Source organism: Miscanthus floridulus, chromosome 7, assembly GCF_019320115.1.
Source record: "Miscanthus floridulus cultivar M001 chromosome 7, ASM1932011v1, whole genome shotgun sequence".
Classification (NCBI taxonomy): domain Eukaryota; kingdom Viridiplantae; phylum Streptophyta; class Magnoliopsida; order Poales; family Poaceae; genus Miscanthus; species Miscanthus floridulus.
The window spans coordinates 105,577,593-105,647,395 of NC_089586.1; the positions used below are offsets into that span (position 1 = coordinate 105,577,593).

The following is a 69,803-nucleotide window of genomic DNA, read 5'->3' on the forward strand; positions in this document are numbered from 1 at the left end:
CTGACAGTGCGCGAGACTGCGCGGATTGCATTTCCAATTGACTAGTAGAGTTATTATACCCGATAAACTTGCAAGATATTAAATGGCAGAGGTGAACCTTCAGATCAACATGAGATGTCTAAATTATGGAAGCGACTACGGGCAATCAAAGCACCACAAAAAACAAAAATAATCCTATGGAGAATGGCTCATGATTGCTTGCCAACAGAAGCACAACTAAAGTATAGACATATTCCTGCGTCTGATGCTTGTTGCTTTTGTGGAAGAGAAGAAACAGTGGAGCATGCCATTTTAATGTGCCAATATGCTTCAGAGGTATGGCGTCAAGTTAAAAAGTGTTTTGATATAAATTGCAAGCCTCATGCTTTTATACATATCAAACAATGCCTTTTTGATTTCTTAGATAGAGCAAAGGATGATGAAGCCACAATCATTTACAATCACCGTGTGGCACATTTGGGAGGCAAGAAATGCAGTTAGGAATGGAGAGAATATGTTGCATCCTTATTCATTGCTGAACGAACAAAAGCTTACATAGAGATGGTATTGATGCACTCTACAAAACAATCCGCCCCCACATAGTGTGAGTCTAATTGCTTGGCCCCTAAATGGACTCCACCGCCGAATGGCTGGTTGATGCTCAATGTAGATGCAGCCACCTTTAAATATCATTTTCGTATCGGAATAGGTGGAGTGATTCGTGATCATCTTGGGGATTTCAAAATGGCATTCTGTAAGAAGATGAACAAAGTTGAAGATCCTGAGTTGGCTAAAATTTTTAGCAGTTCGATGTGGTATTTTGTATGCAAAAGAACGAAATCTTCAGCGTATCATTGTGGCTTCTGACTGTCAAAACATCATAAAAAAATACAATCACCGCATCTAGATAGATCTCAAGTTGGAGCCACTATGTGTGATATAAAAAACTTAGTATGTGAAGCTTCTGTATCTTTTATGTACATTCAGAGAAGTTGCAATGAGGCAGCTCATGTAATGGCTAGGCTAGCTGATCAGTTCTCTGGTTCAGTTTGGTCCATTCAGAAAGCGCAAAAATTGACTGTTGTGCCCTGTGCACTAGCAGTCAAATAAGCATGTTTCATTTACTTTCATTCTTTCACCGTTTCTCCAAATAAATAAATAAGACGACAACATTTCCAAGTAGCATAGCTATCACGACATTCCCTACCACTCACCCGCCACTCAGCTTCTCCAGCGGCGACGTTTCCTCCGCCCCGGGGACCTCGCTCTCCTCCACGGCGCCAGGCTGCACCGCTAGAGTCGCGCCTACCACCCGCCCCTGCCCTCATTGCTGGAGCCGGTGCCGGCATCCTCCTTGTCACCTCCTCCTGTGGCTGGGGACCGCGAGGGCGTCACGACCGTGCCGTACTTCGCGCTCGCATCGAGGCTCCATGCGCCCCTGTGCCCCAGCGGAAGAAGCTCGCGACAACCAAGCCCATGGTGCTCTTCGCTCCGCCACCTCCCAGCCTCGATCCTGCCTATCGAGGCGATTATCGAGTTCCTCAACGCGCCTGACATGGTGGTCGTCTCCCACTAGAGTGTCACGTCTGACATGTTGCAAACGTATGTTTCAAGTATTTCAGATGTCCTAAAGATATGCTGCAAAAGTAGATCGGAATGTTGCATATGTTGCAAAGTGATCCATAGGCATGTTGCAAGTTTTTCAGAGGCATGTTGCAAGTGTTTGTTCAAAATATTTCATCTGTTTTAAACGTATGTTGTAAGCGTATTTTATTTGGATGTTGTATATGGTTCACATATGTTGCAAGAGTATGTTCGAAATGTTTCAGCTGTTTCAGTCTTATGTTGCAATAAGTGTTTTCATATTGCAAGTGTTTTTATCTGGATGTTGCATATGTTTCACACATATGTTGCAAGTGTATGTTCCAAATGTTTCATGTGCTTTCGGACGTATGTTGTATTCAAGTGTTTCATGTTGCAAGTGTTTCGTATTTTAGAGGTATGTTCATAGAATCATTGGGGCACGACTCGAGCACGTGGGAAGGGGCGCGACGAGCTGGAGGCCGACGGATGGGGCGTGCAGCGTGCCTAAGGTCCTACGGACGGGGTGTGCTCGTCCTCATCCTGGCTCCTGGGTCCCTCCCGCGCGGAGAGAGAGGAGGGGTCAGGGGGAAGGAACGGTGGGCGCGGGGCGAGACGAGGCGGACGGGGATGGGGTACGCGTGCGGGGTAGACGGGGAAGGACTGTAGGGATACAATGGGAGTGCGATGTATTTCTGGTGGGCCATTCGGTACCGTCCAATGAAATCATATCCCATTGGACCTCCGGGTCCCAGCGATTTCTATTGGGTAACTCCATGTTAATGCTACAAACTAGTATTAAGCATTAGCTCGATGCTAATTTGGACAATCTACAAACTAGTATTAAGCATTAGCTCGATGCTAATTTGGACAATCTCACAGCGGGATGGCTTGTTTTGATCAGTAGTGATTAGAGAGTATGAGATTGAGATCCAACTCAGATCTCACATTTGTAGGGGAAATGGACTGCATTCAGCCCAGGAGAATCTGGTCTAATCTGTCTATCTTAAGTCCAATTCACTTCAAAATACGTAGGTAGCAGACCAGATGCATCTTATTTTCTGAAAGTTACAGAGAAATACATGAATTTGCACATATCATGCAATCATGCCAATATTATTGGGATGGCATGTTAATGTGACCTTCTATTATGAATCTGAGACCATCTACAGCCCTACTTCCCTTTATATACAGGCTTTCTTTTCTCGGCAAATGCGGCTAGACCTTCAAGACGATCCTGAGTGTGCAGGACTTGCTCGTAGCATTCTTCTTCAACAGCCAATGCCGAGGGCATGTCTACCTCTGCCCCTTGATTGATGGCCTTCTTAGCCATTTTTACCGCTACCGGGCCCTGAAATATAGAACCAAGCTCATAATATTTACAATGACGGGGCAGTGATCTTGCGACAAGCATGAATCAATTGAAGCAAATTAACGAACACAGACAAAGAAAGTATCTGCTGGGAATTCTCAGATGGCAATAACTCTGCTGATTCTTCTGCCAAATAAAGCATGTAGTCTGTTCAGCGGTTTCTTACTTTCTGGTTTATCTCCCGCGCAAGTTCAAGAGCCTTTTGATAAGCCTCGCCGGCAGGAACACAGTAGTTTACTACTCCTGCCATGTGAGCATACATAACCCTTCTAAGAAGTGATAAAAGGTGTCCTTGAGGAATAAGAAGTCATAACAGCAGGAAGCAAATCTAAAGATGTTAAACTGACCCATAGTTACAGATTCCACTGCATCAAATCTGCGACCAGTGAATATTAGTTCCTTTGCTCTTGACCTTCCAACAATCCTAGGAAGGCGCTGTGTTCCTCCAGCACTGTATATTGTATCAAATGGACGTCAAGAGCTGAAAATATCATTTGAAACTGGACCTCCAAATAATTCTCAAGGTAATTTCACTGTGATATGCCACTCAAGTATAATGATCAATACAACAGCCTTTATGTTTCAAGAAAATCAGAATCAAGGCTGAAATTTTTAACAATGTTATGAAGGGTGGAATGCATGCATTAAGGCAAAAAATTGTATAGCAGGAACAGGTTTGACTTGTAGCTATAATTAAATTCACATGGCTACTGCAGTTCCAACTTCATTTGAGAGAAAACATCAACAGCATGTAAAAAAAAAGAGCTTACAAAGTAAAGAACAGACTTGGTGACATACCCTGGAATAATAGCAAGGCCAGTCTCTGGCAAACTGAATTTTGCATCCTCGCCTTGCATCATTTTGACAAGAAAAAAAAAGATTCATTTGGTGAAAGAAATGAGCAAAATCTGTTTCCATAAGCATAAGATTGATGCAGATTAAAATCACTACCACATATACGAAGATCACATGACAGAGCCAATTCTAACCCGCCACCGAAAGCAACCCCTTCGACAACAGCAATTGTAGGAATAGACAGTGCCTGCTTAAACATGATACAAAAATTTACATCTATTGGAGGATTTATGCAACACCTGTCAGTTAAAATGCAATTGAGAATGCATATGACATGAACATTGGTTGGGTAACTTTATCTAAAGTTTCACTTTTCATCACCATGGATTTCCTAATTTTCTAAAAATCTGAGAGCAACTGTATAGTATAGAAGAATATATTGTTATTTCGCAACAAACCTCGAAGGATGAAAATGTAGACCTTAAGGAATTAACGAAGTCCCGAACTTCAGTAGGGCCCATCAATCTCCTTTCCTGTCAACATAAAAGACATGCAGTACATCATTGCATGTCATGTACGGGCACCAGTACGTGAGGCGCCATAGGGCCCGCGACGTCCGTCGCGCAGCAGAGCGCACTGCGCGCGCGGGAGTCCGGCCGGGCGACACAGGGCCCAGGCTGCGGCCTCTGGCTGAGCACGCGTAGATAGATTGAGTCGGTTTTGGATAAAGATAGGAATAGTCCAAGTCGGTTAGGGAATTTAGCTTCTAGTCGGTTAGCCTCCAAAACTATTTATGCATGTACGTGAACTCAGAAAAGGCAAGCAATATCAAATTTCCCAAATACATCTCTCTCCCGAAATTCTCTCAAGCCTGCGGCAGGGGACTCACCCTCGCCGGAGAAGACGGCCGACGGCTACGAACTCCGTAGCCAAGGTCCTGCTACCCTAGGGCCCGACGCCCTTGACAACCTGGTATCACGGTCACGATCCTCCTCTTTCCGCTCCGCTGATCCACCTACAGCCGCACCAGCCCTAGCCGTTGCGCCTGCGCCATCTGCAACCACACCGTCACCTCCAGCCGCTGCGCCGCCAACCCTCATGGCGGAACCTTCCAATGCCGACCTCGCCAAGCTGATCGCGGGCCTCTCCAGCACGATCACCTCCCTGCAGGATGACGTCGCGACGTTGAAGAAGGATAAGGAGAAGTCCTCTTCGTCGTCAGGTCCGGGACCGGGCGGTGATGGACAGCACCACAACGACCGGCCGCCGCGATTTCAAAAGCTGGATTTTCCATGCTACGATGGCAAGACCGATCCGCTGATCTTCGTCAATCGATGCGAGTCGTACTTCCATCAGCAACGCATCATGGAGGAAAAAGTCTGGATGGCTTCGTATAATCTGGAGGACATCGCCCAATTGTGGTACATCCAAGTCCAGGCGGACGAGGGCACTCCCCGGTGGAGCCGCTTCAAGGACCTCCTCCACCTGCGTTTTGGGCCGCCCCTGCGCTCAGCGCCGCTTTTCGAGCTCTCTGAGTGCAGGCGCACGAGCTCCGTCGAAGAGTACCAGAATCGCTTCCAGGCCCTTCTTCCACGCGCCGATCCACTGGATGAAGCCCAGCGTGTACAGCTCTTCACTGGAGGACTCCTGCCGCCGCTGAGCCACGCGGTGCGGATTCATAACCCGCAGTCGCTCGCGGCCGCCATGAGCCTGGCACGCCAAGTGGAGTTGATGGAGCTCGACAGGCCGGCACCAGCCCCTGCCCGGTCTGCTCAGCGCGGGCTGCTGCCAGCACCAGCCCCACGGCCGGTCCTGCCCGCCCCTGCTGACAAGACTGCGCAACCACCGGGCCGCGCAGAAGGGGCTCCAGTGAAACGCCTCACGGTGGCGGAACAGGATGAACGACGCCGCCTTGGGCTGTGTTTCAATTGCGACGAGAAGTAATTTCGGGGTCACAACCGCGTCTGCCGGCGCCTCTTCTTCATCGGGGGAGTCGAGCTCTCCGACGCCGACAAGGAGGACGCCGACCAGGCACTGGAGGCACCGGTTTTCTCCCTGCATGCGGTGGCAGGCTTACCAGGCTGCGACACGATGCAAGTCCATGCCGCGGTAGGCGCCACTACTCTCGTCGCGCTGCTCGACACAGGCTCCACCCACAACTTCATCGGCGAAGATGCAGCACGCCGCTCCAGGCTGTCCGTTCGGTCACAGCCCCGGCTCACGGCTCGGGTGGCTAACGGCGAGCAGATCGCCTGCCCAGGGGTCATCCGCGACGCCTCCATCACCATCAACGGCGTGACGTTCCACGTCGACCTTTACGTCATGCCGTTGGCGGGCTTCGACCTCGTCCTCGGGACACAGTGGCTCGCCACCTTGGGCCCCGTCGTTTGGGACGTCGCAGCACGCACCCTGCAGTTCCAGCACCAGGGGCGTTCCATCTGCTGGTCTGGCGTTCCGGCGCCCGCACCGCCGTCCTTAAGCGCCACAACGGCGAGTCCCACGGTCGCCAACGACGCCACGGCCGCTGGGGAGCCCCTGCTGGACGCGCTCCTGGGGGCTTTTGGGGTCGTCTTCGCCGAGCCCCAGGGCCTTCCTCCGAGGCGCACCCACGACCACCGCATCACCCTCAAGCCGGGCGCGACACCGGTGGCGGTCCGGCCATATCGGTACCCTGCGGCGCACAAAGACGAGTTGGAGCGTCAATGTGCGTCGATGCTGGAGCTGGGCATCGTCCGCCGTAGCGATTCGGCGTTCTCTTCACCGGTCCTCCTCGTCAAGAAGCTAGATGGATCATGGCGTTTCTGCGTCGACTACAGGGCCTTGAACGCGCTCACCATCAAGGACGCGTTCCCGATCCCCGTCGTCGACGAGCTCCTCGACGAGCTACACGGCGCCCACTTCTTCTCCAAGCTCGACTTGCGTTCGGGGTACCATCAGGTGCGGATGCGCCCCGAAGACGTGCACATGACCGCGTTCCGCACCCATGATGGGCTGTACGAGTTCCTGGTGATGCCATTTGGGCTTTGCAACGCCCCGACGACGTTTCAGGCATTGATGAATGACGTCCTGCGGCCGTTTCTTCGCCGTTTCGTCCCTGTGTTTTTTGACGACATTTTGATCTACAGTGCGCCATGGGCAGACCACCTTCGGCACCTCCGCGCCGTTTTCTCTGAGCTTCATCGCCACCAGCTCTTCCTCAACCGCAAAAAGTGTGCGTTCGGCGCGGCGTCGGTCTCCTACCTCGGCCACATCATCTCCAAGGACGGCGTCGCCATGGATCCGGCCAAGGTGCAGACCATCCGCGACTGGCCCACTCCGCGCTCGGTGCGTGTGGTGCGTGGGTTCCTCAGCTTGGCGGGTTATTACCGCAAGTTCGTCCACAACTACGGCACGGTGGCCGCCCCGCTCACCACCCTCCTCAAAAAGGACGGCTTCGCCTGGACCGAGGCAGCTACCGCGGCATTCGCCGCTCTCAAAGCCGCGGTCACCTCGGCTCCCGTCCTCGCCATGCCGGACTTCTCCAAGCTGTTCGTCGTCGAGTGCGACGCCTCGTCCCATGGTTTTGGGGCAGTGCTGGTCCAGGCCGGCCACCCAATCGCATTCTTCAGCCGCGCCATCGCTCCTCGCCACCGGGCACTGGCCGCCTACGAGCGTGAGCTCATCGGCCTTGTCCATGCGGTCAGGCACTGGCGACCGTACCTATGGGGGTGCTCCTTTCTCGTCAAGACAGACCACTACAGTCTCAAGTATCTGCTGGATCAGCGGTTGGCGACGATTCCGCAGCACCATTGGGTGAGCAAGCTCTTGGGCTTCGACTTTACCGTCGAATATAAGCCTGGAACGACGAACGTGGTGGCGGACGCTCTATCCCGCCGCGACACTCTGGAGGAGGGCGCCATTCTGGCTCTCTCAGCGCCCCGGTTCGACTTCGTCGACCATCTTCGCCACGGCCAGCTAGCGGACCCAGCCATCGTCGCCATCCGGGATGACATGCTAGCGGGCGTACGCACAACCCCTTGGGCTATTGTCGACGGCATGCTGCAGTACGCGGGCCGCTTGTACATTCCGCCGGCCTCCCCGTTGCTACATGAGATTTTGGAGGCCGTCCATGCTGAGGGCCATGAGGGAGTACAGCGCACGCTGCATCGACTACGCCGGGACTTCCATTTTCCTAATATGAAACAAGTTGTGCAGGATTTTGTCAAGGGGTGCGCCACTTGTCAGCGCTATAAGTCCGAGCATTTGCACCCGGCGGGGCTGCTGCTTCCTCTGCCTGTGCTGCAGGGGGTCTGGACGGATGTGGCGCTTGATTTCATTGAAGCACTTCCTCGAGTTCGCGGCAAGTCGGTCATCCTGACCGTGGTGGATCGATTCAGCAAATACGGCCACTTCATCGTGCTGTCCCACCCCTACTCATCTGAGTCCGTGGTACAGGCCTTCTTCGCCGACATCGTCCGTCTCCATGGGGTGCCGCAGTCCATGGTGTCTGACCGCGACCCAGTCTTCACCTCCAAGTTCTGGCGTGAGCTGATGCGGTTGATGGGCACCAAATTGCACATGGCATCGGCGTTCCATCCACAGTCCAACGGGCAGTCCGAGGCGGCCAACCGCGTCATCACCATGTACCTGCGCTGCCTCACTGGCGACCGGCCGCGCCAATGGCTTCAGTGGCTTCCGTGGGCGGAGTACGTCTTCAACACCGCCTACCAAAGCTCTCTCCAGGACACCCCGTTCCGGGTTGTCTATGGGCGTGACCCTCCGTCGATCCGGTCTTATGAGCCGGGGGACACCAGGGTGGCGGCTGTGGCCCGCACCATCACCGACCGTGACGAGTTCTTGGCGGATGTGCATCATCGCCTCGAACAGGCGCAGCAGGTCCAGAAGCACCACTACGACCGGACGCACCGCGACGTCTCCTACGCGGTGGGCGATTGGCTCCTTCGCCTCCGACACCGCCCGGTCGCTTCCCTGCCCGCCTCTAGCACCGGCAAGCTGAAGCCCAAATACTACGGGCCGTATCGCATCACCGAGCTCATCAACAACGTCGCCGTTCACCTCAACTTGCCTGCGGGAGCTCGCATTCACGATGTGTTCCATGTCGGTGTCCTCAAGAAGTTTCACGGGCCTCCACCAACGGCTCCTCCACCACTACCAGCCCTCCACCATGGTGCCGTGACTCCAGAGCCTGCGCGTGCTGTCCGGACCCGCTTGGCCCGTAGTGTACGTCAAGTCTTGATACAGTGGAAAGGAGAGACGGCTGCCTACGCAACATGGGAAGATGTTGATGCGTTCATCACCAAGTTTCCGACATTCCAGCTCGAGGACGAGCTGCCTCTCGAGGGGGGGGGGAGAGATGTCATGTACGGGCACCAGTACGTGAGGCGCCATAGGGCCCGCGACGTCCGTCGCGCGGCAGAGCGCGCTGCGCGCGCGGGAGTCCGGCCGGGCGACACAGGGCCCAGGCTGCGGCCTCTGGCTGAGCACGCGTAGATAGATTGAGTCGGTTTTGGATAAAGATAGGAATAGTCCAAGTCGGTTAGGGAATTTAGCTTCTAGTCGGTTAGCCTCCAAGGCTATTTATGCATGTACGTGAACTCAGAAAAGGCAAGCAATATCAGATTTCCCAAATACATCTCTCTCTCGAAACTCTCTCAAGCCTGCGGCAGGGGACTCACCCTCGCCGGAGAAGACGGCCGATGGCTACGAACTCCGTAGCCGAGGTCCTGCTACCCTAGGGCCCGACGCCCTTGACATTGCATCTGTCATTTTCTGTAAAAAGGATACATGGTGTAGTTTTATAACTGATATACAAAGGTCAAATATAAACAAATGGACAGCACTTGAATAGCAAATCAAACAAAATTCTTCATAAAGAAAGACCGTAAACAGTGCACAAAGAGACATAGCCACTTAAATTACTCCAAATGTAGTACATTTATGCTAACTTTGGAGTTCATCACCAATCATCCTATTGATAGAGCATAAGTCTGACCTGTTGACTCTGTTTTTTTTCTCAATTTATCAATAAAAATATGAAAAAATGTTCCTAATTTTTTATATACTTTTTTTTTCTGATATCCGTTTCACCATTTGAATACCAAAGTCCTCTATGTGCTCTAGAAACTCAACAAGCCAAAGTTTTTCACCTACAATCATTTCCTTCTTTCTTTGAAATCAAAATGATCATACGATTGATCTCCACCAATTGGGCCCTTGGATCCACGCCCTGATCGGGGCGCCCGACCGCTCCATGGTTGGTGGGCCCCCGTCGTACAGCGCTATAAAAAGTGAGGTGGGGGCCGGGGCACAAGGCACGAGATTCACCTGAGCCGCCAGACACCCCACCTACATCCTAACCCTAGCCGATCTAGAGAGAGGGCGCTGCCAGCGACGGGAAGCACCGCCACCGGCCACCGCCGCCTTTGCGCCGCCGCCACTGCAACCGCGTCTTCACCGTCGGACTTCACCACGTCACCGACAAGCACCGCCATGGCCAGCTCGTCTTCCTCGAAGGCGGCCGATGGTTTGCATCTTCGCACCCTCTCTCTCTCTCTGCTTCTCGCTTTAGCTTATGTTATAGGGTTTGTCATGTTCTAAATTCAAGTATACACCTGCTAGATCTACAACTAGGTGATCCTAAACTTCTATCAATGGTATCAGTCGCCTGGTCTAGATGTAGATCTAGTCCTTGGGGTAGAAATCACGAAGAAAACAGAAGGAAGGGACTCGATTCGAATCGGATTGAAACCCCACACAAGACCCCAAACCCTAACCCTAACCCTAGAAGGGAAACAGACAGAGAGGTGGAGGAATCTACCTGGTTTCTTCACCACCGTTGACACTGCCACGCGCGGGAAGAAGGACCCGCCGCCGCCTCGCTGGCACGCGGGAAGATGGAAATGAGCTAGGGTTTCGGGCGACAGACGACCGCGGGCGTTTTGATCCGCCGAGAACGACGAACAACCGTCCGATCGCGATGAACGGCTGAGAGCCATCGGGCCGGATACAGCCCAGGCGGGCGAGTGAAATCCCGGCCCAGGCTCAGGTTGTGGCCTGGGCACGGGGGAGCGTGGGCGCGAGCCGCCGCCGCAGGCCGAATTCGCTGCTGGGCCGCGACAGTGCGCAACGCGCAAGCAGTTTCGGCCCAAGTTGCACAGTAACTTTTTCGTTTTTGTTTTTGTTTTTTATTTTTCAGAAGCAAATTTTGATGATTTTTTACTAGTTTAAATCTCTATCAAAATTAGACCTAACAGGATATTTTTTTTCAGAGAGCAGATGAGTGCTTCTGAAAAGTAGATAAAAAACTTTTCCATGTTTCCGCTGCGATGTTAAAGTTTATTATCTTCTAATTAAATTCGAACCAACGGCAGAATTTAATTTGACGAGCAGTTGAATTTTATTCAGTAAATTATAATATTGTTATTTTTCTTACCAACGTTGATAATAGTAATATTATAATGATTATTCATAAGTTTTTCCATGCATTATTTCTATTTCTGCCCAACGGTGATGTAGAATTAGTGTATAAGAAAGTTGTATGTTTTAATTTTGATCAACGTTAAATTAAGGCATGTAATTGTTATGATATATTTTCTCACTATCTCTGACGGTGTTTTTCAGGACTCAACCCAATAGCATTTATCTCGCACATACCACCTCTTGAAGGGGGCAACTATAGGGTATGGCGAGAGAAGTATGAACTAGCACTTGCGCTGTCTGAAAATGACCTAGCGCTTACCTCTTCGTGTCCTACTGAGCTAGTGGACCCAGTGTGAGAAGAAAATGAGTCTGATGCTGATTTCACTGCTCGGCAGCGAGATCATGCAGAAGTGCGGATAAAATATGATCTCGAACTCAAGAAATGAGACATTTCAAACCGCAAGTGCTTGATGGTGGATAAGTCCACAATTTCAGATGCTATAAGGGGTCTATCCTAGATTGTGATACCGCCATAGAGTATCTTAAGAAAGTGAAGAGTCAGTTCACTGGCTCTTCAAAGGCTTATGCCAGTACTTTGATCAAAAAATTCTTCAATGAGAAATACACTGGTGGCGGTATCAGAGAGCACGTACTGAAGATGAGCAACACGGCTTCGAAGCTGAAGTCAATGGATTTGGGGCTCAAGGATGAGTTTCTGATTCATTTGGTTTTTGCTTCCTTGCCTAAGGAATACGAAACTTTTGTTGATAATTACAACATGCAGCCCGACCCCAACTTGTTTGGGACTTAAAGGCTTTGTTGTTGTTGTTGTACAACATGCAGCCCGACAAATGGGATATAGAGAAGCTCATTGCAATGTGTGTTCAAGAAAAGGAGAGGCTGAAAAGCTCACAGGGTGACTCTGCTAACCTTGTGAAGGACAACAAGAAGAAGAACTTCAATAAGAATGCCAAATCTCAAGAAAAAGCCCCTCAGAATGACCACCATTAGAAGAACAACAATATTCAAATTGAGAAGAATCAATGTAAATGGTGCAAGAAGCATGGACATTACCAGAGGGATTGTCCAGACTTCCTGAAGAGCATTCTGAAGAGAAATGAGGATTTCATTACATTCATAGATCAATCCTTATATTTAAGTTATGCAAAATCTACTTGGTGGATTGATTCAGGTGCAACTGTTAATGTTGCAAATTCATTATAGGGATTCCGTACGAGGAGGACCCTGCAAAGAGGAGAAAAAAGAATTAAAGTTGCAAATAGGGTTGAAGCTGAAGTTGAAGCCATTGGAGATCTCTCGCTAGAATTAGATGATGGTTTTATACTTCAGTTTTCAGATACTCTTTATGTACCCTCTTTGCGTAGAAACTTGATAAGTGTTTCAAAATTAGACGATGATGGATTGTCATTTTGTTAATGGCAAATGTCGGATTGTGTAAAATAATAAGTGTGTTGGTCTTGCCTTCCGACAAGACAAGCTTTATTTATTATCATTTTCTGAGAATATGAATGATGTGAGCATTGAGCATGAGAATGTCTCCTCGTCTATGAATACAAGCAATAAGCGGAAGAGAGTTCATGATACATCATCGAAATTATGGCACTGTCGTTTAGACCATATTTCGAGGGGGAGAATAAAGCTATTGATTAAGAAATCAATTCTTCCGCCTTTAGAATTTTCAGATTTAGAACAATGCATAGATTGTATAAAAGAAAAGTACGTTAAGAAAATAAACAAAGATGCCAAACGAAGCGCAAGAATTTTAGAAATAGTTCACACAGACATTTGTGGTCCTTTTCCTGTGAAAAGTGTGGATTATTATGATTCATTTATAACATTCACAGATGATTATTCTCGTTTTGGCTATATTTATCCAATTAAGGAAATATCGGAAGCGTTGAATAAATTTAAGATATTTAAGGTTGAAGTAGAAAATCAGCACAACTTAAAGATTAAGATAGTAAGGTCCGGCCGTGGGAGAGAATACTACGGTCGACAAACCCCATATGGCCAAGTTCCTGAACCCTTTGTAAGGTTCTTACAGAAAAATGACATAGTAGCTCAGTATTCTACACCGGGCGAGCCTCAGCAGAATGGAGTAGCTGAAAGACGCAATCGTACTTTAATGGATATGGTGAGAAGAATGATAAGTTACTCTACCCTACCGATAAGTTTATGGATGGAGGCGTTAAAAACCGACATTCATATTCTTAATCGAGTGCCAAGCAAATCGGTACCCAAAACACCGTATGAGTTGTGAACAGGAAAGAAACCCTCATTTAACTATTTACGTGTGTGGGGTTGTCCAGCTGAGGCAAAAGTTTTTAACTCAAACATAGAGAAGTTAAACTCTAAGACAGTCAGTTGCTATTTCATTGGCTATCCACAAAAGTCAAAAGGTTATCGTTTCTATTGTCCTGACAGACAAACGAAGTTTATAGAAACAAGAAATGATGTCTTCTTGGAGGATGATATGATCAAGGGAAGCATGGTAGCGCGAGAAATTAGTTTTGAACAGAAGCGAGAATGTGTGCCCACTCCTATGGTTCAGAAGGCATTCTTCACGTTACCTGTGGTTGTTGTACCAACAGTGCGAGACACTGTAGTAACAACACCTGTTGTTAGTTCTCCTGTGGCAACAATGAATGAACATGAGGAACATGTCCTTCAAGATCCCCTAGAACCCGTTGTCACACATGAGAGTAACAACAGCCTCATATAGAACAAGCGTCATCTAACGAGGTCCCTAAAAGGTCTCAAAGAGTCAGAAGATCAGTCATTCATGATGACTACGAAGTTTATGAATGTGAGAAATTTCAAATGGAGGGTGATCCCACCTCGTTTGAAGAAGTCATGAGAAGCGTCCACTCATCCAAGTGGCCTAGAAGCCATGGAAGATGAAATGAAATCAAGAAAAACCAACGGTGTTTTGGACTTAGAAACAATTCCTAAAGGATCCAAGATAGTAGGCTGTAAATAGGTTTACAAAACTAAACATGACTCCAAAGGGAATATAAAAAGGTTTAAAGCGCGACTTGTGGCGAAAGATTTCACGCAAAGAGAAGGCCTAGATTACAATGAGACATTTTCTCTAGTCTCATGTAAGGATTCTTTTATAATCATATTAGCGCTTGTAGCACATTATGATTTAGAATTACATCAGATGGATGTAAAGACGGCGTTCCTAAACAGGGATCTGAAGGAAAATATTTACATGGCACAACCGAAAGGTTTTGTTGTGGAAGAAAAAGAACGCATGGGATGTCGCCAGAAGAAATCTATTTACGGATTAAAACAAGCTTCAAGATATTGGTATTTGAAGTTTGATAATACAATAAGAAAGTTTAGGTTTTCAAAAAATATAGAGGACAATTGCGTTTATGCAAAGTTTAAGAATGAAAAATATATTTTCTTAGTCTTGTACGTGGATGACGTCTTGCTCGCTAGCAGTGAAGTTAATCTACTACTAGAAACAAAGTTATTGTCCTCGAAGTTTGATATGAAGGATCTCGGTGAAGCCTCGTTGGTCGTAGAAAATAGAGATTCACCGAGATAGAGAAAATAGGGTTTTAGGATTATCACAAAAGGCATACTTAGAAAAAGTTCTAAAGAAATACAGTATCCAAAATTATAAGTCTTCACCTGCTCCCATAGTCAAGGGCGACAAATATGGGGAATTTTAATGTCCCAGGAAGCAATATGAGATCGATCAAATGAAAGCGGTTCTATATAGTTCAGTCGTCGAAAGTTTACAGAATGCTCAAGTATGTACTCGCCCTGACTTAGCATTTGTTACCGGGTTACTTGGCAAATATCAGAGTAATCTAGGAATAGAACACTGAAAATTAGTAAAGAAAATTTTGCGTTACCTGCAATGTACGAAGGGTCTCATGCTAACGTACAGAAGATCTGATTCCCTGCACATAGAGGGGTATACAGATTCTGATTATACGGGAGATGACAGAAAGTCCACATCAGAATACATATTCACTCTCGCAGGAGGAGCTATATTGTGGAAAAGTTCAAAGCAAACCGTCACTACATCGTCCACAATATATGCCGAGTTTGTAGCATGTTATAAGACCACAGGACAGGTGAATTAGCTAAAGAAATTCATGCCCAGATTGAAAGTGGTAGACGACATACATAAACCACTCAAATTATACTGTTATAATAATCCGGCAGTATGTTATGCTCACAACAATAAGTCAAGTGATGCTGCTAAACACATTGACATAAAGTATTATGTTGTGAAAGACAAAGTCCGGAATCATATAATTAGTCTTGAGCATATAAGAACCGAAAATATGCTTGTAGATCCGCTTATAAAAGGCTTACCATCCAGTATGTTCAGAGAACACTTAGTCGGGATGGGTTTAAGGGAAAGCCTATGACTCCTGGATAATGAGGGACTAGTTGAGAATCTATTTTAAAACAGAGAGGTGCATTGTAGCTGTTTAATCTAATGACAACTGACCATGACGATGAGGCACGCTTTATGCACTGATCTGTGATGGAATAGGAACAAGATAAAGTAAGTAAGTTAAATTTAAGTCATAAGGTGGGAACAAGATAAAGTAACTAAATTAAGTTTAAGTCATAAGGTGAGATCAAGGGGGAGAATGTTAGATTGATCTCCACCAATTGGCTTAATGGCCAATTGGGCCCTTGGATCCGCACCCTGATCGGGGCGCCCAACCGCTCCATGGTTGGTGGACCCCTGTCGCACAGCGCCATAAAAAGAGAGGTGGACACGAGGCTCACCTGAGCCGCCAGACACCCCACCTACATCCTAACCCTAGCCGATCTAGAGAGAGGGCGCTGCCAGCGTCGGGAAGCACCGCCATCGGCCACCGCCGCCTCTGCACCGCCGCCACTACTACCACGTCTTCACCGCTGGACTTCACCACGTCACCGACAAGCACCGCCATGGCCAGCTCGTCTTCCTCGAAGGCGGCCGATGGTTTGCATCTCCACACCCCCCCTCTCTCTCTCTACTTCTCGCTTTAGCTTATGTTCTAGAGTTTGCCATGTTCTAAATTCAAGTATACACCCGCTAGATCTACAACTAGGTGATCCTAAACTTCTATCACATACATTTCACAAATGTCTTCCCTGGATAATCAATTCTCCTTGCACATAATATGAGCAACTAGTCCATCAGCAATGACTTGGAAGTGTGGGGAATAATGCAATCAAGATTAATCTCACAAAAATATCCGTGTTCACTGGCGGAGCTTCATTGAGGCCAAAAGGTCATTGTTTTGAAGTTTTATACTTAATCATGCTTAAACATTGGTAACCTAGCTCTTTTAGCACTAATGGCCCCTCTAACATTACGTGAAGCTTCGGCAGTGTCCGTGTCAGCATGTGTTAGTAGACATCCAAATTGCAATACTATGTCTAACGAAAACAAGAAGGCGTATGTGTGATAGACCTATAGCAACTAAAGTGGCAATAAGCAATTGTTGCCACTGAAAATTACCCGTGTGTCAGCACAACTCACCAACTAGGAATCCTAATGAGTAATGAGCAGAATCAAACTTCCAGAACAGAGCTAGTGCAGCTGCAGCTGATACCTTGAGATCGGCGCCCGCGCAGAAAACCTTGGGCACCGAGCTCGCCACCAAGACGACGTTTGCAGCCGTGTCAGCCTCCACCTCCTGGATCGCGCTCCGCAGCCCCTGGAGCATCTCCTTCCCTATGGCGTTCTTGGCCTCCGGCCGCTCCAGCCTCAGCTCCACGATCCCTGTAGCCAACGAATCACGGCCTGGGAAACACAATCCCTACGAGCAACAAATGCAGAATTTCGTTGAGATGGGGGGGGGGTTCAGTACAGACAGACCGGTGTCCGGAGCCGAGAGCTTTTGAAGGCGGACGGGACCCGGCTGGGCGAGGATTTGGAGGGCGCGAAAGAAGACGGCGCTGTGGGAGGAGGCCGCAGAAGGCGGAGGTGACCTTCCGGCGCGTGGCCGGCCGGAGACAGCGAGGAGGCGCCGGAGGCCGAGCATGTTGGGAGAGCTGGACTGAACCAGGTGCGGAGGAGCCGCACCCGGGTAAATACTGAGACACTGATTGGGCAGTTACGAGGTGTCGCCGGTGTCAGGTAGAGTAGAGATGGGCAGAGAGGGGAAGGAGACAGACGCAACGCAACGGACACATCTTTGGATATGGTCGTATGGATAGATCACGCACGATTCACGAGTTTTCAGCTTCGAATATTATACTCGCCCAGCAGCTCTTGAGCTCTCCCACCTTGAACTCTCCTGATCACGGTCGGTCGCCGTCTCGCGGATGAGAAAACGCGGATGCGGTTGTAAGGAGCTCAGAGCTGTCACCACTCACCCGCGCCCCGCGCTGGACGCATGGAACCAAATCTCTGAGACGTCGTTGGGACCAGAGGATCGATCCACGGCCATGAGGACGTGAGTATGAGCACGAGCACGTGCACGCCGGCGGGCGGAGGCGGAGGCGGAGCTGCAGCTGCCCTCGTTGCGGAAAACCGGAGCAGCAGCTCCGTCCTAGCAGGAACCGCTAGCTGCCTAGCTGACCAGCCGGTCCAACCACCGCGCAGCCGCGGGTACAGCGTGACGCGAGCCGTGTTAGCCCATGCACCCCGGCCTGTCTAAGCTGAACAACCAGGTTAAACATTGCCCGTTGGGCCTCTTCACTCTTCTGTAGCAATTCCAGGGCCCAGTGCACAACCATTCCTTCCTTAAACACGGCCCGCTGAAGTCACTCTTTGTAGCAGACTCTCAGGACGATTATCATCATTCTTTCTGATACTACTTTCCTGCTGTACACAGGCTTCCTCTTCTCGGCAAATGCAGCCAGGGCCTCAAGGCGATCCTGCGTGTGCAGCAGCTGCTCGTAGCACTCCCCTTCGATAGCCAGCGCCGAGGTCATGTCCGCGACCTCCGTCCCCTCATTGATAGCCTTCTTTGCCATCCTTATCCCCAAGGGACCCTGGAAGAACGAGAACCAAGTTCAGAGCGGATTAAGGGGCCAGGCCACTGGACCAGTGATCTCAATGAAATGAACCCAATTTCCGATGAATTCGTTCACGCAAGTTGACTGGTCCTGGCAGAAAAAAAAAGGGCCGTATCCAGCACAGAGAGCTCCCGCTCTGTGTCAGTAGCAAGCCTTACTCTCGCCTGTGCAATGCGAGAAGACCGCGACTCGAACCCAGGACCTTCCGGTCACAGACGATAAGACTCTACCGCTTGCACCAGGCCCCGCAAGTAGTTCTATTATTTCACTTATTATTAATTTCCAGTTGCTCAAAAAAAACTTATTATTAATTTCCGATGAATTTGTTCACGCAAGTTGACTGGTCCTGGCAGAAACTTGTTATTATTTGCATTTGTGTTTTTTTTTGTTGCAAATATATACTGTGGCATGTAATCTTTAGATGGAAAGTGTGAAGTTGTGAACTCAAGAAATTCCTGTCTTTGTGTTTTTTGTTGTTGCAAATATATACTGTGGATTTTAGATGGGAAGCTTGAACTCATGAAGAAATTCCTGTCTTTAAAAGATCAGATTAAGAATGATCCTTACCTTCTGAGTTATCTCACAGGCAATGTCAAGAGCCTTCTGGTAAGCCTCTCCTGCTGGAACACAATAGTTTGCTAGTCCTGAAACCCAAACACCAAGTTAAGAGTTGTTGCAATAAGTAATAAGTAGGTACAAATAGGTAACAACTAACAAGGCTAGCATTACCCATCATTACAGCTTCAGCTGCGCCACATCTGCGGCCAGTGAATATCAGTTCCTTTGCTCTGGACCTCCCGACGATCCTAGGAAGGCGTTGTGTACCTCCAGCTCTGTATAGTACAGCAAACGAAGTTATTTCACCGAAGCAGATTACTCTGGTAGTTTTGGTTAGGTTCTGTGCACTTTTCAATGTTGAGTACATCAAGAAATGCATGTACAATAACTATAGTCAAACCATGCAGTGGGAAAGTTCTGTCATGACAAAGAAAACCACTATCAAATTTTGATTCTAGAAAAGTAAACATATCATGTAAAGTCCTGCTTGTCGGTTTCGCCTTTTCAGCATCAACATATCAAATCGACTATTTGCAAGGCACTTAAAGTTGATGTAGATGCTTACTTCTACAAGTTCCTTATGCTTGAGTCTGTGTCAAACTTTTGACAGCCACGTCAAAGAAGTGAATAAATCTACGTTAACTACAAGGTCAGTCTTCAGGCATAATGTTGGCTAAGTCTTCCTGAGCAGCCCCCTGTTGAAGCCAGCAGTTTATTTTCTATGAAATCACGTCCAATTACGGCTAGATTTATCACGTCCCAATTCAAGACTAAAAAATTGCACCAGGCTGGGGACACCCTATGTATTTCAGGCCATTTTGTTTCAGAGCATCTTGACATTTTCTTGAAAAAATCATATATAAAACTATAAAAGTAAAACACAGTGTAGGTTATTTATTTCCATACCCAGGTATAATAGCAAGGCCTGTTTCTGGCAGTCCAAGTTCTGCATTTTCCCCTGCACAGAATGTAGGTACGCATTTCAATATCCAAAACAACATGAAATAGTTATCCCATAGGATGGACAGAATTTGGTAATACTCCAGAACAAAGGCACCACCGCATATTCGGAGATCGCATGCCAAAGCCAGTTCTAGCCCACCACCAAGGGCAGCTCCTTCAATGACAGCAATTGTTGGAATAGGGAGTGCCTATTGAAACAAACTGTGATTTGTAAGTACCATGAGAACAACATATGCTGATATGTACATCAAATAACTATGGCCAATGATAAGAAAAATGAGTCATGGGGCAACTTGAATAAAGATGCGCGTAGTTGTATGTTTACCCATTACCCATTTTGTTGATTTAATGTTACAAATGCAAAAGGGCAAATTAAACTTGAGTTCCAGGTGCAAACCTCAAAAGATGAAAATGTAGATCTCAAGGATCTAGCATACTCCCCAACGTCAGAAGAGTTCATTAGCCTCCTTTCCTGCTAACAATAGTATTGCTCTGAGATGGGGCCCTTGTCGTTTCATTAGTCATTATACAGTGAATATGATGTTCTTTATTCTTGAACTGATCTAAAGGTCAAAACAAGGGACAGAGGCAAGGAGGCAAGTATTACTGTATCAATTATGATATGTCAAACAAATTGGTTGAGAAATCAATGTCATAGCGGAGTGTGCAAAAATGATCCCTTTAGCAGTACTATGATGTCACTACATAATAAAGGATTACATCAATCATTTTATAGCTGCTAGTAGGAAAGATATGCTACAAATTCTTAATTCCCAAAGATACAAAAGCATCCGACCTGAGTTTGGTGGGACTGTGGGACATATCCATGATTAAATTGTAAGGAACATTTCAAGGATGCTATACATAATGTTTCATAGGAAATAATCAGAAATCGTAGAAACAATTAGTCACCGTTAAAAGTTAAGAGTTTCAGAAATAGAAAAGCCATCAAAGAAACAAAATACTAAGATTTCTAGATTAATTTCCATTGGTTCCTGATATAAATTACTTTATTTGGTGCATACCAAAATTATATACAATGCGGCCTGTTCACTGGTTGGTTTCTGGGCTGGTTTGGGCTGGCTGGTGCTGGTTTATTGTGAGAGGAAAACACTGTTGGCTGGCTGAAACCAACAAGCGAACAGGCACATGTGGAATAATAGTAGTTCAACATATATATGAGGGGTCATGGTTGTTTCTCTTTAAGCCACACACTCTAGTCTTTACTAATCATAGACCCTAGAGTTTCTAAAGTTGTCCTTCAAACATTCTTTGCAAAAGAAATTGTCTATCAAAACATCCTTTTGTCTCGTATACTTAGACGCACCTCAAGATACCGACTCTTCTATGTGTTGGCTTAGCCATGAGTCATTCTTTTCCCCAAGCCTTCACACCACTCCAACCATTCCTTTTCTTTTTAACAATTAAATCTAAGACACAATATTTCTGAACATCAATATCAGCATTGCGCAAAGTTCACCAATCAACTCTGCTGATAGCATTTCGCAACTGCTCTTTAATCATAACTAATCTGGATCTGGAATACGCACATGCACCTAAACCACTTTTGCCTGTCTTCTACTGAAATCGAAACTCGTGTTCATTTGTTGTGTCCCAACATCCAAGCGGCTAAACCCATCTAAAACAAGCTGAACAGTCCAGACCTTGAGATCGGCGCCTGCACAGAAAGCCCCCGGCACGGAGCTCGCAACAAGGATGACCTTCGCCGTCGTGTCGGCCTGAATCTTCTCTACGGCGCTCCGCAGCCTCCTCATCACATCCCAATTAATGGCGTTCTTGACCTCCGGCCGCTCCAGCCTCAGCTCTAAGATCCCTGAACCGGGACCCAGGTCAAAGAATAATCAAAAGGAGGAATTTTAGAACAGCTACCAAAAAAAAGAAAAAAAAAGAAAATTTTAAAAGCCGACAGTGGCTTCTAGGTGGCAGGTTCACAGACAGGAGTTGGGTGCCGGGAGCTTCTGGAGGCGGACGGGCTCCGGCTGGGCTAGGATTTGGAAGGTGCGGGCGAATAGGGAGTGATGGCCAGTGGTGGTGGATACGGAGGTCGACGGAGCGTGGCGGCCCGCAAGGTAGCCGGAGGCGGCGAGGAGGCCTCGCGGACTGCGCATTGGGAACAGTCGGGGGAACGAGCTTGGAGTGCCACTGCTAGGACTCTGATGTGGGCAAAGTAGTCGGACGTCTGTGGGCCCTGGCTGGTGGCTGCATAGGTACAACGAGACACGTGGAATACTGGAATCTACTGTATCGGTTCCAAATTAGATATTTTGTCTTTTTCATATACTTTGTGCTATTATTGTATTTAAATATAACGTATATTTAAGTATAAAACAGAAGCTATATAAAAATAGAAATATTTGACTTAGAATAAAACTAAAGGTGTGTTAGTTTTGCTGCTACCCTCATCTTGTTGGGCGAGGTTACCTTGGCTGGAGAGCTATCTAGTTGGCTCAAGTTGGTGAGAAAAATCTTGAAACACAAGCACTGAGGTGATTTTGTTGCACATCTAAACAAGTTGCTTGTATAAGTACCTTGCCAACTAGGTACCACAGTAATCAACAAAACATCCAAACGTGTCCTAATTGTGATGTGTAAAAAACAGAGAAAAGTAGTAGCTAAAATTAGCCTTAGTCCATCCAAACATGATAGGCTAATAGGTTACCTAATTCTTAGCCAAATTTCTAAGTTATTACCCAACTATTTGACCAAAACCAGGTAATTGGAACTAATAAGAGCAACATATATTGTGGAAAGGTCTAAAATGCCCATGCCTTCTTATCTCTATACGCATATGCCTTATCCCGTGTTGTCCAGTCCGTTGTGCGTAACCCTGACAGATGTCGTGCATGTAATACCCCATATTTTTATGGGTTATTAGTTGTGCTACTAAGTGATGGAGTTAACTAAATAGATCATAGTTCATGTACTCAAGTATTATATATGAGATTTCTTGCAAAAGAAAAAAATGTAACCTAAGTTTAACTTCCTATGCAAGGAATATACCTAGTGGAATATTACCAAATATTTTAGAGTTCATAGTACACGTATTTTAATTTGCATGTGAGCACACCATTATGTAGGTACCTGGAATAATTTCGTGCATATATAGATGATGCGTGTGTAGGGTACGTGTGGTATATATGTATACATGCTATGTGAACTTGCACCTACGAGAAGGTTGCTTGATTGGCTAAAATGATTTGTGGGACAAAGCTAGCTATTACAGAGTACATTAATCAAATACATCCGTTGATGCATGTATACGTGTATGGGTTAACATATTTGCTTGGTGATTAGAGTACTCACGGCCCTCGGAAACCTTAAATTTGCCGAGTGTTTTTATGTTTGCCGAGTACATTCTCTCGGGCACTCAGCAAACAAATTCTTTGCCGAGTGCTATCCTAAAAACACTCGGCAAACAAAACACTCGGCAAAGAGGGGAGTTTGTCGAGTGTCAAACAAAAAACACTCGGCAAATAGAGGGTTTACCGAGTGTCACGAAAAAACACTTGGCAAATGAAGGTTCGCCGAGTGTCTTAAAATCAACACTCGGCAAAGTAAACAAAAATAGAAAAAAAACCCACCCACAATAGAAAAAATCCCCTCCCAGCCCCCCTCGTCCCGCCCACCCCTCCCATCCCCAGTCCCCCGCACCCGCCCCAGCCCCGGCGAGACCCCCTCCGCCGCCGTCGCCCCCTCCCTCCCTCCCCTCCTCCCGCCGCGCCGGATCCGGCCCCTCCCCTCCCTCCCCTTCTTCTTCCCCGTCGGTGGCCAGCCCCTCCCTCCCTCCCCTCCTCCCGCCACGCCGGATCCGGCCCCTCCCCTCCCTCCCCTTCTTCTTCCGGTGATGGCGCGGGACGGCTCAACCGTCCGAAATAGCACACTTACGGAGGCGCTCGTCTTCCACCAGACACTAAATACCCCGAAAGTAAGCTATAGTGACGGTATCCGTCGGGCACACTGAAAGGATCAAGATGCCCAAGAGAGAGGGTGAATTGGGCTAATTCTAAATTTCTTTGCAATAAATAAACTCTACGGTTAGCCCAATTAACCCCTTATGCCTAGAAAGTGTTTCTATTGATCTAACGCACAAAAGTTTAGCACCCTAAGTTCTAATCCTACTCTAGCATGGCAATTCTAGGAATGTAAATGACAAGAATTGAATTGCTCAAAGTAAATGCTCGAAGTAAAGAGAGAAGGAGGAACGCGGCGATGTTTTGCCGAGGTATCAGAGAGTCGCCACTCCCCACTAGTCCTCGTTGGAGCACCCGCGCAAGGGTGTAGCTCCTCCTTGATCTACGCAAGGATCAAGTGCTCTCTATGGGTTGATTCTTCGACACTCTATCGCGGTGAATCACCCATAACCGCTCACAACTTGAGTTGGGTCATCCACAAGCTCCGTCGGATGATCACCAAGCTCTCCAATCACCACCAAGCCGTCTAGGTGATGGCGATCACCAAGAGTAACAAGCACGAACTCTCACTTGACCACGACAAGCCTAATGAGAAGGGTGGATGCACACTTTGCTACTCTTGATCTCACTAATAAGGGCTCTCTTTGGGATTCTCAAATCTCAATCACCTCACTAGGACCTTGCTCTTCTTAGCACTCTCAAAGGTGTTTCTCAGCTATTGGAATGAGTAAAAGTGTCCCCACACACGAATGGAGGAAGTATTTGTAATATGGGCTGAAAAACAAACCGTTATGTGCCTCTGCGGGGTGACCGGACGCTCCGGTCATGTTGACCAGACACGTCGGTCAGTTCACCCCGAACTTCAGTGTTTACAGTGTGACCGAACGCTGGCGAGTGTCCGGTCAGCACTGATCGGACACGGCCGGTCGTGATTTCCCCTCTCTGGAACCTTACTGGAGTCGACCGGACGCTGGCCCTCAGCGTCCGGTCACACTAGACAAAAAACACCTCGGTCAAATGAACTGACCGGACCCTGAGCCAGCGTCCGATCACACCGAAGCCAGCGTCCGGTCAATATTTGACCCTCTATTCACTTCAAACTCTCGATCATACATGAATGAAGTTTGCTCCATTGGATCTAAGGGCTATTTTGGAGCTACCTAGTGCTAGATTTAGCAAGTGTGCACCACACTTAACTCACTAGACTCACCTAGGTCAAGCTACCCATCCATACCCCCCTTAATAGTACGGTCAAAGAAAAAATAAAGTCCTAAACTACTCTAAGTGTCTCTTCAACTTCAAACGACACTTATAACTAGTCCATCCTTAACCTTGTCGTCCATCCTTTGAAAACCAAAACGATTTCCATCGTAGGGGCATGACCACCATGATTGCCCAATCGATCTCCATTACCGTGACCTAACTTAATTATCTCTGCAAAACATACGTTAGTCACAGTAATCACGTATTGTCATTAATCACCGAAACCTAACTTGGGGCCTAGATGCTTTCAATCTCTCCCTTTTTGGTGATTGATGACAATACTACCTCGAGTATGTGAAAGAGATGAGGTTTTTAACATGCTTGGTTCATATAAGCTTTTGGCAATCAGAACAAAAATGTTAGGCAAGCTTATATGACCCAAGCCAACATGATGTACTCAAAAGATATGAAATAAGCATGAGTACAAGTAACAAAGCTCATTTGCGTCGGAGTAAAACGCGAAAGCAAGAGCAAATGAGCTTAGCACAACTTATATGACATGTAAATAATTCAAAGTAGAGAGCACACATGTCATATATCACAATCACATAGATATCACTATCACATAAATAGTTTAATGCATAAAAGTAAACACACGACGAATGCATAATAGTGTATCACACATAAAAACCAAATATAATAGATAGTCTAAGTAAACTAAGCTCCCCCTAAGTCTAGCATACTCGATCCCTCTCCCCCTTTGGAGTCAAACACTAAAACCTAAGGGTCGGTCGGCGAGGCTGCAGCGGACAAGTCGGGCGCTGAGGTACGAGGAGCAAGCTGAAAACTGGGTGCCATCATCATCTGACCTTGAGCACTGAGCTATCTGACCCTCTGGAGCTAGAAGCGACGCTGAAGTGGTCTGGGTCAGATCAACAACTGGAGCTACTGTAGACTATGCAGGTATGACTAGAGCAGCTAGCTCTGATGATGCCACTGACTAAAGGGAGCGTCTCTGTAGTCCCGGTAATAAGGTGCAACAATAGAAGGACCTGGGACATGCAAATATGGTGGAGTAGGTTACCCTGTCAACTCACTGAAGGATGCACCAAGGCTCCTGGACACTGTAGTCTCTAGCACTAGCAGCGAGGAAGTCTGAGCCGGATGTGAAGCCTGTCTGGAGAGGTGCAAACTGTAGGGCTAACATGGGCAGAGCAAACCACTAGGACACCTGCTTTGTAGGTGAAGCAAACTATGCTGGTGGTTGTCCCTGACTCCGAAGCCCACTAGGTTATAATGCTGTAGTCATAGAAGTGGTGGCAAGCTGACCAAGCTAGGGTAAAAACTATGGCGGTGGAACCCCAATAGCTATCAATACATGCTACATAAAACCAAGAAGTTACTATTGCATGAGGAGCTGCTGCTGATGCATGGCCTGCTGCTGTTGTATGGCCTACTGTTGTCGATGAAACTCATCTTATTGAGCCTAGAACTGTGTAAAGGTAGCGGTGGTCTCCTGAGCCTGGCGGGCCTGATCCTGCCTCATCCGCTCAAGTATGGCAAGTAGAGCAGGGTCAGTCTACGGTGCAGGTGGAGCTGAACTAGAGCTACCAGCCTCATGATCATGTCGTCGAGGAGGCATCTGAGGGATATCATGGTAGTCCTTATCTGAGCTGTCACTGGAGTCGCTCTCGACCATCCCCTCCTGTTGAGCATCTAACTGCTCCTCCTCAATAGCTGCTATGCCCCTAATAGTATCATCCTACTGGGCTGCTGTCTCTGGCACATCTGGATGACGACGCGGCTGGCTAGGTGCAGTCGGTGTACTATGGTGGATCATCTGAGTTAGGTTATATATAGGGAACTCTGTCATATCACCACTGTGCTCAGCTAGCATCTCAGGCGACCTCACTGTAACTACCCTATGAATCAGAAACATGATCCAGTGGGCATCGGGCAACTGTCGGTGACCTCTAAACCCCTCAGCAATAGTGTCCTCCATCTCTGGTAGAAGGAGATCCTAAATATCAAACATTGGCTGCTACATTAGACAGTTCAGTAGCCACAACTGTATGCGAGTCAAGCCCTCGCGATACCCCATCCTCGGAAGCAGTGTCCTCCTCATAATGGCATCAAGCACTCTAGCAGTGGGAGTAAGATCACTGAGTGTCCTGCTAGACCCCTCGCCGAATGGCTCTATGAAGCAGTGGTGGACTAGATCAGTAGGGGGCACCATCCCACCATGAGAACGTCTGGGGCGTTGTCTATCCATAGCAAACATCATGTAGCCGGATGGGCTGCTCCTGAAGCCTGAGTATCTCTCTGACCCTAGTGCTCATCAGCCTGTAATCTCTGCCACTAAATGCAAAGTGTATGAATCTGTGATGCGTGTCAATCCAGAGAAAAGTATAGAACTAACGGACCCAAGATAGAACATACAATCATGTCCGTCCAAGTAAGTCTGTCAACCCTGGCAGGTAAGAAAGGTAGGGGCGAATGTGCTCTCTAGCTGCTGCAACAATAGACTCTATGTTGCACACCCTCTAAGATCTGAAAATATCTCTACTGTTAAGATATGTATTGTAGAAATCCTCCTGCAGTGGTGTGTAGAAGCCCTCTGATGCACGCTCATCTCGCCTCGATGGAAACCACTGCTCAAACTCCACAAATCTGAGCTGCTACACCTGCTTGGCTGTGGTGGCCCTCAGATCTAGATGAGTCACTAGAGGCGGACCCTATGGTCTAGGCGGTGGACGAGAACCCCTCCACTGTGTATCTACCCTCGGTGTGACTAGAGCACGAGTACGACTAGAGCGGCAAAGCTGTGGCTGAGGTGCCTACTCTATCTCCTAGGCCTATTGTCCCTCCTGAGTCTGCTCTGCTGCCTGTGGCTCCTGCTATGACTCCCCCTACGGTTGACTCTCATCCAAGACAACTCGCCATCCCGCAACCATGACGGTCCCAGCTAGACCACCATGACGATGCTCAACCTGCTCTAGTGCGGCCCTCATAGATGGAGAGAGCTAATCTACAATAACTACACCACTACGAGCACCTCCTCTCTCAGCACGATCCGCGGCCTCTGCAACTATGGCTGCTCTAGCTGTGTCTACATCTGGATACTTTTGCTTCTTTATTGCCAGCTTCTTTGTCGCCTTACCTTTTGGATCTATAGGCAAGCGAGGTGGACGCCTCGGATCCTCATCTCCGGGACCACCTCCAACATTCTTGACATGAACCATCGGTTGGATCTAAAAAGAACAACTGCCGCTGATAAGAATCAACTATCAACTGTCACTTCCGAGGCTTGGCTTCAATCCGTACTCCCGAGCTTGGCCCTGAGTTGACTGACAACTGCAAATATAACCTCAACAGCACCGACTCGATGCACGATAGAATAGATAGGATATACAAATAATTTTAATTATTTATCTATAGATACAAAACCCTAAGAAAGCAAGCAATTAGGTACGAAATTGAAACAGGGGCTTACTACCTGACGAACCGGCGATCCGAAGATAAAAGAAGCAACACGCGGGGAATCATCGGGTCGGCTAGGGTTTGTAGTGGCATGGATCGGCGATGCACTACGAAGAATAGGAGTGGTGAACAGTGGCTAGGGCACTGACGGCGCTAGGGTAGGGACTTGGCGATGCTAGGCCATGGGCTTGCTCGGCGACGCTTGAGAACTGCAGGCACGCGGGCGGCTGAAGCACGCGGGTGCGTCGATGCTAGGGTGGTAGAGCGGTGGTGCGTGGGCTGGCAGAGGATGGCTCGGTGAAGCTTGTGGCACGGCTAGGGCTTGGGAGCACGGGCACTACGGCATGGACAGGCGGCGCGCGGGCTCTGGAGGTCGTTGGCTCGGGCAAAGGAGGCAATGCAGCTTGGGATGACGATGTCGGCGTGTGGTACAGGAATAGGTCAAGCGGCGTGCGTCTTATATGGGGGTCCCCCGCAGAGTAGAAAAGGAAAAGAAGAAAGAATCCGGGTCCCACACATTTTCTACTAACCGGACGCTCCGGTGGCAGCGACTGGACGCTGCCACCCAGTGTCTGGTCGATTCCAGAGAGGTCCAAATCACCTAGAATCGCGACCGGACGCGTTCAATCCCAACTAACCGGACATAGCCAGAGTCCGGTGCAAGCAGTCTCCTTCGTCTTCGATCGATCGGACGTTGGATCGCCTTCTGACCAGACACTGGGAGAACACTCTTTCAGCGTCCGGTCACTCCTTCGCAGTAGCATTTCACCACCTATGAACTGATCGGACGCTAGACATCAGAGTCCGGTGCAACGTCTGGTCACTCCTTTTCCAACGAACCTTCAAAGTCCTTCATGCTGCCTGTTCCCAATCAAGTCCCAACTCCAATAAGATCCAAATAAACACCAATTGGGACTGATGTGAGTGACCTCTCTCTCAAACCCTCATGTTTTTCAAAAATATTTTGCCTTAGGCTATTATTCTTTTTATAAAAGTAGGCAATAAGAGGGTAATTGAAGATAAACGACAAAACAATATTCATGCATATGCAATGTAATACTTGAAAGTAAAACTAGTTGCTTGTCAAGTTTGATCCAAGGTTAAGCTTCTTCACACGCTTTACGACGGTTATCTTAACCATGTTAGACAAGCCCTATATGCATTATCAAAAATTAAACATGTTGTATATTACAATGCAATGCAAGGGACAACACAAGCTCATTTTTTAGTGAAGTTACTAAAATAAAGAACATTGAGCTCATTCCGCAGTCTACAAAATATTGCCTCATCTAGCGGTTTAGTGAAGATATCCGCAAATTGATCTTCGATCCTTACACCTTCTAATGATATATCATTTTTAGCAACATAATCTCTAAGAAAGTGATGGTGGATATCTATGTGCTTGGTGAGAGAGTGTTGAACCGGATTATTTACAAGTTTTACCGTACTTTCATTGTCGCACAAAAGAGATACTTTATCTAGAACTACACCATAGTCTAGCAAAGTTTGTTTCATGTAAAGTATTTGTGCACAACAAGCACCCGCGGCAATGTATTCCACTTCGGCGGTGAACAAAGCCACACTATTTTGCTTCTTGGAGGACCAAGACACAAGTGATATACCAAGCAAATGGCACCCTCCAGATGTGCTTTTTCTATCAACTTTGTAACCAGCATAATCCGAATCGGAATAGCCAACTAACTAAAATATAGCTCCTTTGGGATACCAAAGGCCAATGCTTGGTGTGTGCTTAAGATACCTAAGAATTTTTTTTACAACAATTAAATAAGTTTCCTTAGGATTAGCTTGAAATCTAGCACACATACACATACTAAACATGATGTCGGGCCTAGATGCGGTTAAATATAACAAGCTACCAATTATAGAGCAGTAGATAGTTTGATCAACCATGTTATCTTTCTTATCTAGGTCGAGATGTCCATTAGTTGGTATTGGTGTCTTGATTGGCTTACATTCATCCATCTTGAATCTCTTGAGAAGATTATTTGTATATTTCTCTTGAGAGATGAAAATCCCTTCTCTCATTTGTTTGATTTGAAAACCAAGAAAGAATGTAAGCTCTTCAATCATTGACATCTCGAACTCTTTCGACATCAATTCACCAAACTCTTTGCAAGAATCTTCATTTGATGATCCAAAGATGATATCATCAATATACACTTGACAAATGAAGATATGCCCATCAAGCTTCTTGGTGAATAGTGTGGTGTCGACCTTCCCAATGGTGAAGCCCTTCTTAATGAGGAAGTCTCGAAGACGTTCATACCAAGCTCTTGGGGCTTGCTTAAGCCCATATAATGCCTTAGACAACCTATAAACATGATTAGGATATCTAGGGTCTTCAAACCCAGGAGGTTGATCAATATAGACTAGTTCATTAATAAAGCCATTTAAAAATGCACTTTTCACATCCATTTGATATAGTTTCATTTTATGATGTGATGCATATGCAAGGAGGATACGAATGACTTCTAGTCTTGCAACCGGTGCAAAGGTCTCTCCAAAATCTAACCTTTCAACTTGAGAGAACCCTTTTGCAACTAGTCTTGCCTTGTTCCTCACAACTACGCCGTGATCATCTTGCTTGTTGCGGAACACCCACTTTGTTCCAATGACTCTTGCACCTTTTGGCCGCTCTTCAAGAGTCTAAACTTCATTGCGAGTGAAGTTGTTCAACTCTTCATGCATGGTATTTATCCAATCTGGATCTTGAAGAGCTTCTTCTACCTTGGTAGGCTCATAGCAAGAGACAAAAGAGTGATGAGCAATAAATGAAGCAAGTTTTTGTGAGCGAGTTATTACACCCTTTGATAGACTCCCTATAATGAGATCTTATGGATGATCTTGTAGTAGAGGTGTATTTTTTCTATTGACCACTTGAGGAGGAGGTTGTGGAGCATCAACATCTTGTGCTTGTACCACCATTTGATTATGAGAGATATGTGTGTCTTCATTTTCTACTCTCCCATCTTTATCATCACCTTATGGCACACTTGATGAAGAAGGTGGATCAATCACTTATATATCATCTTCATCATCTTTAGGCTTGATGTCTCCAACTGGAATGTTCTTCATAGCCTTCCTCAATGGTTCATCACCTACATCATCAAGATTCTCATGTGCTCCTTAGGAGCCGTTAGATTCATCAAATTCCACATTATATGTTTCTTCAACCAAGCCGGTAGCATGATTAAATACTCTATATGCTTTAGACTTTGATGAGTAACCAACAAGAAAACCAATATTACAATGTCTTTAAAGCTTCCCTAGGTATTGCCGCTTCTTGTAGATGTAGCATTTGCAACCAAACACCCTAAAGAAGGAGACGTCCGGCTTCTTCCCATTAAGCAACTCATATGGTGTCTTGCCAAGGAACTTTTGAAGGAATATGCAGTTGGATGCATAGCATGTGGTGTTGATAGCTTCTGCCCATAGAGCTTCAGAGGTGTTGTACTCATCTAGCATTGTTCTTGCAAGAGTGATCAATATCCGGTTCTTTCTCTCAACTACACCATTTTGTTGAGGAGTATATGTTGCAGAGACCTCATGCTTGATCCCAACTTCATCACAATATGCTTCTATGTTTGTGTTGTCAAATTCCTTCCCATTGTCACTTCTTATCTTCTTGAGCTTCACTTTAAACTCATTTTGTGCTCTCTTGGCAAACTTCTTAAAGCAAGATGCAACTTCGGATTTGTCATGAAGAAAGAATACCCATGTATATCTTGAATAGTCATCAATAATCACAAGACAATAAAGATTTCCTTCCAAACTCTTGTATGTTGTTGGCCCAAATAAGTCTATGTAAAGGAGTTCTAGCACTCTTATAGTTGACATAAAAGCTTTGGTTGGATGAGTATTTGCAACTTGTTTGCCGGCTTGACATGCACTATAAAGCTTGTCCTTCTCAAACTTCATATCCTTCAACCCTCTCACCAAATCATTCTTCATTAGCTTCTTGAGTGACCTCATCCCAACATGAGCAAGTCTTCTATGTCATAGCCACCCAAGTGTTGTTTTGATGAATAGGCAAGTCTTCAAATTTGCATCTTCGGAGGTGAAGTCCACTAGATATAGGTTGTTGTATCTAAATCCTTTGAATATCACTTGATCATCATCCTTCTTAGATACAACAACTTCCTTCTCGATGAATAAGCATTGGAAGCTAAGATCACACAATTGTCCAATGGATAGCAAGTTGAAGCTCAATGAAGCAACATATAGCACATTTGAGATAGAATGATCATTTGATATTGCCACTTTGCCTAATCATTTAACCTTGCCCTTTGAGTTATCTCCAAATGTGATTCTTTCTTGTCCATCTACTTCTTTATCTAGTGAGGTGAACATACGAGGATCACCGGTCATATGTTGTGTGCAACCACTATCAATAACCCAATGACTTCCATCGGTTTTATAGTTCACCTACACACAAAAGATCAAGCTTTAGGAACCTAAACTTGTTGAGGGCCCTTCACCTTCTCAACAAGTGACTTAGCAACCCAAATTTTCTTAGGCCTATTCTTGTTGGAAGGTCCTAAGAACATGACTTTTATCTTTCTATTAGAGTCCTTTCTAAGCATGTAGTGAGCATTGAAGGCAAAAGGTCTAGCATGCTTGGGCAAGGGTTGTGGTGGTGGAGTTTGGCACTCATGAGCAAAGTGGCCTTCTTGTCCACACTTAAAACACTTCTTTGGCTTTGGCTTTTGTTGTTGTTGAGCTTGAGCCTTCTTCTCTTTGTTTGCCCTGTACCCAATGCCACTTCTATCCATCTTCATGACAGTGTTCATTAGCTCACTTTGAAGATACTTGCCTCTAGTGAACTTGCTCAATCCAATCTTGCGATGCCCTTTCTCCAACTTGAGTTTCTTGTTTTCTTCCTTAAGAGCATCATTGTTTTTCTCTTCCTTGAGCTTCTTGTTTTCTTCTTTGAGCTTCTCATTCTCAAGCATCAATTCATCATCATGATCAAGAGTTTCTAGCACAACGGATTTGGTGGTTTTGAGTTCTTCAAGATCTTTCTTGAGCTTTTTATTATCATTCTTGAGCTTGACAAACTCATCATAATCATCAGCCTCAACCACTTGCTTGCTCTTACTACTAGAACTTTGCTCAATGCTCTCAATGATCAAATCATCACATGATATAGCTATATCAATCTTAACAACATTGTTAGTAGCATCATGTGGCTCATTGAATAAATATTCTTGAGCAATAACTAGATTATCACGATTAATCTTAAGAGTAGTATATTCATCTTTTAGCATATTATGGCTAGTGATGAGCATTTTATGCATCCTCTCAAGTTTATCATGATTATCTTTAAGCTCTTTCTTAGAAGAATTGAGCTCCTTGAGTTTGGATGATATAGCATTATTTGCTTCTCTAAGCTCAATACTAGCCTTTTCCGTCATATCACATTTTGCTAAAAGTGAATCATTTTTAGCTTCTAGCTTGTCATTCTTAGCTCTAGTCTTTATAATGATCTTGGAGTATTTATTTAGCAATTTAACAAGATCATCATAAGAAGGTGATTTATATTCATCATCATCACTATCGCTATCATCATTACTAGCATGTTCATCACCACTACTCTCATCATCATTTGATACCTTGCGTTCATCCTTGGCCATAAGGCATAGGTGTGTAGAGGATGATGGCGATAGTGGCGGTGAAGATGATGAAGAGTCAATAGCAATGGTGGCCACCTTCTCGTTGTCACTATCATCATTGGATGAGCCACTAGATAAATCAATATCCGTGAGCCAATCACCGACAATGTATGCCTTTCCACTCTTCTTCTTCTTCTTGTGGAAGTCCTTCTTCTTGCCATCTCTCTTCTTGTATGGCTTGTCTTTCTTCTTCCCATCTTCATCACTTGAGTCATCTTTCTTGCCCTTGTTCTTGTTCTTAAACTTGTCTTTTTTAGGCTTTGTGCATTGGTGAGCTAGATGACCAAGTTCTCCATAATTGTAGCAATCCATCTTAGAGATTGGCTTCCTTCTAGAGCTAGTGAAGAATTTCTTCTTCTTGCCATCAAACTTGATGCCACTCTTGTTGAGCTTCTTTAGCATCTTGGCAGTTTTTATCACCATGAGAGCAAGGCTTGCATCATCAACTTCATCATCACTTGAGCTCTCATACTCAAGCCTTGCTTTGCCCTTCTCTTGACTAGCTTTGAATGCTAAGTCCTTTTCTTTCTTCTTGTTAGAGGATGAGCCATCTTGAGGTGTGATGTACATGTACATCTCATGAGCATTGATCTTTCCCAAAATTTATGTCGGTGTAGCGGTAGAAAGATCACATTGATGAAGCACGGTCACAATATACCCATATTTGTCGATGGGGAGGACACTCAAGATCTTTCTTACAACATCGGATGGTTGCATTTGAGTTAGTCCAAGGCCATTGACTTCCTCTACAAGAACATTCAAACGTGAATATATTTCATTAACACATTCTTTAGGAAACATTTCAAAAGAGTTAAGCTTTTTCATGATAAGATGATAGCGTTCCTCATGCTCACTCTTTGTTCCCTCATGGAGCGCACAAACGTCCGACCATAGTGCATGGGCGTCTTTCTGGTTCCTCACCCGGTTAAACACATCTTTACAAAGGCATCTAAATATGGTGTTTCTAGCCTTTGCATTCTATTTTTCATAATTCAACTCATCGCCTTGTAGGTTAGTAGCATCCTGAGGTTTTGGGAAGCCTTGTGAGGTGGCTCTTAGTATTCCAACATCTAGAGCTTCTAAGTACGCCTCCATGCGAATTTTTTAATATGGAAAATCATCCCCCTCAAAGATAGGAGGAGGTCCATTCCCGTGAGATATCTTTCTCTAGGCGGTTAAGCCTAAATATGTGAGCACAAGGCTCTGATACTAATTGAAAGGATCAAGATGCTCAAGAGGGGGGGTGAATTGGGCTAATTCTAAATTTCTTTACAATAAATAAACTCTACGGTTAGCCCAATTAACCCCTTGTGCCTAGAAAGTGTTTCTATTAATCTAACACACAAAAGTTTAGCACCCTAAGTTCCAATCCTACTCTAGTATGGCAATTCTAGGAATGTAAATGATAAGAATTGAATTGCTCAAAGTAAATGCTCGAAGTAAAGAGAGAAGGAGGAACACGACGATGTTTTGCTGAGGTATCGGAGAGTCTCCACTCCCAACTAGTCCTCATTGGAGCACCCACGCAAGGGTGTAGCTCCCCCTTGATCTGCGCAAGGATCAAGTGCTCTCTACGGGTTGATTCTTCGACACTCTATCACGGTGAATCACCCATAACCGCTCACAACTTGAGTTAGGTCATCCACAAGCTCTGATGGATGATCACCAAGCTCTCCAATCCCCACCAAGCCGTCTAGGTGATGGCGATCACCAAGAGTAACAAGCACGAACTCTCACTTGACCACAACAAGCCTAATGAGAAGGGTGGATGCACACTTTGCTACTCTTGATCTCACTAACGAGGGCTCTCTTTGGGATTCTCAAATCTCAATCACCTCACTAGGACCTTGCTCTTCTTGGCACTCTCAAAGGTGTTTCTCAGCTATTGGAATGAGCAAAAGTGTCCCTACACACGAATGGAGAAAGTATTTATAACATGGGCTAAAAAACAAACTGTTATGTGCCTCTGCGGGGTGACCGGACGCTCTGGTCATGTTGACCAGACGTGCCGGTCAATTCACCCCGAACTCTAGTGTTTACAGTGTGACCGGACACTGGCCAGCGTCCGGTCGTGATTTTCCCTCTCTGAAACCTTACTGGAGTCGACCGGACGCTGGCCCTTAGCATCTAGTCACTTGACCTCTCAGCATCCGGTCACACCAGACGAAAAACACCTCGGTCAAATTAACTGACCAGATCCTGAGCCAGCATCCGGTCACACTATGTTAGTTGATCTCCACCAATAGGTCCAACGGCCTATTGGTCCCTTGGATCTGCGCCCTGATCGGGGGCGCCCAACCCTAATATGGTTGGTGGGCCCCTGTCGCATAGCACTATAAAAAGATAGGTGAGGATCACGGCTCGAACTACAAGGTTGACCGGAGCCGTCGTTACCACCTACAGAAAACCTAATCCGATCTAAAGTGAGTGTTGCCAGCGATGGGAAGCCCCACCTACTCCGCCGTCGCCACTGCATCGCCACCACGACGCCTACAACACCATGGTACCGGCGTCCACGCTGCTGCGGTGCAACTACGCCAGGGCAAAGACTAGGGCTACCAAGGTACACCAACAAATGCACTTTATCCACTAGATCTACACCTAAAGTTTAGAGCTTAATCTAACAATAGTATCAGAGCCAAGGTTGCTAGTGTGTAGATCTAGTATGGGGTAAAGCATTGAAAAGAAATCAAAGAAAGAACAAGGGTTCGATCTATTTTGAATTGAAACCCTAACCCTAACCGGGTAAAAGAAAAAGAAAAGAGACCGGGAGGGTGGCGGCCGTCACTGACTACCGATCACCACTGCCACCGAGCCAGGGGAAAGGTGCTGCGTCATCGGCGCGCGGCAAGAAAAGAACATCGGTGTTCGAATCTGAGAAGAGAATAGAAAAGGGTCTCGGCACTCTGAGTCTAACCCTAACCCTAACCCTAACCCCAAACCCAAATCGGTTTAATTCCAAAAAGAAAAGAAAGAAGATCCAAAAGAGAAGAAAGGGAAGAGGGGAAGGGGCTTATCTCGAAGATCTTGAATCAAAACCGAGAGAAAAATAGAATCGGGTTCAACCGAACCCTAACCCTAACTCGCAACGAGGAAGGGGAAGAGAGCGATTCGGTACAAATAGAAAAGAAAACAAATCAAATGAAAAAGGTGGTGAACCGAATCGATCGAAACGAATCGGGTTAATCCTAACCCTAACGATTCTCTTACCCTAACCTTAACTGGGTGAAGGAAAGAACAACAAAAGAGGGATTCAGCCTAGAAGAGAATCAAAGACGAACCCTAAAACCCGTAAAGACTCCACGGGTATGACACACAGTGAAACCCTAACCCAAGATTGTAACCCTAGAACGAATCCCCATCCCAATCGGACTCAACCGAGAAGAAGAAACATATCCAAAGAAGAAAAGGGGAAGATGAAGAGCCAGTGAGCTACCTCGTCGGCGCGCGGGGAGAAGCAGGCCAAGCCGGGGGCAGCTGCTCGCTGGGCCCCGGTTAAGGAGGCGCCGCGGCTAGGCTTCTCGACGGCGGCGCGCTCACCCACTGGGGAGCGCGCACGCCAACGAGGGGGCCAGCAACGGTGTCGAGGCCCTGCTCGCTCTCGTCATTGCTTGCTCTTCGCTTAGGCTCATGCGGCTAAGTGAGAGAGAGAACGGGAGCGAAAGAATGGCGCTAGGGTTTCGCTCGCGCCGACCGAAGGGGGTTTTATTTACCCGATAACGCCGCTCGGCCATCGGATCGGCGCGGACGGCTCAGATCGAGCGGGCCATTTCGTGGCCTAGGTGGGTGCGCGTGGCCGTGACACTTTGCCAGCCTAGGCCCACGTTGTGCCCTGGGTGTGGCCGGGCGCCGCGCAGAGGTGGTGGGCTGAGCCGAATTGCCGGCTTCGGGCCCAGTAGCAGTAAACAGAGAGCCCAATTTTCTTTTTTTTCTTTTTCAGTAAAATTGAAAAATGGAAAATGGCCCAAAAGAAATTAGAAAAACAAATTTTTCCTATGGGTAAAATTCAAGAAATTGAGTATACGTTTTTCGCTGCTAAAGAAATTGTTTATTCTCCAGTTATTTTGAACCAACGTGATATTTAATTGGAGAAAAAAGATTTTGACATGATTATGATGTTGTTATTTTCTGACCAATGTTGTGAATAACAATATCATAATTTTAATGATTTTATGCATTAATTCTATTTCTACCCAACGATGATGTAGAATTAGTGTGTAAGAATAGTTGAATAATTGGAGAAAAAGAGATTTATACATGATTATGATGTTGTTATTTTCTGGCCAACATTGTTAATAACAATATCTTAATTTTAATGATTTTATGCATTAATTCTATTTCTGCCCAACGGTGATGTAGAATTAGTGTATAAGAATAGTTGTATGTTTTAATTTTGACCAACGTTGGAATCAAGGCATGCAATTGTAGTTATTTTTTATGTTAAGAAAAAGATTAACCTAGCCTTCATCTTGGCTGAGGTGGACTGGGTAGTCACCTCACCGTGTCCCACTGATCCTATGACACCGGTGAGGGAGACAAACGAGGTTGATGCCGCTTGGGCAACTAAAGAGAGGGATTTTGAATCCCAAAAGATGTTCTATGACCTTGAGCATAGAAAGTAGGTCACTGCCAATAAGAAATATTTGGTTGTGATAAAGAACACGATTAAGTCTGCAATTGTGGGCTCGATCCTAGAGTGTGATACGGTCATCGAGTACCTCGATAGAATAAAGAGTTAGTTCACTGGCTCTTCAAAGACATATGATACCCAGCTGATAAAAGCAGCTGGTGACAGAGAGTTACTCAGGAAATGGTGGATAAGAGAGCTCACGATGCGTCGTCGAAATTATGGCACTGTCGTTGAGGCTATATTTTGAGAGGGAGAATAGAAAGACTAGTTAAGAATAATATTCTTCCTCCATTAGAGCTCTCAGATTTAGAACAATGCAGAGAATGCATAAAAGGAAAGTATGTAAAGAAAATTAAGAAAGATGTCAAACGAAGCGCAAGAATTTTACAGATTATCCACTCAGACATCTATGGTCCATTTCCTGTAAAGAGTGTGGATGGTTATGATTCGTTCATAACATTCATAGATGATTACTCCCATTATGGCTACATTTATCCAATCAAAGAAAGAACATAAGCATTGGTTAAATTTAAGATATTTAAGATAGAAGTTGAAAACCAACACAATTTAAAGATTAAGAGAGTCAGGTCCGACCATGGGGGGAGTACTACGGTCGGCATACCCCATATGGCCAAGTTTCTGGACCTTTTGTAAGGTTTTTATAGGAGAATGGTATAGTAGCCCAGTATTCTATACCGGACGAACCTTAGTAGAATGGAGTAGCTGAAAGACGTAATCGTACCCTGATGGATATGGTGCGTAGTATGATAAGTTACTCCACCTTACCGTTGAGCCTGTGGATGGAGGCGTTAAAAACCGTCATTCATATTCTCAATAGAGTACCAAGTAAGTCGGTGCCCAAAACACCGTATGAGTTGTGGATAGGAAGAGTACCCTCACTAAACCACTTACGTGTGTGGGGGAGTCCTACTGAGGCTAAAGTATTTAACCTAAATATTGGGAAACTAGATCCCAAAATAGTAAGTTGCCATTTCATTGGCTACCCAGAAAATTCAAAAGATTTTCGTTTCTACTGTCCAGGTAGACATATAAAGTTTGTGGAAACGAGACACGCTGTCTTCCTAGAGGATGAAATGATAAGGGGGAGCATGGTAGCTCGAGAAATTGACCTTGAAGAGAAACGGGTGTATGCACCCACTCCGATGATTCATGAGCTATTTTTCTCACTACCTGCTGTCGCTGCACCGACAGTGCAGGATACTGTGGTGCTAGCACCTGTTGTTATTCCGCCTGTGGCAACTTTGAATGATGATGAGGAACCTGTTCTTCAGGATCTTGTAGAACTTATTGCCACACATAAGGGGAAGCAACAATAGCCTCAAACAGAAGATGTGTCAAATGTGGAGGCCCCTAGAAGGTCTTAAAGAGTTAGAAAATCAGCTATTTCTGCTCACTATGAAGTATACAACACAAAGGAATTTTAAATGGAGGATGATCCCACCTCATTTGAAGAAGCTATGAGAAGTGATCGTTCATCAAAGTGGCTTGAGGCCATGGAAGATGAAATAAAATCTATGAATGCCAATAAAGTTTGGGACTTGAAAATAATTCCTAAAGAGCCAAAATAGTAGGCTGTAAATGGGTCTACAAAACAAAACTTGACTCTCAAAGAATATAGAGAGATATAAAGCGTGACTTGTGGCAAAAGGTTTTACACAAAGAGAAGTGATTGATTACAATGAGACCTTTTCTCCAGTCTCATGTAAGGATTCCTTCATAATCATAATGGCATTAGTGACACATTATGATTTAGAATTAAATCAGATGGATGAAAAGATGACATTTCTCAACAGGGACTTGGAGGAAAATGTTTACATGGCACAATCGAAAGGTTTTGTCATGGAAGGAAAAGAACAAATAGGATGCCACCTAAAGAAATTCATTTATGGATTAAACAAGTTTCAAGATAATGGTACTTGAAGTTTGATCAGACAATAAAAAATTTTGGGTTTAAAGAGAATATAGAGGACAATTATGTCTATGCAAAGTTTAAGAATGGGAAGTTTATCTTTCTTGTCCTGTATATGGATGATATCTTACTTGCTAGTAGTGATGTCAGTCTATTACTAGAGACAAAAAGTTTTTGTCCTCAAAATTTGATATGAGAGATCTTGGTGAAGCTTCATTCGTTCTAGGGATCGAGATTCACCGAGATAGAAGTAAAGGGGTATTAGGACTATCACAAAAGGCATACATAGAAAAGATCTTAAATAAATTCAATATGCACAAATGTAGTCCCTCACCTGCTCCTATAGTCAAGGGCGATAGATATGGGGATTTTCAATGCTCCAGGAACTAATATGAGATCGATCAAATGAAAGTGGTTCTATATGCTTCAGCTGTCGGAAGCTTACAATATGCTCAAGTATGTACGCGCCCTGGTTGTTATCGGGTTACTTGGCAGATTCCAGAGCAATCCTAAAACAGAACACTAGAAATTAGTAAAGAAAGTCTTGCGTTATTTGCAAGGAACGAAAGGCCTCATGATGACGTATAGAAGATCTGATTCACTCCACATAGTGGGATACTCAGATTCTGATTATACGGGAGATGATAGAAAATCAATGTCTAGATATGTACTCACTCTCGCAGGGGGAGCTATTTCATGAAAAAACTCAAAGCAAATCGTCATTACATCGTCCACAATGTATGACGGTTTGTAGCATGTTATGAGGCAACGGGGCAGGTGAACTGGCTAAAGAAGTTCATACCCGGTTTGAAGGTGGTTGACGACATCTATAGACCACTTAAGTTATACTATGATAATAATCCGGCAGTACAGTATACGCACAACAATAAGTCAAGTGATGATGCCAAACACATTGACATAAAGTATTATATTGTGAAAGATAAAGTCCGGGATCATATCATAAGTCTTGAGCATATAAGTACCGAAAAGATACTCGCGGATCCGCTTACAAAAGGCTTACCACCCAACGTGTTCAGAGAACATGTAGCTAGCATGGGTTTAAGAGAAAGCCTATAATTTATGGACAAAAGAAGGCCCAAAGTTAAGTATCTATTTCAGAACAAAGTAGTGTGTTGTAGCTGTTAAATCTATCGACAATTGACCGTGACAATGAAACATGCTCTATGCGCTAATCTGTAATGGAATGAATAAAAGTAAATGATATGAAATTGAAAGGTGGTGGTGAGATCAAGGGGAAGAATGTTAGTTGACCTCCACCAATAGGCCCAACGGCCTATTGGGCACTTGGATCTGCGCCCTGATCGGGGGCGCCCAACCCTAATATGGTTGGTGGGTCTCTGTCGCACAGCACTATAAAAAGATAGGTGGGGATCACAGCTCGAACTACGAGGTTGACCGGAGCCGCCGTTACCACCTACAGAAAACCTAATCTGATCTAAAGTGAGTGCTGCCAGCGACGGGAAGCCCCACCTACTCCGCCGTCGCCACTGCATCGCCACCACGACGCCTACAACGCCACGGTACCGGCATCCACGCTGCTGTGGCGCAACTGCGCCAGGGCGAAGACTAGGTCTACCAAGGTACATCAACAGATGTCCTTTACCCGCTAGATCTACACCTAAAGTTTAGCTTAATCTAACAGCTTGCGGTCATGTGTGGCACCAGTTTAAACTATTGTTTGTTTTCAAAATATTATCAATATGACGTGTTAAATATTTCTTGTTTCCACGCATTTTGTTGGTTTTGTTAATATCATGTACCTGTTTGCTGAGTATGATTAACCGTACTCACCCTTGCTTGTATTTATGCTTTTGCAGCTTAGGCCTTGTTTAGTTCGCGAAATTTGGATTTTGGGTCTACTGCAGCACCTTCGTTTTTATTTGGCAAATAGTGTCCAAATATTGACTAATTAGGCTTAAAACGTTCGTCTCGCAATTTCCCACCAAACTGTGCAATTAGTTTTTCTTTTCGTCTACATTTAATGCTCCATGCATGGGCCGCAAACATTCGATGTGACAGGTACTATAGCAACTTTTTAGAAATTGGGTAGCAACTAAACAAGGGCTTATGAAAACGGACTAAGCTAGGCGGGAAGGGGAATGACTAGATGTAGCTATAGTCGCATCTAGTAGTCTGAATACTTGTTTTTTTTATCATGTAAAATGTACCATAAATATGAATAAATAAAGAAGAATGGTTTTGATCCCCTTCTCGTTTAAGTTTATTATACGTCTTGTAGGGTTATAAATTAACTTTTATAATCATTCGGCGGCTGTCCTGTCTAGGCTCTGATTGGGGACGTGACAGTGCCCCTCCGCTTAGGCCTCCCACGCCACATCCTATCCGATCCTACGCTGTCCAACCATTCCTTCCCCTGGCGGCTTCCTACGCTCCATTTGGATGCAGCCACTACTTGGATGATGCCCTAGCACTGGACCCGCTCTATCTCTGAGTTCACCCCCGCCGTGGGTTGTCTCCGATGTAGCCCACCTTTGCACCGTGCCTCCCTGGCCACGCCATGGTCCGCCTCCGTCACGGCCCGCCTTGGCCTACGAACCTAGACGTCTTTGCTTGCGAGTTTGGTTGTCTCATGGCCTGTGTGGCGGAGAGAGAGAGATTAGTAGACGAGGTGTCTGATTTGGACGGTGAGAGGAAAGAGAAAGTTAAAGAGCACAATAATCTATTTGTAGTCACCTATAAAGATATTAGCTATGAATCCAATCAAACATGTGCTAACACTAGTCTATTTGTAGTTGGCTAATTTTTAGCCGTAGCTAACAGTTATTAATTCTAATTCGTCTAAACAGAGTCCGATAGGATTGAGAGTAGAGGAAAGATTAGGAAAGGGCGCACGCGCAAGTCTCACAAACTTGCATCTAGCTCAGAACTTGCACAAGCTTCCAGGATAGGCATCAGAGGATTTTCGGTCCTGCTGATGCTTTGACGTTGATAGTAACTGTCATTACGTCCAGTTTAACATGACATGCAAGAATCAGTCCAACTACAGAAGCCCCGATCCTGGTTAACCCACCCCCACCCTGCAGTCAATTTTTAATTGCCCTGTTCGCTTGTTTTATAATCCGTCTTTTGTATCTTGTTTTTTAGTCGGAACGGTATTTTTCTCTCACAGCAAATTAGCCGGAACAATGTTTCGGTTTGTTTTTTTAGCGAAATGAACGGGCCAATCGGCATGTTCGCTGGTTGGTTTCTGGGTTGATTTAAGCTGGCTGGTGCTGGTTTATTATGAGAGAAAAACACTATTGGTTGGTTGAATAAGCCCTGACTGATACCGACAAGCGAACATGATGAATATGTCCAATCCAAAGAGTTGAAAAATTCCAAGTTACTATGAGTAATAAGGCAGTCTCGCTCGGAAAGAAACAATGAAGCATTGGATATTTCACAGTAGCAAGTAGCAAGTGGCAAGCGGCAAACTACACATCAAGGTCACGCTTTCACTTATTGATTGATTGTGCTGCGCGCGCACTTGGGCTTGCTTGATTTTTTTTCCCTGTACACATGCGTCGATGTCAAAACGAAACGAAACGAAACGGAAACTGGGAGGATCTTCATCTTTCCCGGCTCGCACCCGCAACTAACGAAAGAATTCTTCTTTCTCCTACAAAATTTACAAGACGGTCCACCGAAGGAGACGTAATAATAATTTGATCCCTCACGAGGGGCTGGCGACGGCGCAGTTGCCGTACGCCATGCTCCGGCCGACGTCCGCCGGCGCGGCGGGGTCGACGCCGAGCTCGCGCGCACGGTTCACGTACTCCTTCTTGACGTTGCCCCTCTGCAGCTGCAGGAGGCGGATGACGCTGCGCCGCGCGTCGTGCCGAAACGGGCGCCCCGTCCCCGTGAACCCGTCGATGAGGTGCAGGTACGCCTCCAGGTCGTGGCGGCACGCGGGCCCGGCGTCCGGGCGGAGGCACGGCGAGTTCTTGCTGTCGATCCGGAGCTCCGCGCCCACGTGCTGGTACTGCTCCTTCTTGTGCGGCAGCAGCGGAGCCACCCCGGGCACCTTGGTGACGACGTCGCCGGCGTTGACGATGCGCAGGACGTTGACCTTGCCGCTGCTGGTGAGCCTATCGACGAACGCAGCGTTGCCCACCTTGGGGCCCCCGAAGGAGACCACGGCGACGGGGGGCGCGTCGGGGATGGACGTGGCGACCTCGTCGGCCACGAGGAGCGCCAGGGCGGCGCCGAGGCTGTGTCCGACGATCGTGATGCTGAGCTCCTCGCCCTTGTACTTGTCCATGAGGCGCCGCACCTCGTCCATCACCTCCTCCGACAGGCTCTTGACCTTCTCCCCGGCCGTCTTGTACAGGCTGAGGAAGCCCCGCGCCACCTTGGGCTCCTCCGCTCCGGCCGTGTCGGCGCCGTCGCTGCTGTCGCCGTCGAGGGGCACCAGCGAGGCGCGGAGGTTCTCCGCCCACTCGAGGCAGGTGGCGGTGCCGCGCAGCACGATGGCGATGTCGCGGCGGCCCATGCGGGCGACCTCCCGCTCCGACTCGCAGACGGCGACGTAGCCGACCCAGTTGGACTGCTGCGTGAGCCACTCGGGCGTGTTGGGGCGCTTGGCCCACGGCGGCATGGACAGCGCGGAGGTGGCGAAGAGGCTGCGCGTGGGGCGGTAGGAGCGGTCGGGGAGCATGAGCCCGCGGTGCCTCGCCGACGCGGTGGGCAGCGAGTGGAACGCCTGGTACGCGGCCTGCACGAAGTCGCCGTACCGGAGCAGCTCGCGCCGGAGGTCCGAGTCCAGCGGGTCGAGGAGGCCCTCCCAGCCGCCTTCCCCGTGGAGCCTGCGCCAGCGAGGCGCGATGGTGCACCGCGGGGAGGCCCGCGGGGAGTCGGCCGAGAGGACCTGCTGCATGTGCATGAGGCTCCGCGGCGACATGTGCTCGTCGGCGGCCGTCCGCGCCCGCATCCCGGGCATGGGCACGAAGAAGGACAGGTTCAGCGCGTTGAGCAGGCCGTGCCTGACGTTGAGCGGCTCCTGCTCCTGCTCCTGCCCCTGCCCCTGCTTGTTGCTCGCGGCCGCGGCGGGCCTCGGCACCTGCGGCGGCTTCCCGAGCACCTTGTCAAGGTTGGCGATGTGAGCCCTGGCGCCGCCATCCGTGGCCGCAGCAGGTGCAGAAGACCCGCCGCCGGGGCTGGCCGACCGGAGCGCCTGCGCCGGCGTGTTGGGGTTCAGCGGCGACGGGTCCCGGCGCGGCGCGGCGCGCGGCTGGACGACCGCGGGGGTGGCGTGGCGCGGCGCGACGTGCACTGGCGCGGACGTGGGCGCGGTCACCGCGGCTGCTATTGTCATCGGGTTTCCCGTTCTAAGCTAGCTTCCGAAATGTGAGATGATACGGCGGGCGACGGGTTTTTATAACCGGGGTCCGGGGAGGAAGCGTCTAGGGCGGAGGATGACTATTATTAATGGAGTGGTTGCCACTTGCGACTGGGACGTCGCGATTCCATGGCCCCGAGGGAGGCCCGCGACAAGGTCGCGGGGCGGGTGGGGGGCAGGCATGCGCATGCGCGCCCTGCTCTGCTGGTCAGGGCGCGGGACGACGGATCGGCCCTGCAACAGCCGCCTGGCTCTGGCTGCCATCTGCCTGCGTGCCGACTAGTCCACGCCCCTGACACTGACAGCGTTGGCGTTGCTAGCCGCGGGCCGCGGCAAGCGGCAAGCTGCGTGTACAAGTAGTTACGCGGTGCGCGGGCGGGTGCCTTGGACTTTGCTGCCGCCTTGACTCGGCGACGGCGAGTTCCTTTCGGTCCGTCGTCAGTTCCATGCGCGAGGGGCGGGCATCAGGGTAGAAGAATTGGCGCGCGGACGGTCGGTCCTCGTTTTAGTATTCGTCGAGGAGCGCGTGTCCACGTGGCGGTGCGCAGCAGCGGGGGTGGAGACCGCGCGTGGGCCTGGTGGATTCACACATCCGGGTCCGGTGAGTCGGTGACGCAAGGCCCCGATGCAAGCAGTGTTAGTTGACTCTCGAATTGCAGTCTCAAGGCCAGCTAGGCAGGCAGCTATACAGTTTGTCAGGTCAAACCACCGTGTTTGTCCGCCGTTCAACTCTTGCCTCCAGCTTTTTTTGTTCCCCGACGTGATGGCCCGATCCGATCTACTAGTAGCTCGCTCTCTCCCATCTGCAGACATGTTCGGCCTCCAAATACTTAAGCATCCGTACCGATCGTTCGCGTAGTAAACAAATCACGACGCTCGCTAGCTATCGAGGCTTAGACGAATGTCAAAGGTTTCACAAGTAGTTGCCAAGTTTAGTTTCCGTATGGACGTATGAACGCGGACGGACGGACTGGGGTCGTTGGCCAGAATAAGCTTTGAAACGCAACCGCATTTGAACTGGAATTTGGACCGGAGGTCAGATTCAAATTCAAGAGCTGGGCTCGCTAATCAATCGCCTCGCCTCGTGTATGGTCATGGACTCATGCATGCATGTGCTGTGGTCCTACTTGGCGGTCGAACTCAGCGATCAGTTTCGTGCTTTGCGTTCCATCATCGAGGGCGCCCCCTTTTTATCCGTCGTCGTAGCGCTGTAGTGAAAGACGTTTTCAGCAGGAGCTGCTTTCCAATTATTTCACGTTTCTTTTGTGTCTATCTCCCCCTCTCTTTTGTAAAGTACTTTTTTTTAATAAAAACAAACAAACATGGTGCTCGTGCTCGTGGTAGCAACTCCTTTTCAAGTTAGGCGGTAGTTCATCAAGTATCCTTTTGATTCCTGAAGTGGATCTGCGAAACACGAGTTACCTTCGTCTCATCTCATTTGACGGGAGATAATGGAGATGATCGAGGAGAGGCAGCAGAACAGAAGCCCTTGCTAGCTGCGCGTGGGCAAGTTGACGCACTCCGAATTCTTCCGAAATGTCAGTGGACCAAGCATGTGATTATTTTTATCCACAGGCGACAAGTACTGGACGGACGCCATTAATTAGAGAGACGTGATGAAATGGCGCCAGTGGCCAATCAACTAGCAGGATGGTGGATTAGTCTAAATCGTGGATGACCCTGGTGAACGAACGCCATGGACGGAGACGAACAAGGGGGACGAGGGATAGTACGTACCTAAATCCAGGGCGTGAACAATGCAGATTATATTGAGGTGGTGAAGAACGTGATGGAAAGAGATCGGATGGATCAGTTGGCAGCGATCGCCGCCGAGAAATGAAAGCGCGGGTGAGTTGACCACGTCACGCTAACCACCACACGGCCCACCGGGGGCTAATGAACGTCATCTTCATATGGGACCAGGATGTTTAATTAGTTGCTTCTCCACACTGACTTCACCACTAATTGAAGTGGCTTTTTTGCATCAGAGATCGAGTGACACCGTACTTGCAGATGTCTTTATACAAGTGCGCAATACAGTTTGGGCATAAAAAGAAACGACATCGCTGATACGACCTTCATGTTTTCTGGTATATATACAGCGTTGATATGTGCTAGTACTAAAGCATGGTGTAAGTTTTACGTGCTCAATCACTCACAAAGCATAGATCTTCTGATATCTAAAAGAGAAGATGGAGCATAAACGAAAGATCTATGCGAAATAACCACGATTGCTAGCTTATGCTAAACATTATGATGCCGCCACAATAACCAAATCTTACATATATCTTGCTTCTAGAGCACAGCCCAAGTATGGAACCGATGAATAATTCTGTAGATGACTTGCATAGGAGAAGAAATAGATTTCACCAAAAATAATATTATTTCCATTTCCACCGAGTCGGATTGACCAACAAGTAGAAGCAACCCCTAACAATGACAATGGTTTCATGTCCTTGCTTGTACACCTAACTAGTTGCCAAACAAGTGAGACAAAAGATAGCCTTTGGTTTGAGGGCGGGATAGGGACGAAGTAGATATTCCACTTTGTCCTAGTGTTTGGTTTAGGGACAACCAGGGACATAACTAAAAGTGTCCCGCTCATCCAACCATGTTATGCTTAGAAATTAGACGATAGAAAGCCTTTACTTATTGTACCGATGCCTTTATGCATAACTTAGCTTTTATATCTTCCTAAGGCTGTATTGCATTATCCTTGTGCTTATTTTTGGGTAAGACCTATTATTTACCTCCTTACATTCAAAATGATATTTTGAATTGTTTTGAAGGTGAGGGTGCCCCTATCTATGGATACTTCCATGCCCTCGCGCCTTGGGCAGCCTGGGAGTAGTAGATGACTGGTGTAATGATCATAGGCCTCCGAGTGTGGCATGGCTCGTGGACAGTTTATGAACTATGTTTGGTAAACTTCCGTTGTAACTTGATGTTGGATGATGTGAACATATGGTATGTTGACTAATGTGTTTCAAAATTTATGTTGCAAGGTTTAAACTTGTGTTTCTATGACAAGTAGTGAACTTGTGTGAACAATGTATGTGCCTATGTGGCATGATCCTGGGTGAAGGCTTGCTAAATAGTTAGTACCTTGGAGCTACCCGGGATAATCCAGATTGACTAGATTAAGTTAAGCATGAGCCAATGGTGATAGCTTAACTTGGTCTGGTTTATTGGAGGGTCGCCAGAGGCCAGATCCAGTCGCAGCCAGTTGGGCATAGCCTGTGGCTGGGTGGGGGCGGCTTTGGGAAGCTAGTGGCCGGCCAGGCGCAATTGCAACCCCCACCCTAATTGGCACGACCACATCTAGTCTGGCGACAAGCTGGTTGTCGTGCGTGGTCTGAACCGACATAAGGAGATAGGACAGAGAAAATACGCACATGGCAAAAAAAAAAAACAGAGAGAGAGGAAACAACTTGCTATCGAGCGAGGAAAGTTAGTTAGAGAAGAATTTTAGCAACCTCTTATATTTGCATAAGAAGTTGTTTTGTTAAATTGTTGGAGGAGACAATTTTAATTTTTTTACTAAAAATTCAAATCGGGAGTTGCTCTTATAGTCTAATCTGATTTAATAAAATAAGTAATGCTCGGACCACGTGAGACCGCTACAAATTTTGGATCTTGTTTCCGAATCATCCATGCCCTCCCCAAAAAAATCATCGCCACCATCGTGTTCCGCGTGTTCAATTCAGCAGTACCGTCGCTTTGTGGTGGACGGAAAAAAGCGCCGGGCTTTTCCGGGCGAATCTTGCGGGGCGCCGGCGAGATGGGCACGGCCACTACTCGCCTTTCCGTGAAGCCAGTGCCAGAGGGAATCGCCGCGTTGTGTGGCGGTGCTGGCTGCACACCGAGATCTCACAGACTCACACCGTCACACGAACGCGTTCGTCGATTGGTGTTTGGCAGCGGCAAAGCCGGCGGTGCATCTGTGCATCAGGGCGGTGCATCAGAGAGTACCACGGCTCGGAACTAGGTCCAACTAACGTACTTGAGATGGGATGAGACGCATGAGTGCATGTCCATGTCCATCATGCCCCCGTTGGGTGACGGACGGCCGGACTGGCCACGAGGAGCAGGTGAAAAAGACCCCAACTATTTTTGCCTGCTTTTGTAGATAGTATATATTTGAAGTGATGACTCTTGTGCTTCAAGGTAAAATTTCTGGACAGCCACTAAAACTTTACCAATATAAACAATATAAACATGGGATCATAAATAATGCTAGTATATTATTTCAAGTTTCAAGGAGAAAAAAAAGTGAATATCTCAGTGCCTCACGAGTCACGATCAGCGGTGCGCCGGTGCCCCGACATCGCTTCTCGTCTCAAACATTATCTTGTGTGAACATCAACATGGGACACACCACGGAGGACACAGCCATTGGCGGAGGTGGTGGGCCAAGCGGCGGTGTTCTGCCTCTGCATGTCCAAAACGCACTACATTTTCGTGAAGGAAAGGCGTATCCCACCCACTCACACTCACAGTCCACAGACCAGTGGGATGCCACAAGGGCGGGTCCCGTCACCAGCCACAATGATCGATCATGAATACATGAATATGACCACTCAACTAGCCAAAAGGGAAATTTGTTGCCCACACAGGAATTTCATCTCACTACGAATATAGAGTAAAAAATATTACAATAGCTGTTGACAAATGTAATGTAACGCGACTAATAAACAGCGAGGCTATAGTAAAGTAGAAAAAAATGAAGTAAAAGTGTTGCTGTTTGCTCCTTAAGTCGAGAGAGAGCACTGAGGAACTTCTCTCTACGATGTTCTTAACATATTTTCAGCTCTCTAATCATCTGGCCAACGAATAGATGCTATCAGCAATAATGCAAATACATTTGCGTGCTCGCACAAACGGTAGTAATAGTCACAAGGAACCAATGAAATCAGGCAATCTTAGGACGAGCAGCAAGACGTCTTCTGGTTGACGGGTTGCCCGCGGATCTGCACCGTCGCTGGCCTTGCGTTGGCCGCGGCTGGTTGGCTGGCCATCCTGAGAACAGCAGCAAGTAGGATTTCGTTAACCAGTAGGATTTCACGATGGCAATAGCATATTTACCACATGGCACGTTGGCTGTACCTATCCTTGATGGATGCAGCCATAGCCATGAAGGCCTGCTCCACGTTGGTGGCATTTTTGGCACTCGTCTCCATGAATGGGATGCCCATCTCATCAGCAAACGCCTTGATAGTGTTTTTAATCATTCGTGAATATCCAAAGAACTCATAGGGGAGTGGAGAAAAGTGAAGTATTGCTGACCTTGCCATGATCTATTCATGAAACTAGATAGCTTACCTTTGCTGTCTCAGTTGCCACAACTTTGTTGGCAGTTAGGTCGCTCTTGTTCCCAACAAGGAGCTTGTTAACATTGTCACTTGCATAACGGTCAATTTCATTTAACCATTGCTTCACATTATTGAAGCTTTCTTGGTCTGTCACGTCATATACAATCTGCAAGCCAACAATAAGACAATATCGTAGCATGAGCAGTAAATCAATATGGTTGACAAGTTTCAGAAGTTGCTAGTTCAGGTGGCAACTTACAATGATTCCATGAGCTCCGCGGTAGTAGCTGCTAGTGATTGTCCTGAAGCGCTCTTGCCCAGCAGTATCCCACTGCAGCATTTACAAAACCATGTCAGTTGAAGGAATACACAATAGTTATATCATATAAACATAATTGTAAATCTGGTCCGTCGTTTATTGTTATGGACTGCATTTCCACTGTCGGTGTTTTCGGACCACCGACGAGTAATTTGTATTTACGCGTCTGGCTTGGATGGTGTGCTCGGAGGACACAAGGGTTTATACAGGTTCGGGCGAAACGTCCTTACGTCCAGTTCGCTGCTGCTCGTGTTACCGACACTTGGTTTGCAGTAGGGATTACAAACAGACGAGAGAGGAAGAGGATCCCAAGTCTCCGGTGGAAGGAGTGAACGGATGCTGAGAGCTCGCTTGCCGCTCAGTCGTGTGCTCGTGTCGTGCTCTTGTGTTCAGATCCACCTTTTCATGGGGTGTCCTGCTTCCCCTTTTATAGGCGAAGGGAAAGCGCGGGTTACAGAGGAGAAAAACGAGAAGAACGAGAGAGAGAAGAAGGCTTTCAGGGTTGCCGGGTCCTTCTTCTCCTTCATGTGGGTCCCGCCGATCCTGTAGATGTCAACAGGGATGGCTCCATGTCGCGGCCCTGTTCGTCACTGGCGCCATGCGCAGGCGTCATCTGTCGGTCATGGCGTTCCACTCCGTCCCGACGGACGTCGTGGTGAACTGACGCGCCTGTCAGCGTCCATACGAGGATTAGGCAGAACAGCACCGGCACGCCCGACACTGTTATTGATGTAAATCCCCAGGTATGGCCCATCATGGCCACGGGTTACATCGAGGCGTGCTAGCCTCTTCCCTGGCGTCAGAGTTTTGACCCAGGCCCATACGCTTGAACCTGGAGTGGTTGGCGGCGGTATGAGTCCCCGTCGGACGAGACGGAACCCACGTCCTCGAGGTCGGGTGAGACGAAGCCCGTGACCTTGGGCGAGACGGAAACCGCATCCTTGGGGTCGAGCGAGACGGAGCCCGCACCCAAGAGGTCGGGCGAGACGGAGCCCGCGGCCTCGAGGTCAAGCAAGCCAGAGCCCGCGGCCCTGGGCGAGACGGAACCCGCGGCCTTGGAGTCGGGCGAGACAGAGCCCGCACCCAAGGGGTCGGGCGAGATGGAGCCCGCGGCCTCGAGGTCGGGCGAGACGGAGTCTGCGGCCTTGGGGTCGGGCGAGACCTTTTAATATGTCTCGAGCCATCCGGAGAAGTCAGCGTGGGAGCTAACTTCCTTGTTTTGGGTATCCCTAATATCGATACCCGACACACTGGTTCACCAATGAATAGTAGATTATGATATTCTCGGGATGTAGCTATAATTCTACCACTTGATGCCAAATTGCGTTTCTAGATTACATAACAGGTTAAACAAAATTTAGATAAAAAAATTAAGAATAGAAATACCATTTCCACATTTTGAGAACATTGGTTCATCTGCTAGTGAGAACTTATGTTACATTATGTTCAAACTTATTTCCTACATGATCAGTCAACAGATATCAATGTTCCAGTTTCTCTACTTACTATCATGAAAAGGCTAACTTTTGTTTTTACTTTCCAGTTTACCTAGGGAAACATACTATGTCAAATATGACATCACAAGACATCAAACCATACACATATGATATATAAAAGAAATATACAGCATAGTAATCTTACGATTTGAAGTTTTATGGTCTTCCCATCTTGCTCTACTGTCCGAATTTTCTGCAAAAATGGTAAAAAAGAGAAGTTATTGGTGGGCCGCAAAGAAAAGTTGAATTAAAGTAAATCAATTATTTTCACTAGTAAGTAAATGAATTTGCAATGCACTTACAAAATCAACCCCAATTGTGCTGATGTAGCTGTCCAAATATGAATCATCCTAATCACCGAAGGAAAGTTATCAGAAACATTGACATTAAGCTTTAAGGATGATGCTTTAATATAAGTAAAATATGGCCTTGCGAAACAATGAAATAGAAACATCAAGAGGAACTCTCCAGGATTTAAAAACTTATTGTAATCAATGCTTTTTGGCTGCAGTTGTCAGGTTAAGTCACCCGGTGCACATTTCTTCAAATATACATTTATTTATATTACAACAGCTACACTAAAGAAATACACTGCTTCAGCGTAGAAGTATCAACGAATGATTATGAGAAGAAACAGTAGTACTTACCGCAAATCTGAGAAGCAAGCATGATTTCCCAACACCAGAATCACCAATAAGCAGAAGTTTGAAAAGGTAGTCGCTGAAATTGAAAAAGGAAACTAGGTTAAGTAGTGCATTACATTGACAAGGTAGATAGAAATTTACTGGCAGATCATGTTGGCTTCCATCACTTCACCAATATGCCAACGACTTTGAATTGCCATTATCGGAAAATAAATGTGCTCTGGCAGTCCTATTCAAAATTGTTTCTCTATAAAGTTCCGAATTTTCTATACTATAGCCATCAAATTCATAACACGAAGATTTGAAGTATACATGTTGAATGTCAGAAGAGTCCAATCTACCGTGTGTGTTACACACTTTCATATATCTCCAGACTGGGTTCCTTCGGTAGTTGAGTTATCATAGTCCCTTGGATGGTTGATGATTCAGTAATAGCACTACAATGATAATGTAAACAGGTGATACTCTAATATTTGCCCTTTTTTGTTGCTACACAACACTGTCAACATACTCCTCCTGCCACAAATATATGACAGGTTGGCTAAAAAATGATCAAAATCAACCCATATTCTCAAAATATTCAGTTTGGAGATATAAAAATGTTATGGGCAGATTTGTCTTACTAACACTTTCTCAACCACACACATTCATTAAACACTACAACAATACTTTCATAGAAAAATATGGTCAAAGCCGCATCTTAAAAGCCAGAAAGAGCAAACATCATACACTTTCGATCAGAGGGAGCAAATACTTGTTCCACATTGACCATATATAATGGACGTTCCAATGCAACAATAACTATTACGTAGTAACTTTTATGTTCTTTACATAACCGCAACATATGCAAGTTATTTAACAAATGCTGTGATCTATAGTAATGAACAGTTCACCAAAAATATAAACAGAACTCATAATGCAATAATGTTTAAGTTCCCATCATAATTCTCCAGCTATTTTTCTCTAGAAAGCCAATATCGCTGCACCAGAGCGCATTCTCACCACGCCCTACAAAGCCAAGCATAATCTAGACGGAGAGCAAACACAGCCATCAAAGGTGCACCAAGCTGTACAGCGTAAATTTCTCCATGCAGAGGTACACCAAAGCACCGCGGCTGCAGGAGGCCCTTTCATTCACGAAATCCCGATTTGGAACACAAATTCCCAGATCCAGATCGAAAGCTAGTGAGACCCACCAGCGCGCACCTGATCAGATCCCCGTAAGTTCGATCATCCGAACAACGCAACCACAGCAACAAGCGAAAATCCAACGGAATTACGAGAACGGTAGCTCCATAGATCACGGTGACGGAAGACAAGGAAAGGGAAGGGAAGGGAAGGGAAGGATGATCGGAGGCCTTACTACTCGGGATTCATGTCGAATCAAATCTGGCGGAATCGCTCGCCTGCCGCGCCTTCGAACGGGGACGGGGGACGACGACGGGAGGGCCGCGGTTCGAGCGAGTCGATGGATCTGAGGAGGAGAGACGCGAGGCGAGGGCAGGTGGTTGGATGGAGATGCAAACGTGAGATATTGAAGGGGCGGAACGATAAATACTCGAGAGCCGCGGCTCGCGGTCGCGGAGCGAAAGCCGCGTGCGCGTCCCGCGTGGCGTGGGTCATCGCTGGCCTCACTCGCCCTCGCGGAGGCGTTGGCCGTTGGCCGCGCGTTTGCTTCGGTGCGACGGAGACACAGACACGGGGCGGCCGTGATGACCGGCATGTTTCGCTCGGTTTGACCTCCGCGGTTCCGTGCGGCCGGCTCCTGCCCGGAATGAGCTTCGTAGTTGGACTGGTTTGAGTTTGAACAGGTGGGACCCGCTAGCTTCTATAGAAAGCGCTGGCTCCGGCCGCCGCGGATGGGCTATTTGACGGCGGAACCAGCTGCGCCGACCTCTGAGCACACGGTACGTGGGGCGTGTTTCTTCGAGGTCGATTCTTGTACGCTCTGGAGGCGAAGGGGAGCGGCTGCGGCAGCAGTGACGAGGAGGTGGCTGACGAAGCCTCGAAGGGTTCCCCACGGTGGAGACGAGGCGAGTGGTGGCCTGGGCGCGGCGAGGGCGGCAGCATCTCTGACGGTCGGTCCACGCGGGGAGGCAAGCGACAGCGCCGGCGGCACCGGCACACGAGAACGAGATAAAGCAAGCAGCTCCTGTACACCGCGCAGGAGGCACAAAAGAAAAGGCATGCAACAGGCGATCTGGCACCAAACGTCGATTGGGAGGGGAACAAACGGAGATTGGGAGGCACGATGTGAAATTGTTGGAGTCCATTTTTACAAGTCTTGGCCAAAACTGCGTTTGCTCTTAACCCCATTGGAAGGAACAACTTGTGCTGGCTATCAGCACGATGTCACCAGATGATCCGGTGACTTCAAAATTAATCCAGCAAATTTAGATCCCGACACACGTCTGGTTCAGATACTTTTAGTTTCAATTTTTGGAGAAGCCCTACCAAATGTTTTTCTAAAGAAACCGTTTTTCAGTAAAAAAAAAGGGACTGGAGCCGTTTTGGAGGCTTCAAAACAGCTCTAGCTCCTTTGGAGAAGCCCCTCAAGAAGAGCCATGCCAAACACCCCCTAAAACGTTCCAGGTATTTTTCAACTCCAATTGCACTTCGAGCTAGCCAGTCCTGAGCCTTCAAGCATATCGTTTGATTTAACACCATGAAAACCATAATTGAAGCCAACATACCATAAAGGCTGTCATTATGACAGCTTAGATTGCTGCTACACAACACACTTTAGTCACAATGATCATGTTATCCTTAACCACCAGAACCAAATCAGAGGGATGTTCACAAATGCAATCCGTGGCTTATAAACAGTGATGAAGCTGTATTATAATAAGGTCGAAAAGAATTAAGGAAATAAACTGTCGTTCTTTGCTCTTAAGTCAATAGAGCAACAAGGGGCCGGTCTCTATGTTCTTACATATTTGCAGCTGTCTAATCATCCAATCAACAAATAGATGCTATCAGCATGGGCGTCTTCTGAACCAATAATGCAGATACACTTGTGCGCACACAAACGGTGGTAATTGTGTGTTGAGTTTACACAAGGAACAAAAGAAATCAGGCAACCTTAGGATGAGCAGCAAGACGTCTTCTGATTGACAGGTTGACCGCGGATCTGCACAGTCGCTGGCCTAGCGTTAGCCGCGGCTGGTTGGCTGGCCATCCTGAGAACGGCAGCAAGTAGGATTTCGTTAAACACAGTAGAATTTCACGATAGCAATAGGATATTTACCAGTTGTCACGTTAGCTGTACCTGTCCTTGATGGATGCAGCCATAGCCATGAAGGCCTGCTCCACATTGATGGCATTTTTGGCACTCGTCTCCATGAATGGAATGCCCATCTCATCAGCAAATGCCTGAATGGCGTTTAGGCAATTGTAAATGTCCAAAGAATTCATAGCGGAGTGGAGAAAATTGAAATATTGCTGACCTTGTCATTATCAATTCATGAAACTGGATAGCTTACCTTTGCTGTCTCAGTTGCCACAACTTTGTTGGCAGTTAGGTCGCTCTTGTTCCCAACAAGGAGCTTGTTAACATTGTCACTTGCATAACGGTCAATTTCATTTAACCATTGCTTCACATTATTGAAGCTTTCTTGATCTGTCACGTCATATACAATCTACAAGCCAACAATAGAACATAGACAGTATCGTAACATGATCAATATGGTTGACAAGTTTCAGAAGTTGCTAGTTCAGGTGGCCAACTTACAATGATTCCATGAGCTCCGCGGTAGTAGCTGCTAGTGATTGTCCTGAAGCGTTCTTGTCCAGCAGTATCCCACTGCAGCAATTACAAAATCATGTCAGTTGAAGAATTACGCAATAGTTATACCATAAAAGTATTGGTATTTTTCAGACAAATCCGGGCTGATGTTCATTGTTATGGAATGCATTACTCTTAGTTCACTAATTATACTAAGCTCCAGATGTAGCTATAATTCAAACACTTGATGCTGAATTGCACTTCTAGATTACATTTTTTTAAAAATAAAAATCGCTTATTGGAAAATGTGTTGTCACTAGTCACTGGTACATATGACAACAGAACTAGACCAACCAAACTCAACTACAGGTTATAAACAATATATTAGGATAAAAAATGAATAGTGGAATACATTTCCACAGTTAGAAAACATTGGTTCATCTGCTAACTAGTGGGAACTTAAGTTACATCATGTTTAAACTTATTTCCTACATGATCAATCAACAGATATCTATTTCCAGTTTCTCTGCTAGCTATTATGGAAAAGGCTAACTTTTCTTTTTACTCTCCAGTTTATCTTGGGAAACATATATCAAGCATGACATCACAAAGACATCAAAGGATGCACATATGTTAAGTAAAAGAAAAATATGGCACAGTAATCTTACAATTTGAAGCTTTATGGTCTTCCCGTCTTGCTCTACTGTCCGAATTTTCTGCAAAAAATGATAAAACAGAAAACTTATTAAAGGGACGCAAAGAGAACTTGAATTAATAAACTATATTAATTCTTTTCAGGAGTAAGAAAATGAATTTGCAATGCACTTACAAAATCAACTCCAATTGTGCTGATGTAGCTGTCCAAATATGAATCATCCTAATCACAGAAGGACACTTATCAGTAACATTGTCAGTCTATGCAACAAAGATTTTACATTAACCTTTAAGGATGATGCTTTAATATAAGTAAACTGTGGCCCTGCAAAACGCTAAATAGAATCATGAACAGGACCTCTCCATGATTTGAAAACTTAGAGTAATCAACGATTTCCAGCTGCAGTTGTAACTTGCAAGGTTAAGTCACACGGTGCATGTTTCTTCAAATGTACATTTATTATATTGCAACAGCTACGCTAAAGAAATACACCACTTCAGCAAAGAAGTATCAAAGAATGATTATGAGAAGAAATAGTTGTTCTTACCGCAAATCTGAGAAGCAAGCATGATTTCCCAACACCAGAATCACCAATAAGCAGAAGTTTGAAAAGGTAGTCACTGAAATTGAAAAAGGAAACTAGGGGTAAGTAGTGCAATACATTGACAGGGTGGATGAGTACTCTACTGGCAGATCATGTTGGCTTCCATCACTTCGCCAAGATGCCAACACCTTACAATTGTCATTTCTGCAGCATAAATGTGCTCCTACGGTCCTATTCAAAATCATTTTTCTCTAAAGTTCAATTTTTTTATGTTTCATTGCCTATCTAGATATCTAATTCATTAAACAAAGATTTGAACTTTACATGTTGAATGTCAGAATAGGCCAATCTAACATTTGGTTGTACAGTTCATATAACTCCAGGTTGGATTCCTTCTAATTGAGTTATCATAGGTTCAGTATTCTACTACAACCATATTATAAACAAGACAAATACTTGGCTGCACAACACTTTAAACATAGTATATACTTGTTCCATGTTGAACACATAAATGGCTAATACAACTATGGCGGATAATGGATGTTCAACCACAACTATCACTAATACAACTTATGATCTTTACATAAACGCAACATATGCAAATTAGTTAACAAATGCAGTAATCTACAGTACAATGTTCATGCAGAGGAAACAGTTCATCGTAAAATATAAACAGAAGTCATAACCCGATAACTATTTCCCATGGTAGTTTCCCCAATAAAACCCCATGTCCAGGTATTTTCCACTAGGAAGCCTATGCCTCTACACCAGAGAGCATCCTCACCACGCCTTACAAAGCAAAGCATAATCTAAACCGAACAAACACAGCCATGAAAGATGCATCAAGCTGTATAACATGAATATTCCTCCATGAAGGTAGACCAAAGCACCGCGGCCGCAGGAGGCCCTTTCATTCGCGAAATCCCAACAGGAAATCACGAATTCCCAGATCCAGATCGGAAGCTAACTAGTGAGACCCACCAGCGCGCGCCTGATCAGATCCCCGTAAATTCCATACGGGAACCACGCAACCACAGACCACCAGCAACAAGCGAAAATCCAACGGAATAGATCACGGTGATGGGCTCGGAAGAGAAGGGAAGGATGATCGGAGGCCTTACTACTCGGGATTCATGACGACTCAAATCTGACGGAAGGAATCGCTCAGCCTGCCGCGCTTTGGAACGGGGACGACGGGAAGGGCGGTCCGAAACTCCGAACGAATTGATGGATCTGGGGGAGGAGAAACGCGAGGCAGGTTCTTGGGAGTTGGAGATGCAATTAGGCCAGTCTCAATGGAGAGTTTCACCTCCCAGTTTTCAACACGTGAAACTTTGATATGAAACGGGTCTCTCCCACAATGCAAAGTTTCATGGCACGGTTTCATCCCTTATTTTACTATTCACGGGTCCCACCTATCCCTATCATCCCTCCCTTCTCCGCGTGGTCCCGGAGAAGAAAAGTCGCGATGAAACGAAGGAAGGGCCTCAGTGCAGGTTTCACGGCGTTTCCAAAGTTTTGGAAACAGTGCGGATAAGTTTCATGGCCATGAAACGAATCTCTTCTCTCTCCTTCCAGTTTCATGCAAAAACTGACGTGGCATCTTATTAATTGTGCATGAAACCCTCCATGAAACTCTATTGAGACTGGCCTTATGCAAACGTAGGAGGTGTTCAACAGTTCAAGGGGTGGAACGAAAAAAAAAATGGAGCCGCGTCGGCGTCCCGCGGGGGCCGTGACCGTGGGCCATCGCTGGCCTCGCGGAGTCGCGGGAGGCGTCGGCCTCGGCCCTTGCGCCCGTGCGGTTGCTGGGGCCCCGGCCGCCTGGGAGGCCGGGCCGGGATAGGGGCGGCCCGTAATGGCCAGGCAACGTGTTCGGCTTAGGGCGCGTTTAGATGCAAAATTTTTTAGGTTTTTAGCTACTGTAACACTTTCGTTTGTATTTGGCAATTAGTGTCTAATTATGGACTAATTAGGTTCGAAAGTTTCGTCTCGCGATTTCTCACCCAACTGTGCAATTAGTTTTTTTTATCTAAATTTAGTACTCCATGCATGTGCCACAAGATTTGATATGATGGGTACTGCGCAAAAAATTTTAGGACCTAAACATGCCCTTCACATCCTCTCTCGGGTCCACGGCCATGAACCCAATCACCCAATAGTGAGCTCTCTTCCGGTCCAAAAAAAAATAGAGAGCTCTCTTTTCCTTTTTTTAAAAAAAAATAGTGTAGTTTCAAAAAAAATAGTGAGTGGTAATCTAGCCTCTATTGTTTTATGAACCCATTTCACCCAATGCGGATCGTGCGTTGCGCGCACAAGTTTTATTCGAACTGTACAACTAAGTCTATTGAGTGGTGGGTTCCCGGAATACATTTGTTTCTTAATCTTAAAAAAAAGTCTATTGAGTGGATATGGTGCACCGAGCAAACGCACAAGACGTACAATAGTTTAGGACTAATTGGCGGGGGACACTTAGAGTAGTTTAAGACTTTATTTTTTCTTTTGGTCATACTATAAAGGGGTATAAACAGGCAGCTTGATCCAAGTAAGTCTATTGAATAGATGCGATGCACACTTGTCAAACTTAGCACCAGGTAACTCAGAGGAAACCCTAAGTTCAATGGGAAGATAGTCCTTTTTCAAAGGTGTTTAAATCAGATGAAAATGGAGCCATTTTGACAGCACGAGATTCATCTGGTGCCCTGGTCAGGGGTGCACCGGAGAAATGCGGTATGTAGTGGTTTCACTATTCGATGAACAATGCCACATATTCTTCTGATGGCACCAGAGAAAAGGCGTCCAAGTCAACAATTGGTGGACATGGCGCACAGAGAGGTTCTAGACTCATTGGAATAATTCGGTGAGGGTTACTAGAGAATTTGGTGCTCACCAGAGAGGTTCTAGTAAGGGTTTGATACCACCGGATGATGCACTACAGGTGGTCATACAGTAACGACTAGTTGGATTCTAGCCATTGGAGAGACACCGATAAACTCCGGTGCCTAGCTCAAACAGGCATCGGATTTATTGATGAGTACAAAAAAAATAGAGTGCGCTTCAAACGGCTAGTTTCTAGAGTGAGGGCTATATATACCCATCGCCATCTCATGCAAGAGAGCTCTCTTGACATTCAAAACAGTTGCATACACCCTTTGGTGACTAAGAGAGAGCTTGAGGTTAGTGGAGCGATTTAGGTTTGCTAATTCGAAGAATAAGGACTCCATTAGTTCTTACAAAGTAACAAGTGTGTATCCACTCTTCTCATTAGGCTTGATTAGGTCAAGTGAGAGTTTGTGTTTATTATCCTTGGTGATCAGCATTACCTAGACAACTTGGTAGTGATTGGAAGCTTGGTGATCTCTCAGTGACGATTGTGGGAGGCCCAACTCATGGTGTAAATGATTGTGAGTGATTCACCATGCCGAAGGCGAAGAATCAACCCGTAGAGAGCATTTGGTCCTTGCATGGATCAAAGCGAAGCAATACCTCGAGAAAACAACAATGTGTTTCTTACCCTTCTTCTTTACATTTGAGCATATACTTTCATATATTTACATTCCTAGAATTGTCATGCTAGACTAGGATTGGAACTAGGTTGCAAAACTTTGTGTGGTAGGCTAGAAACACTCATTTAGACACAAGGGTGAAATGGGCTACATGATATTTTAATTTCGCGATAATCTTAGATTTGTCCAATTCACCCCCCCCCCCTCTCCCCTCTTGGGCATCTTGAGCCTTTCACTCTGTACAGATTTTTATTGCCAAATTCAAATTAATTAAAAAGATGAAAACATTTTTTTCTTTGGTCAGTTTCAGTGGAGATTTTATTCCCAGTTTCCAAAGCTCACATGTATTGGAAACAATGTAGACTGGATTCATCCTCATAGTATTCATTTCACTCCATAAAATTTTGATCGTCTCTCCCTTTATTTATATTGTGCTTATCTGCAGGTTATTTTCTAGGTTACGTACCAGAAACGCTTCTGGACCATACTCCAAAAGAAAAGCAATAGACCAAGGTTGAAGTGGGCATGCCGTATATTATAGACATGGGCGGATCCAATGGTGGGGCGGGGGGGGGGGGCTCGAGCCCCCCCTACCCATACCGGAGCTGTGGAAAACACTGTAGAGCCAATATGAATTTTTAGGCAAAGTTCTATAGTGTAGGGGGCTGAGACTTAAGATCGAGCAGCAGTCGAAGTTATGTGTTGTTCAGTCCCCCCTAAAATATTTCCTGGATCCGCCGCTGATTATAGACAGCGGCTTTAGATATCTTCGCCAAACATGGATGATTGTCGCCTAGTAGAATTGTTGTAGTCTAAACTACGTCTCATTTGTTAGTGTTGTTTTTTGAGAGCATGCTTGTATAGCCGGAGGCTAAAAGTATAATAAAGAATGGCTGTGTGGAAAAATCCTGTAGGGACCAAAATAAAATTCATTTTCCTAAAATTGTGGCAGGTCAATAGATTTTTTGTAACTTATTTAATATCTACTATAAAACTTTCTGTGAGTCTGGCCTCAAACATTTTCACAAGCAACTCATGCCAGAAACACTTGTGAGATAGAGGTTTCTAGTCGCTTCAAAGCTAAGGAACATGCCAACTACACCTGTGGTTGTGGCTGGTCTATTGAGTCTCATGTAAAACGGTTGGGGTGTCTAAACAATCTTTCTTTTTTATAGCGGAAGTAAGTTTCCACATTAGTGCTACAATAAGAGCAGGTATAATAACGATTTTAAGCCGGCGAAATAAGGATCCACGTCATCAGCACAAAGCCACGTTAGAAGAGAGAGAGAGTATTGAACCGGCGCTTAGCTTCTCACCGACTGAGACACAAGGACCGAGACAAAAAGGTCCTCTCTCAGCCGGATGGTGGCGAGGAGCCGCCACTTCATTCTCTAGGCCTTGTTCACTTTGCAAATATTTTTGAATCCGATGAATAGTATCATTTTCGTCTTATTTGGTAAATATTATCCAATCGTGGACCAACTAGGCTCAAAAGATTCATCTCGTGATTTCCAACTAAACTGTGTAATTAGTTATTTTTTTACCTACATTTAATACTCCATGCAAGCGGCTAAAAATTGATGTGATGGAGAGAGAGTGAAAAAACTTGGAATTTGGATGGCATCTAAACAAGGCCCTAGTCTATCTCTGCAACTTCGTACTACGCTTCCTCTAGAAAATATTTAGGGCGCGTTTAGTTCGGCGTGCACGATTCTTCACTGTAGCATTTCATTTGTATTTGTGAATTATTGTCCAAACATTGACTAATTAGGCTCAAAAGATTCGTCTCGCAAAGTTAAAGTAAACTATACAATTAGTTTTTTATTTCGTCTACATTTAGTACTCCATGCATATACCGCAAGTTTGATGTGACGGGGAATCTTCTTTTTACATAGTGCACTTTTGGAGAACTAAACAAGAGCTTATATATTTGATACAACTAACCTTCAAGCCGTCCTATTAATATGAACATACTATATTGCTTGAGTATTCAGCCAGCGGCAGGCTATTGTTAGGCTGTGTTTAGTTCCAAAAAATGCTACAGTAGCTATCATATCAAATTTTGCGATACGTGCATGGAACATTAAATGTAGACAAAAAAATTAATTGCACAGTTTGGTTGGAAATCACGAGACGAACGTTTTGAGCATAATTAGTTCATGATTAAACACTAATTACCAAATAAAAATGAAAGTACTATAGTGGCCAAATTCCCAAATTTGGAAAAGCTAAACCCACCCTTAGCCTTTCTCTAACCCGACAGAAGTGAGAAAGCTGCCAACCGTAATTGTACTATCAACTGTAAGGAGTCAAGGACGGTTAGCTTGTTGCCGTCTTTTCTGCCTGCGAATGATGGTTGGCAGTTGCCAATCATCCAGAAGTTTGGGGTTGAACCGATTACCCATGCGGATTTGCAGAGATTTAAAATCTCAAATCCAATCTCTAACGGCGCCACCTAAACAGAAATGTTATACAACACACGTATGTTTTATTATAAAAAAACACATAAATTTTAATATACCGGATTGTAGCCTCTGTTTATCTCCGTCGTCAGATCTGCAAAGAAAAAAAAACACATGACACAGCAGTACACGTGACGCGACGCAGCAGTGCACCAGCACACGACGCGACGCAGCAGCACGTGACGCAGCAGTGCACCAGCACACGACGTGAGGTACAGATTCACAAAAAAACGCATGACATGATGCGTGACGCAGCGGTGCACCTCTCTGTATTTTGTCCTTTCATAGAAAAAAATGTTTTCTGTGATATGTGATTTGTGATATGTGGATCTGTGATCTTGTTATTGTCTTAAGATAGAAGAAAGCTAGATGTAGAAGAAGGATGGATGCTGTTGGATCTTAATCTTAAGGTGTAAAAAAAATCATGTGTTGGAATTGTATAAAACACATGGTTGTGCAGTAGACAGACTCCACCTAAAACGGTTACGTACGTGACCTATCGTGGTACTACTGCTTCCCTCTCGTCGTCGGCGATCTTATGGCCTATTTGTATCCTATTAAAATTAGCAGCTAAATTTAGTACCAGTGGATCCAAGCAGAAGTGTTAATAAACATGTTAATTATTAGTTGGAGGGTTACTAACTAATAGTTCTATTAGTAGGTTTAGAGTTGCTAATAGGTGTTAATAGTTTATATGCAATTCCAACTCATTATCCAACTACCTATTAACAGATGAATCTAAACAACACCCAAATTAGCAGCTGTTAGCTCAAGCAAAAACTATGAACATGGATGAAAAAACATGTAGTAAAAGTTTATCTTGACTGAAATGATATTACAGAGTATCTATTTCCATATTATGTTAAAGAAAGAACAAAAAGAAAAGACATGTAAATCAATATAAGCAATCTATTAAACAAGAACATGTAATACAGGTCTCCGGACTGCAAATTAACGCAATGTTTGCTTGGTTTATAAGCCGTACTTTTTCAGTTAACGAACATTATTTTTCTCTCACAACAAAGCAGCTAGTCATGGCTTCAGCCAAGCGAACCGGGCATAAGATTCTAGTCAATGCGAACAGGTTGAGAGTTTGATAGAAAGGGTTAGCCCAGTGCAAACCCATTAATAAACCAAACATATGCTTAACAATCCATTTGAATGAAACGGGAACCATCTCCCATCAGTATAGAGCTTAAGGAGCTGTATTCGTACAGGTTGTCTCCACCACGGATGATGCCCACGTACTCCGTCCACCGATACTCCACCTATACATCCGATCCGAAGCAGACAAGCCGAGCGCTTATATAACAAGGCTCCACGGCGAAAGGCTGGCCAGCTTTCTTACCTGCGCCGGCCTCCCTCGGTCCCTCCCACCGCTCAGGGAACCCATTGCATCCACCACCGGCGGTCGCCGCGCCCCGCACCGAAACGAACAGAGAACATGGCGTCTGCCGTGTTAGATTGATCTCTAACCTAACTGGACCCAACAGCCCAGTTGGACCTTTGATTCGCGCCCTGATCGGGGGCGCCCAGCCCACCATGGCTGGAGAACCCCTGTCACCCTGCGCTATAAAAAGAGGTGGGGGCGGCGGCTCTTATCACGAGGTTGACCTGAGCCGAGCCCCCCACCGACATCTAAACCCTAATCCGATCAGAGAAGGGCGCAGCCAGTGACGGGAAGCCACCAGCCGCGCCGCCCGCTCCATCGACGACGACGTCTTCATCGCCCTCTTCACCAACCGTCGCTGCCCGTGTGCAGACATCACTGTCGATACGGGACCCACGGGATATCCCACAAGGAAGGGAGAAGATCTAGTCTAACTAGGATTCTTTCTACGTAATCTTAGTAGTAGTATTATTCTGTAATCCTACTAGGAACTCTCATTGTAAACCGACTAGGACTCTGACCTCCTGAGTATATAAAGGAGGGCAGAGTTCCTGGAAAGAGGGAGAACACTTTTTAATCAATCCAACGCAAAGGCTAACGCCGAACTGGACGTAGGGCTATTACTCGATCATGGTCGAGGGCCCGAACCAGGATAAATCGAATGTCTCTTGTGTTAACCGTCGAGTTCTGCATACGCTGAAGCCCGAACAAACTGCCCTGGGTACCCCTGTGGTAGGCTATCGGTGGTGAAACATCGACAATCACCAACACCCGATGGTGTCCGCTGAACCTTCCCTCTCTGTGGTGTCAGGTTCGGCACCTTCTCCCTTTCCTCTCTGTCTCTCGTTCTACATGCTCTAGTAGGCGTTCTTGGTTCAGTGATGCTATTCAAAAGCTAGTAGCCCCTCGGATCTATCTCTAGTACGATCCACATATTCTAACAATGGTACCAAAGCCAGGTTTAGGTATAGATCTAGCTTATCAGTTTAGATCCTTTCGGATCTAAGAAAATAAAAGGTCTCGGAAGAAAGCCGAACCCTAACCCTAAATGGGTTAAAGAAAGGAGGGTTCGGATGAACCCTAACCCTAACTGGGTTAAAGAAAGAAGGAGGGCTCGGTTTTCACGTTTAAACCGAACTCTAAAACCCACAATCAATTCGGGAAAAAGAACAACAGTAAAACCATAACCCTAACTTCGATCCCCATCCCAAATTGGTTGAATCCGAGCACCAACAGAGAAGCAAAGCCGAAGGGGAAGAAGGGGAAGGGGTGGCCTACCTCGCTGCTACGCAGCGATACAGCCTCGCCGGCGCGTGGGGAAAAGAACGCCGGGCTCTAGCCAAGGGGGCGCCGCAGCCAGGCCGCTCGACGGTGGCGCGCTCACCCGCCGAGGAGCACGCACACCGGCGAGGGAGCTGGCGACGACGCCATCGCTCCACCGTCGTCGCTCTCGGTTGCTCGCTCGGTACTGCTGTGCTGAGGAGAGAAGAGAGAGCAGCGAAGAGAGAGAGAGAGAGGAAAGAGCCGAATGGCCTCTAGGGTTTCCTCGGGGCGCGCGGCGTCAGTTTTTTTTATTCCGAGCGAAACGCGCGCGTGGCCGTTGGATCTGGATGGACGGCCGAGATAGAGTGGGCCAACTCGCAGCCCAGGTGGGCGCGCGCGGCCGAGTGACTTTGCTGGCCCAGGCCTAGGTTGCGGCCTGGGTGCGGCCGGGCGTCGCGTAGAGGTGTGGGGCGAGCCGAATTGCTGGTTTTGGGCCCAGTAACAGTAAAGAAAGAGCCCGGTTTCATATTTTTCTTTTTCCAGCAAAATTGAAAAATGGAAATTAGCTCAAAAGAAAATAGAAAAAGTATTTTTCCCTGTGGGTAAAATTCAAGAAATTGAGTTCATTTATTTCGCTGCGTATTTAAAGATGTTATTTTCATTATTAAATTCGAACCAACGGGATACTTTAATTTTGAAAATGATATGTTTTAATTGATCATAATTGATCATAATATTGTTATTATTCTGACCAATGTTGATTAATGACAATATTATGATGTTTTGTCATGCATTAATTCTATTTCTGCCCAACGGTGATGTAGAATTAGTGTATAGAACAATTGTATGTTTTAATTTTGATCAACGTTGAAACTAAGACATGCAATTGTTATTGTTATTATTTATGTTCTCACTCTATTTGAGTTGTGTTTTCAGGCGGATACAACTTGATGAGTTGTATCAAAGAGATCCCCACTCTCAAAGGTGATAACTACATTGAGTGGAAGAAAAAGATCGACCTAGCCTTCATCTTGGCTAAGGTGGACTGGGTAGTCACCACACCATGTCCCACAGAGCCTGTGGCACTGGTGAGGGAGACAAACGAGGCTGATGTCGCTTGGGCAACCAGAGAGAGAGATTTTGCATCCCAAAGAATGTCCTATGACCTTGAGCATAGGAAGTGGGTCACTGCCAACAAGAAGTGTTTGGCTATGATAAAGAACACGATTGAGCCTGTAATTGTGGGGCTCAATCCCAGAGTGTGACACCGTCACCGAGTATCTCGAAAGAATAAAAAGTCAGTTCACTTGCTCTTCAAAGACATATGCTACCCAGCTGATAAAGCAACTGGTAACAGAGAGGTACTCAGATAATGGTGGCATTAGACAACACATACTAAGGATGAGCAATTTGGCATCCAAGCTAAAACCAATGGATCTGGCTCTCAAGGATGAGTTCCTTATCTATCTGATTTTTGCTTCCTTGCCAAAAGAGTTTGATACTTTTGTTGCCAACTACAACATACAGCCCGAGAAATGGGACATGGAGAGGCTCATGGCTATGTGTGTGCAAGAAGAGGAGAGAATGAAAGCTGCCAATGGTGGCTCTATCAATTATTTGAAAGACAATAAGAAAAAGAATCCTAATGCTAACTTCTCCTCAAAGTCAAAGAGAAAGGGTCCCATGCTGCATCAGCCTCAGCAAAACAAGTTTACAGTAGAGAAAGATCAATGTCTCTATTGCAAGAAGACGGAACATTATAAGAAAGATTGTCCCGATTACCTAAAGATGATCATGGCAAAGAAAGGTGAGAACATTATTACGTTCATAAATGAATCCCTGTATGTACAGTATTTGAAATCTACTTGGTGGATTGACTCAGGTGCAACTGTTCATATTGCTAATTCTTTACAGGGATTCCGTTCGACGAGGACTATGCAAAGAAGCGAAAGACACATTAAAGTCACAAATGGAGTCCGAGCAGAAGTTGAAGCCGTTGGCGATCTTTCTCTAGAGCTTGCTGATGGTTTCAAACTTATACTTAGAGATGTTCTTTACAGAGGAACTTGATTAGTGTTTCATGTTTGGACAACGATGGATATGATTGCCATTTTGGAAATGGCAAATGTAAGATAACATTTAATGATGCATGTGTTGGTCTTGCTATCTTACAAAATGAGCTTTATTTGTTATCACTACGTGATGATGAGAATGTTGTATGCGATGATGGGAACGTTGCGTGCGACAATGTGAATGTATCCTCGTCTACGGATGTAAACAGAAAACGAAAGAGAGCTCACGATGCGTTGTTGAAATTATGGCACTGTCATTTAGGCCATATTTCGAGGAGGAGAATAGAAAGACTAGTTAAGAATGATATTCTTCCACCATTAGAGCTCTCAGATTTAGAACAATGCAGAGATTGCATAAAAGAAAAGTATGTAAAGAAAATTAAGAAAGATGCCAAATGAAACGCAGGAATTCTACAGATTATTCACATAGACATCTGTGGTCCCTTTTTCTATAAAGAGTGTGGATGGTTATGATTCATTCATAACATTCACAGATGATTACTCCCATTAT

At 46.1% G+C, this 69,803-nt stretch overlaps 5 protein-coding genes across 5 annotated transcripts; all 5 read right to left on the minus strand.

Annotated features, from left to right (window-relative positions):
- Positions 1–2,564: 2,564 nt before the first annotated feature.
- Positions 2,565–21,828, minus strand: LOC136467478 (probable enoyl-CoA hydratase 2, mitochondrial). The gene is made up of 13 exons (XM_066466194.1): positions 21,636–21,828; positions 21,343–21,512; positions 20,076–20,150; positions 19,776–19,866; positions 19,622–19,673; positions 18,887–18,990; positions 18,725–18,801; positions 4,186–4,260; positions 3,884–3,974; positions 3,731–3,782; positions 3,280–3,383; positions 3,099–3,175; positions 2,565–2,911 (listed from the first exon to the last, which is right to left on the minus strand). Exons 1-13 carry the CDS (start codon positions 21,805–21,807, stop codon positions 2,735–2,737), a joined length of 1,317 nt encoding a protein of 438 aa, XP_066322291.1. The 5' UTR covers positions 21,808–21,828; the 3' UTR covers positions 2,565–2,734.
- On the minus strand, positions 14,893–18,115 carry LOC136462259 (probable enoyl-CoA hydratase 2, mitochondrial). The gene is made up of 5 exons (XM_066461380.1): positions 17,921–18,115; positions 17,013–17,193; positions 16,747–16,916; positions 15,037–15,084; positions 14,893–14,944 (listed from the first exon to the last, which is right to left on the minus strand). Exons 1-4 carry the CDS (start codon positions 18,113–18,115, stop codon positions 15,061–15,063), a joined length of 570 nt encoding a protein of 189 aa, XP_066317477.1. The 3' UTR covers positions 14,893–14,944; positions 15,037–15,060.
- A 22,174-nt stretch (positions 21,829–44,002) lies between the features above and the next one.
- Positions 44,003–46,124, minus strand: LOC136464112 (phospholipase A1-Ibeta2, chloroplastic-like). Its single transcript, XM_066463072.1, has one exon. It carries the CDS (start codon positions 45,879–45,881, stop codon positions 44,241–44,243), a length of 1,641 nt encoding a protein of 546 aa, XP_066319169.1. The 5' UTR covers positions 45,882–46,124; the 3' UTR covers positions 44,003–44,240.
- A 4,371-nt stretch (positions 46,125–50,495) lies between these two features.
- Positions 50,496–55,206, minus strand: LOC136467479 (GTP-binding protein YPTM2). The gene is made up of 8 exons (XM_066466195.1): positions 55,040–55,206; positions 53,680–53,752; positions 53,335–53,382; positions 53,178–53,225; positions 51,477–51,548; positions 51,228–51,383; positions 51,012–51,115; positions 50,496–50,924 (listed from the first exon to the last, which is right to left on the minus strand). The coding sequence occupies exons 1-8, from the start codon at positions 55,051–55,053 to the stop codon at positions 50,828–50,830; spliced, it is 612 nt and encodes a 203-aa protein (XP_066322292.1). The 5' UTR covers positions 55,054–55,206; the 3' UTR covers positions 50,496–50,827.
- Positions 55,207–56,536: 1,330 nt separating this feature from the next.
- LOC136464113 (GTP-binding protein YPTM2-like) lies at positions 56,537–59,903 on the minus strand. Its single transcript, XM_066463073.1, has 8 exons — positions 59,721–59,903; positions 58,603–58,675; positions 58,230–58,277; positions 58,069–58,116; positions 57,407–57,478; positions 57,159–57,314; positions 56,945–57,048; positions 56,537–56,855 (listed from the first exon to the last, which is right to left on the minus strand). Exons 1-8 carry the CDS (start codon positions 59,732–59,734, stop codon positions 56,759–56,761), a joined length of 612 nt encoding a protein of 203 aa, XP_066319170.1. The 5' UTR covers positions 59,735–59,903; the 3' UTR covers positions 56,537–56,758.
- Between the last annotated feature and the right edge of the window lie 9,900 nt (positions 59,904–69,803).

Excerpts from the sequence above, each read along its gene's own strand:
- LOC136462259 (XM_066461380.1), bottom strand. The coding sequence starts at position 18,115 with ATGGCAAAGAAGGCTATCAATGAGGGGACGGAGGTCGCGGACATGACC. Across the intron at positions 16,917-17,012 it reads GCTCTCGGCTCCGGACACCG|GGATCGTGGAGCTGAGGCTG; the intron begins GTCTGTCTGTAC and ends CGTTGGCTACAG. Across the intron at positions 15,085-16,746 it reads GCGCGGGCGCCGATCTCAAG|GGAATCAGATCTTCTGTACG; the intron begins GTATCAGCTGCA and ends CTCTATGTGCAG.
- LOC136467478 (XM_066466194.1), bottom strand. The coding sequence starts at position 21,807 with ATGCGCAGTCCGCGAGGCCTCCTCGCCGCCTCCGGCTACCTTGCGGGC. Across the intron at positions 20,151-21,342 it reads GTGCAGGCGCCGATCTCAAG|GAAAGGAGGCTAATGAACTC; the intron begins GTCTGGACTGTT and ends TATTGTTAGCAG. Across the intron at positions 3,975-4,185 it reads CTACATTTTCATCCTTCGAG|GCACTGTCTATTCCTACAAT; the intron begins GTTTGTTGCGAA and ends ATGTTTAAGCAG.
- LOC136464112 (XM_066463072.1), bottom strand. The coding sequence starts at position 45,881 with ATGACAATAGCAGCCGCGGTGACCGCGCCCACGTCCGCGCCAGTGCAC.
- LOC136467479 (XM_066466195.1), bottom strand. Across the intron at positions 53,226-53,334 it reads GCACAATTGGGGTTGATTTT|AAAATTCGGACAGTAGAGCA; the intron begins GTAAGTGCATTG and ends CCATTTTTGCAG. Across the intron at positions 51,549-53,177 it reads AGACCATAAAACTTCAAATC|TGGGATACTGCTGGGCAAGA; the intron begins GTAAGATTACTA and ends TAAATGCTGCAG.
- LOC136464113 (XM_066463073.1), bottom strand. Across the intron at positions 58,278-58,602 it reads GCTTGCTTCTCAGATTTGCG|GATGATTCATATTTGGACAG; the intron begins GTAAGAACAACT and ends TTCTGTGATTAG. Across the intron at positions 57,049-57,158 it reads TGGCAACTGAGACAGCAAAG|GCATTTGCTGATGAGATGGG; the intron begins GTAAGCTATCCA and ends AACGCCATTCAG.